The 72,089-nt window shown below is 34.4% G+C and overlaps 2 pseudogenes; one reads left to right on the top strand and one right to left on the bottom strand.

The window, feature by feature from the left end:
* Positions 1 to 11,835: 11,835 nt before the first annotated feature.
* Positions 11,836 to 50,926, top strand: LOC148952396 (uncharacterized; annotated as a pseudogene).
* A 13,107-nt stretch (positions 50,927 to 64,033) lies between these two features.
* Positions 64,034 to 72,089, bottom strand: part of LOC148952397 (uncharacterized) — a 26,401-nt pseudogene continuing 18,345 nt past the window's right edge.

Genomic DNA, 72,089 nt, shown 5'->3' on the forward strand with positions numbered 1-72,089 from the left:
CTTTTTAAATATTTCTAAAGCTCTAAGACATTGAGTGCTAAAAACATGAGAATCGACTTCAGAGGACACGTTATATCACGGGAAGAGGGTTTTAAAATCCCCCGTCCCCCCAAACTCAAAAATTTCCAAAATTTTAATTTAGAAGCTTTTTTAAATATTTCTAAAGCACTAAGAGATAGAGCACTAAAAATTTCAGAATTGACTTCAGAGGACAAATTATTTTACGGGACGATGTTTTTTGAATCTCCCTTCCCCCCGAACTCAAAATTTTCCAAAATTCTACTTTAGAAGCTTTCTCAATATTTGTAAAGCAATAATAGATAGAGTGCTAAAAACATCAGAATCTACTTCATAGGACACCTTATATCACGGGAAGATGTTTTTTAAATCCCCCTTCCCCCAAACTCAAAATTTTAAAAAACTTTACTTTCGAAGCTTTTTTAAATAGTTCTAAAGCAATAAGACATAGAGTGCTAAAAAAATCAGAATCGACTTCAGAGGACACGTTATATCACGGGAAGTGTTTTTTAAAATCCCCCTTCCACCCAAACTCAAAATTTTCAAAAATTCTGCTTTAGAAGCTTTTTAAATATTTCTAAAGCGCTAAGACATAGAGTGCTAAAAACATCAGAATCGACTTCAGAGGACACGTTATATCACGGGAAGAGGTTTTTAAAATCCCCCTTTCCCCCAATCTCAAAATTATCTAAAATTCTGCTTTAGGAGCTTTTTAAATATTTCTAAAGCACTAAGACATAGAGTGCTAAAAACATCAGAATCAACTTCAGAGGACAAATTATTTTAAAGGAAGATGTTGTTTTAATCCACTTGCCACCCTCACTCAAAACTTTCAAAAATTATAATTTAGATTCTTTCTAAATATTTCTATAGATTTAAGAGATAGAGTGCTAAAAACATCAGAATCAACTTCAGAGGACACCTTATATCACGGGAAGAGGTTTTGAAAATCCCCCTTCCCCCCAAACTCAAAATTTTCCAAAAAGCTACTTTAGAAGCTTTTAAAATATTTCTAAAGCACTAATAGATAGAGTGCTAAAAACATCAGAATCGAATTCAGAGGACACGTTATATCACGGGAAGAGGTTTTGAAAATCCCCCTTCCACCCAAACTCAAAATTTTCCAAAATTATATTTTAGAAGCTTTTAATATACTTATAAAGCAGTAATATATAGTGTGCTAAAAAGATCAGAATCGTCGTCAGATGACAATTTACTTTAAGGGAAGTTGTTTTGCAAATACTCTTTCCTCCCTATCTAAAAATTTTCCAAAATTCTGCTTTAGGAGCTTTCTAAATATTTCTAAAGCACTAAGACATAGAGTGCTACAAACATCAGAATCAACTTTAGAGGACAATTTATGTTATGGGAAGATGTTTTTTATGTCATTGGAAGATGTTTTTGAAATACCCATTACCCATTGAAATTTTGACAAAACAACATTTTACCTTAATTTTCAGTTATCAGTTTCTTTTTCTCTGGCTATAGTTCTGAAAATGCAATTTCAGTTATTTGAGTAGAATCTTAAGCCATATCAATGTTTTATTTCCAAAATTTAGGAAATTTATTTGCATATATTTAAAACCTTATAAGTTGGGATTGAGAAAAATTTTGAAGCTGAAAACAATTTTGTTGTACTTCATTTAAACAGAAGATCTATTTTGCAAGGTTCCGTTGCTATAACTCACAAATTTTTAAAGGTTACTCAAAGTTTTAGAAATCTTCCTTACCATTCATCCCATTCCCCCTTCATACTCTAAAATCTGGTTGATAATTCGAACTTTGAAACGCCTGATTTCCCACGGGGCGATGTGTGGGGGGGGAGGGGGGATTTTCCGTGAGGGTCTTTCTCGGGGGGCGGGGGGGTAGTTTCTGCGGGGAGGTCTTTTCCGGGGGGGATTTTCCGGCGGGTATTCGCCAAGAACCACAAATTTGATGGTATGAGTTTTATTAAAATCTTTTACTTTTAGGGGTTGTTTCCCCTTTTACGAAACTCAGACAAATTTGTTACACAGGCAATTTATCAACCAGATTTTAGAGTATTATTCCAGTGCAACATGTTGCAACAAAATGGTCAGTTTAGATTAGTGGAAGCAGGGGCACCGCGACTAGGTTGGTGCCCACCGCCCCCCCCCCCCCCCCCCCCCCGCTATCAAATCTCCTTTCAACTAACCTTCGCACCCTCAAAAGAAAATTTTTATATAAGTTCCAACATTTTTTACATATTTTAAATCACAGATGTAAAAAAGAAAAGCAAAATTTTTCAACATAATAGGATTAAGGTATTTGAATATGTTTTATGTGGTTACCCAACTCAAAATGTTAAGGGGTTTCCAAAAAAAATAATAAAAACGAATATATATTATTTGGTACTTGTGCATTATAAATAACCCACCACTATAGACTGTACAAGGAAACCAGACAAACGGGTATTTGTTGGACAAATGGATCGCAAAGCGTGATTTCTTATTGCGTTTACAATATTTAAACTGTGGTTTTTTTTGGGTTTAGGGAGGGAAAAAGGTACCTGGGTTAGGTTACGTATTTAATATATGCTATGATTTACCCCCCACCCCCGAATGTGCACATATATAGCCAAAATTAGTTTATAAAATATTATATTTTAATAATATTTTATTTTATTTAATTAAAAGTAACCAAACTTAACTTCTTTCGTGTATAGTTGTGGATTATTTATAATGAACAAGTACCGAATAATCTATAGTCAAATATTTACTTCTGCCCCCTCTCTCCCTCTCCCTATTTACGCTTTAATAACGTCTCGTAGCTTCAAGAATGAAGATTGCTACACTAAACTATTTGGACAAAAACATTTGAATTACTTTAAGAACAAATGGGGTTAGATACTGTAAATTGCCAAATTTCCTGTTACAACGTTTTAAACATTAATTAGTAAATAATACCCATAAAAAACAAATTAATTGGGGTTATAAAGCTCTAATATATGTTTCAGGAAATGGTGCATTCTAGAGGAGATTGAATATTTTTTTTTGAAATAGTGCTCTGCCAGATATCTTTCCATATGTTCTTCTCTTCTGCTATATCTGGGTTATATTGTCTTGAATGTTACGCCAGTGTCTTTCAATGTTTTGTCTGTGAGCACCTGTTGCAGGGTCAACAAAATTTATGCTGTGGTTGACGTGTAAATGCTGATAGCCCTGGCTAGCCAGGCAATCGTAGGCCCTCCAACAGTCGCTGATAATTGTTGTCCCTGGCAGGATTCGGTTTTGGATAATTCCCAACAACGTGGCACTTCTTCTATCCGGCACAGAAACCATGAATGAATTACCAGTTCCTTGCTCTATTCCACCAAATACCCATTTACCCTTGACAATCCGACCACTATTATATTTACGCTTCCCAAAATGGGCTTCATCTATCTCAACAATGACTCCTTCTCCTCCCAAAGGAGCGAAGTTTGAATGACATATGTACATACAAACCTCTCTGCAGAACTGGCTCCAATCCACAAAGGTTTGTTTACAGCAAGTAACATTGTTGATCATGAAATCCTTCCTTGGAGACGGTATTTGAAGCCAAATCCTCAAAAAACAGAAATTTTCTAGCTCAGAAAGGTGTGAACGAGCCATCCATGTTTTGTCATAGATCAATTTTGAAAAATTACACTTAACCTGAGAATATTCACGGCCACCTCGGATAGGTATAAGCCTAGACTTCTGGCAATGGAACAAATTTCTATATTTTATACAAATCTGGCAACAAATATCACAATTCCTGCTTCTCAACAACATGCCATGGTTATAATACAACTCTAAGACTGCCTCAACAGTAGAAAATTGAACTATACCACCACAGAAATTTATTTCACAAAAATTGCAATAAATATCTCAATAATTGTCATTTACAGATTGAAGCTGTAACTTTTAATATCTAGTGCGGCTTTAATTAATTGTTTCATTGTTAAACAGCGGGAATAGTCGAACAAACATAACTGTGAATTGGGTTATGAATATATTTGAAAGATATGTCAACTTAGTATGCGTTTTTCCTGCATTTGAAATAGTTGCTTCTTAACAGTTTTAAATATCCTCGTTGATTATGATGTTTTTATCACTCTATATATTATTGCTTTATAAATATTTGAAAATCTTATAAAGTAGATTTTTTGAAAATTTTGAGTTTGGGGGGAAGGGGGATTTTCAAAACCTCTTCCCGTGATATAAGGTGTCCTCTGAAGTTGATTCTGATGTTTTTAGCACTCTATCTATTAAAGCTTTAGAAATATTTAGAAAGCTTCTAAAGTAGAATTTTGGAAAATTTTGAGTTAGGGGGAAGGGGAGATTCCAAAAACATCTTCCCGTAACATAATTTGTCCTCTGAAGTCAATTCTGATATTTGTAGTGCTCTATCTATTAGTGCTTTAGAAATATTTAAAAAAGCTTCTAAAGTAAAATTTTGGAAATTTTTGATTTGGGGGGAAGGGGGATTCTAAAAACCTCGGCCCGTTATATACCGTGTCCTCTGAAGTTGATTCTGATGTTTTTAGCACTCTATGTCTTAGAGCTTAAGAAATATTTAAAAAGCTCCTAAAGCAGACTTGTATAATATTTTTAGTTTTGGGGAACGGGGGATTTTCAAAACCACTTCCCGTGATATAACGTGTCCTCTGAAGTCGATTCTGATGTTTTTAGCACTCTATGTCTTAGCGCTTTAGAAATATTTAAAAAGCTTCTAAAGTAGAATTTTGTAAAATTTTGAGATTGGGAGGAAGGGGGATTTTAAAAACCACTTCCCGTGATATAACGTGTCCTCTGAAGTCGATTCTGATGTTTTTAGCACTCTATGTCTTAGCTCTTTATAACTATTGAAAAAAGCTTCGAAAGTATATTTTTGGAAAATTTTGAGTTTGGTGGAAGGGGGATTTCAAAAACATCTTCCCATAACATAATTTTTCCTCTGAAGTCGATTCCGATATTTGTAGCGCTCTATGTCTTAGCGCTTTAGAAATATTTAAAAAACCTTCTAAAGTAGACTTTTGGAAAATTTTGAGTTTGGGGGGAACGAGGATTTTCAAAACCTCTTTCCGTAGAGTGCTTTGAAATTCCTCCTTGAAGGAGGATTTTCAAAACCCCTTCCCATAGCACTCTATGTTTTAGCGCTGTAGAAATATTTAAAAAGCTCCTAAAGTAGAATTTTAGAAAATTTTGAGTTTGGGGAGAAGGGGGGTTTTAAAAACCTCGTCCCGTGATATAACGTGTCCTCTGAAGTCGATTCTGATGGTTCTAGCACTCTCTGTCTGAGCACTTTAGAAATATTAAAAAAGCTTGTAAAGTAGAATTTTGGAAAATTTTGAGTTTTGTGGGACGGGGTATTTAAAAACCAAATTCCCGTAATATAACGTGTCCTCTGACGTCGAGTCTGAAAATTGTAGCGCTCTATCTCTTAGTGCTTTAGAAATATTTAAAAAAGCTTCTAAAGTAAAATTTTGGAAATTTTTGAGTTTGGGGGGAAGGGGGATTTTAAAAACCTCTTCCCGTGATATAACGTGTCCTCTGAAGTCTATTCTGATGTTTTTAGAACTCTATCTATTAGAGCTTTAGAAATATTTAAAAAGATTCTAAATTATAATTTTGGAAAATTTTGAGTTTGGGGGGAAGGGGGATTTTCAAAACCTCTTCCCGTGATATAACGTGTCCTCTGAAGTCGATTCTGATGTTTTTAGCACTCTATCTATTAGTGCTTTAGAAATATTTAAAAAGCTTTTAAAATAAAATTTTGGAAAATTTTGAGTTAGGGGGAAGGGGGATTTTAAAACCCTCTTCCCGTGATATAACGTGTCCTCTGAAGTCAATTCTGAAAATTGTAGCGCTCTATCTATTAGTGCTTTATAAATATTTAAAAGCTTCTAAAGTAAAATTTTGGATATTTTGAGTTTGGGGGGAAGGGGGATTTTAAAAACCTCTTTCCGTGATATAACGTGTCCTCTGAAGTCGATTCTGATGTTTTTAGCACTCTATCTATTAATGCTTCCTAAACATCTTCCTATGACATAATTTGTCCTCTAAAAAGGATTAGGTTATTTTTACTGATCTCTCTTGTGAAATCCTTTCCCTAATTAATACAGTTTAAATGGTCTTATCAACAGAGTTGTTTGGCATGTGCCTGCTACCCTTAAGGGTAAGGGTGCCTGATAAGGCAAGTGTGACATCACAACTAACTGGGTTTCATATACCATAAAGAAAGTCAGCATGGTTTGAAAATTAAATGGCTTAGGATTTAAATAGGATTTTGGAATATATTTTAATGAACAAGGTTAAAAGCAGAAGTTGTGTAAGGTAAGCAGTGATTTATATTTATGATAGTAATATAGGATGAAATATGAGTTAAAAACAACTAGTAATGTGCAGTAATTTACCATTATATAGAGGGGGGATGAGTGGAGGTAGGGACTTCAAAGTACCTTCCCGGGACAAACCTTAGCATGTACATCCATCCCTGAAAGTTTCATTTTCCTAACCCAACTCCTTTCCAAGATAGCCAAAAGTAACTAAAGTAGAATTTTACCTTTTTCTAGCCTAACCCCTTTCCAAGATAGCAAAAAGTAGCTAAACTAGAATTTTATATTCACTTTTATAAGGCAAAGATTTTTAAAGATCATCAAAGGTCAGTAGGCTAACATCAAGAGGGAGAAGGAGCAGAGGTAGGTTCCTTAAAATAGCCTAACTACCAAGGGCATACTTAAGTCTGTAGGCCTAGATCAATCCCTGAAAATTTCCTTTTCCTAACCTAGCCCCTTTCCAAGAAAGCAAAAAGTAGCTAAACGAAAATTTTAGCAGCTTTTTTTTATCTGGGGTGCACCTTTCCCCTTCTTTTCATTATTTACCATAGCTTAAGGCATTTACCTTTCAAAAGTTAATAATATCCTTCAAACATGATCTCATACAAACTCTATCATACAAAAGCAGTTACAGAAAGTCAACTAAAGCACACTAATAGGAGTTCAAGGAGTGACCACATAGGAGAAAATACATGTTGATTGTAGTTCAACTAAGGTTAACTAAAGTTCAAAGTCCAACTGCATATTAACATCCTGTAGATAAAAATTATAAGCTTTCTAGCTTACCTGTAGTTTGGAAGAGGAACTGGCCCTTTTCATTTGTGCCAATGTATTTTTCTAAAATTATATCCTTTTGACAAATAGGCCTACTTCAATCTGTTTAAAAATTACGCCAGGAACGAAGTTTCCAACTTCACTTTCCACGATTCGTCTGGAATCGCTTTCCGAAAAAGCAGAAAGTGTTTCCAGTCGGTTTTCGCGACTACCGGCGAGTTATTCCTACCCGTCTTCATCCGTGAAAACACATGGAAAGTGATTCCAGATCGATTTCCAAGTCGCAAAAACCACCCTCATGTATGGTAGCTGTTTCATTGGGACAGCCTTTCAGATGAAAGCGTCACAGCCCAAAAACTGGAATATTATCGCCCGTCAATAGTAAACACCCGGCATCATAATAAAAAAAAACCTATGTCTTCAGAGGTAATAATACAGGGGATTGACACTTGTCAAATCAGCAGGCAAAGGACAAGCTTCGAGGAGATATCAAATTTTGTCTGGGAAAAGATATCTTGACTTGAAAAGGCCGAAAGTGTTCGATAATTTGAAAAGGAAAAAAGTGTAACTAATAAAATGGTTTTAGGCGTTTACACCCCCCCTCCGGGGAAAATGCATCTGAAAGATACCACCACCCTCCGTGGAAAATTAGGCTTTTCAAATTTAAGAATTTTATTTGAGTTTTGTTTTTTAATTTCCGTAGGGGCAAGGAATTTTGACACTTATGTATTATGCGCCACTCACTCAGGTTTACGCTGTGTAAAACTAGAGAACAAACCCGTTTCTTCGTTAGTTGCTTTCAGCTTAGCACGAGACAAGACAGACAAGTGACAGATTATATGGGAAATATATAATTTGGGGGTACTTGTGTTGAATCTGGGTACACACGAAAGAAAGACCGCATCGAAATCTCAAAGCCGCTATTGATAAATAGGTTTCCACTGCATAGTGAGATATTGCTCACTCAGTTTCAAAAATTTAAACTTTAGTTTTTTGGGGTTTAGGGGGACTAAAAGGTAGTTATGTGAGGTTAGATTAGGTTACGTATTGCTACTTTTCAATTAGCTGGTACCCATGCGATAATGCGAAGACTAGATAAAAACCTTCTGTCTGCAATGATAAGTGACTGAACGAAAAAAGGATGTTAAAATTACAATTTGCGATTTTCCAAAGACAGAAAAAGAGAGTGGGTTCTGCCAAAGACAGAACCCATGACATTAGAGCGTTCTGGGCGCATAATTGAAATTTGTAAATCTTATAATTTTGTTCCTAAACCATTATATTTTTATCCTATTTTTTTATTTTAGTACCCCTGTTTTAGTACCGGGTATCTGTCTCGCGTGGTGCAGACTAACAGGTTTTTATCCTATCTAATCTTCGCATTATCGCGTGGGTACCAGCTAATTGAAAAGTACCTACGTATTTAATATATGCTATGCTTTACCCCCACCCCCCTCTAATTTGCAAATATATAGCCCAAATTTGCTTTTGAACTATTCTGTTTTCATCCTATTTTGTTTTATTTCATTAGCATTAACGAAACTTCACTTAGATAAGATATTTATTTCAAAAAATGACTATCACAAGCCCCGAAGGGCCGAATTAACATTTCGGGGTCATATAATAAAAAAAACATAGAAATAGCTCAACAACTAAAAAAATGGCTAAACAATGCCAAAAACAACAATATCAAAAAGGTAAAGCCATTCATTAGTCTAAAAAATAACAAGTGTCAAATGTAAGAAAGTTAAAAAGGCACAAACTAAAACAAAACCAAAAAAAATTGAGATAAAAATAGTGTTAAAAAGAGACTATATAAACAAGGGGGAGGGGACGGAAGAACCAAACGGACAAAAGCATGGGTATCACCAGTACAAAAAAAAACAAAAAAAAAAAACTACTGGTTTATTTGATCAGCAATGAAAGGGACAAAGGTTTTTTCATACCTGGAGGTTAAACAACGGGGGACAAGATAGGGACGGGTTCAGAAACAGTACGTGGCAGGCAGTGTCTGGATGGGGGGTGTGTCTTTTGGGGAAAATGTTTTCCGTGCGAGGGTTTATTATTGCATTTTTTTGCAAAACGGAGGCACAGCGTTCCTCTCCTGTGCTCAAGAGTTTCCAGCTTGGCCTTTTTTAGAAGGAGTGAATATGGTACCAAAGTTTCTTTAAAAATTATTCTTGGGGCTCTGTTTTGAATAGATTCAATTTTATCTTATTCATCACAGGAGATGCCAGGATGCCAAACTGGACAAGCATATTCAAGATGCGGGCGGACAAAGGAAGTATAAATCCTTAAAGAATGGGATGGTGCACACTTCTCGCGTGTGCACTTAGATTCTACAAATGTACCATTTGGGCTATATATTTGCACATAAGGGTGGGGGGGGGGGTAAAGTATTTGGACAGTTTGAGATCAGAAAACAATTCTTATTCCATAATATGTAGAATAATTGTACCTAACACATTTTCCATGCAGATCCACTATACTTTACCCCCTCCCCTGAGGCGGCGGTGTCGATGATGAAGGGGCATTTCTCATCCTATACGGAATAAATTATGCTTATTTTGGGGTTTAATGTTACTCTTTACATTCATAATAAAAGCATAGACCAGAAATATCCCCAGAGATCACAAAGGAGTATATATATAAATTTCAAATTTTTTAAAGTTCCTTTTGTACCCCCTCTCCCTAAAAAAATACATCCCCCCCCCCCGAAACAAATCCTGGTTATGGCCTTGGGGATTATACATCAATTTCTATCTCCAACCTCTCCTCATCTTCCCGTTTGAACTGATTCTGTATTTATCTGATGGCTTAATGAGAGCTGGGATTTTTTGGCATCAAAGTACACCCTTTGATGTATCTCTCTCCCTCCCTAACTACAACAAATCATAGAGCCACATTATAAAAGTTCAAGTGCCTTTTTAAGTTTTGTAATTTGTCCTTTGCCTATAGATAGTATTTGTAATTGGGACACATACAAACATTATTCCCGGGAGAGTTCTCTGCCGGGGGGGATTTTTCGGGAATAATTTTTTGTCAGCGGGGATATATTTTCCATGGGGGGTCATGGGTTATTTTTTGGAGGGTAAACGTCAAGAACCATCCTTGTCAGGGAGCAGCGATACATTTTCAATGAATAGTAAACAACAAAGCTGTGAGAGATCTGATATTTCTATCAAAAATCTATCGATAACGGTTCTATCCTAAGACCGAGGATTTGAATGAAGGGGTCTGGGTACTCGCTTGATCGTGGCCAACATTGCGTATCAGAAATTGAATCTATTACAAGAGTATAATACTAGTGGTAATAATTACGTTTTTAATCCAACAAAAAGTCGATAGGCTCAAAGATTGAGTACCCAAAAAAAGACATAAAACTAAATTATTAAAACAAAATAAATTCTATTATTTAAAAATAAGGACATCTTTTGTAGCCAGTGATTTTGAAAGTATACCATTAGCATCCACGGTGCTTTCTGTTAGGTGATGAACTGCTCTGAGACAAAAGATATTCGTATAGTTTCACTCAGCCGAGTGTTTGTTTCCATAGTTTTTTGTTGTACGCTGACTGTTCAAACAGCCTGTTCCTCTAAGCTATTTTTTGCCATGAAAGGAGATTTGACAAGGCCATGGAGGTATTTCGTACAGTTTTTTGCACCACGACTCGCACATTCTTCTTTTTCAATAAGCGAGCCATACGGGACGGTTTGCTTAAGTCTATAAAAAACACTAGAATCTCCGTCACCAGTGCACCGAAGATATCGTAACCCGTGCATCTCTTTACTAATGCGAAAACCTTCAACAAGAATGTCTGTCTCCATAATTTTAGATGGACCCTTATAATTTATGAAGCATACATGACTGAACAATATTTATTTTTTATCCCCACATATAATAGTTTTTGGTGAGAGCGTCAATAATGACGATTCCTTGCTGCGTTTGTTCCACCCCCCGTCACACACTACTATAGTCCAATAGGAACTATTCAGAAACCTGTCTTCATGAACTGCCGTTTTCAGTGACTCCTCTCCGTTTTGCTGTAAGATTTCCGTCAACGTTTCCATCCATACGGTGCCAATTGCCGATTCAGTTTTCATGAAAGTCTCTTTTGACATAGGGTAGATGCCTAAGACGCCCAGTATTTCAGGTGGCGTGGCGTAGCGTAGCCTCCACTTGTCCCCATGACACCTCACACAGCCTTAAAGTTCATATCTCCTCGTAAACTGGTATGGCGCTCTGCTGTTCCTTTAGGCTTGCTGTCTGTAAAGGTTGTCGAATAGTCTTTTACGCTTGTTGTGGGACAATCAGGTTCGTTATTTACGATTTTTTTCTAATTACAGGCTTTAAAAGTCAAAAGCTTTGCCTGGTTTCCACGCGTTTACAGGCTGCGATACAGTATCTTCTTCTTCTGGCATTTGAAAGAAGAAAGCCTTTGATGTCTGGAGAAGTTATCCCGATACAACTGACTCGTTCTTGGATTTGTCGTCTACGTCGACTGCTAAGAGACCGCGAACGTAAGAGCCATTGTAGAGATTTGTAATTGACGAAGCGAGAAAAGTGCTTGTTGCCCAAGGACGGCAGATTGACCGCATCCCACCAACATCCGACGCCCTTCTTCAGCACTCCAGACGTGCACACTTTCAGGCTGGCCGAATTTGGGAAAGACCCCATTCAGAATCCGCCTTCCCCCTCTGAATGTGGATGGAAGCTGATAAATGATGAGTGGCATCCTGTCTGGACGACGCTACCCGAGGCTTCCGAGGCGTGCAAAGAACTGGTCAAATGTGGCTGCAAGAAAGCCTGCAAGCCACCAAGCAAGTTCATGAAGGCTTCACTACCGTGCATTGATCTTTGTGCCCGTATTGCAGCGTGCTACAGATCTGACGCCAGCAACGAATAGGCTGCTGAACCAGGGCACCAACTGCGTACCACTTTTTTTTTTTTCTTATTTCTACCTCTTTTTATTTCTTCCTTCAGTGATTAAAGTCATATCTTTAAACAAAATTTATAGCAGTGGATTGGACTTTTAAAGGAGGGGGAAAGAGGGGGGGAGCAGTCCTAGTTTTGCGCGTCACAGCTGTCATCCGCGTTTTTTTTTGTCCAGTGTTTGCCACCTACTCCCGGTAGAGTAATCATAACCGCCGCAGCCAAAATTGAAAAGAAACTCATTTTGGCATTTCCCCCTCTACCCCCCCCCCCAGTTTCTCCTATTCAGGATTTAGGATGTAATACTGTACCACTCGATCTTGAGAATGCCTCCTGAAATGGCGAGAACAAACTTAGAGACAGCAGATCAGAAATTTCCCTTCTTTAGCATTTCCCCCGTGAGAAATAGTTACCCCTGTTTTCTCCCTCCTAGGACATCCTTTTCATTTTCGGCATGACATTAAATCAGTGACTATATAAGATTGGATAAACAAACCGAATATCAATTTGAAATAAGCAAAAACAAATATTTCCCGTTTCTCCCCTGTTAGGTGAATTTCACCCCCCCCTCCTTCCCCCCAAACCACCCCTCCCTTTGATGGTGGGACACTCCATTTTCCATCACTGCTTCAATTTCTTTCTAATACCGAGTATACACACCGAATATCAAGCTAAAATAGGAAAAAGGTTTTTTTTTGCTTTTCCCTCTTTTGGACTACTTTTACTCCCTCTTAGATGGTCTGATCGCTTGTGTCCCAGTCTCATTCGAAAGAGCACATCAAACTGCCCCAGTGGATCAACTTTCACACTTTTCTTCAAATTTGCACGAATCTTCGACTAAGCGACTAGACTATATGTAGTTCTTTCAGCAGACAAACTCCAATTAAAGACAAATATTCAATTAAACGCAAGTATGACCCGTCCTAGCCTCGGGTATGTTTTGCAGCAAGGGGGTGTAAAGTGGGGTTATATAGGACAGCAGAAACAGAGTAAAAATTTAGTTTTATTTATAAATATATATAAAATAACGAATCGGATTAGAAAGTTGAAAAGTTTGGAATAAACTAAATAAAAAAAGAGCTACAATTTGAAGTTAATTTCGACTTTTTCACTTTTATCCAAGGCATGCAAGAGTCCAAAATATAAAAACTCAAAAACAATCGTGGAGGAATAAATTAAAAGAATCTAGAATTTTCAATCCGGCCAATTAATTTTAAAAGTTTTTTTTTGAATTTATAGTACTTTCGATTGCTTCAAATTTTCCATTTCTTAGGCTCCAGACCTTTTTTAAAAAAAGCTACCAGGTTTCGCATTAGATTTTTTTTTTCTATTTCCTGGGAATTTAATAAGGTAAAAATACTGGGCAAATTTTAGATCCTTTTTCAAAGACCACTTGTGCAAAATTTCATTGTGCTGGTATGGCGAGTCAGAGAGCAAGATCTCTTTTTATAGCATAGGAAAATTAACATTGCAATGAATTTAGCGACTTTCACCTTCACAAGTAAAGATCAAAGCTGCAAATACACTTCCATATGGAAATTGCTAATAAAATTAAATGAAAAAAAAATTTCGATTAATCTCTATACAAATCAGTTATGATATACCACCTTATGCAAATCAGTGCATGCGAATTTTCTATACCTGTGTCTCTCAAATTTTATCAACCATGGTTTTTGAGACAGAAGACAGAGAATACTTTTGGGTCTTCATTGGCTGTCAGTAAGATTTTCACTAGAGCGTCCCTTTTGCTTTCGATAATTAGCATCGCGGATGATCTATTAGCTTGAATTTAATTTTAATGTACTATATTATAAGAAATCACTAGATTAAAAAAAAAAATTAGAGATAAAATCCTTAAAAATCACTAAACTTAGAAAAAACCCACTGGTTTTAGAGGCAAAATCCCTAAAAATCACTAGCCGAAAAAAAAAAAACTAGAAATAGCAATAAATCACCAGGGGTACCAACCTTGCAGTCAAGGTAGAAACTGTTGTCTGCTTAAAGGTGCAACAACTAATCTTTTTTAGCATCTTCCTATTTTTCCACTTACTTGATAGCTGCTTATATTTGTGTTTGATTATCTTAAAGATATTAATGTAAAAAACAAAGTTTTTCTGAGGGAAGTAAACAGCGAAGTTGAAACTTAAAACGAACAAAAATTATTCCTTCACAGCCTATCTAACATATATTAATAAAACTAGTATAAATAAACCAACTAATTATGTTTCCCTATGCTTTTAGGATTATACAAAACTTGCGCTTCACTGAAAACATAAAATAATATAGGAGTTTTGGTACAGTAAAAGCAAACCAATTAAGGTCACTTTTTATAGAATCAAAATATTACCAATCCCTTTTGGGATCAATTCATTTTAAGATAAAGCGAAAATCCATTTTAGGATTTAACTTTATTTTTTTTACGGTTAATTTGGTATCACTTCTGCACAATGGCTCAGTTCGATGACTGGCTCTCGTTTTGGTTCTGAAAAGTTCAATATGTCATGATTAGTTTGTACACAAGTTCGGAGTAAGGCCATCTTGATAGTATTAGGACTATAGACTAGCTTTAGAATCAAACAGTTTGTGGGAACGAACTGTAAGTAAGGAGCGACCCGGCTCAATAGTAACCAAAACTCAAATAGTAACCTTAGAAAATTTGCCTTATTTTCGAAAAAAGGGGGAAACAACCCCTAAATGTCATAGAACTTTAATGAAAATCAAACCATCAGATTCGGCGTATCAGAAAACCTTATTATATAAGTGTCAAGCTCCTATTGCAAAAATATGGAATTTTGTATTTATTGCCAGATGAAAGATCACGGATGCGTGTTAGTAGATAGTGACCTTATGCTTCTATAAAAGCACTAGGAACCACTGAAGCGTATCAAATTGAATGAACTTATATATATATATATATATATATATATATATATATATATATATATATATATATATATATATATATATATATATATATATATATATATATATATATATATATATATATATATATATATATATATAATGGGTTACCTGAGGCAACACGCATTTTTCTGGCCCAAACATGGATGTAGAAGGAATTATACAAGAATATATTTCCAGCATCGTCGGTTCATACCCCTACAATGACTATATATATTTCACGACTAAAGGCATTGTCAGACACGTATTTGGTATTGTGGATTTGGTATCGTGGAATTGAAGGGGCAGCAATCCCCCCCCCCCCCCTCATTAATATTCTGAATAAATAATAGATGAAGTAAATAATCAAATTGAGCTATTTTTTTCATGCATCTTATTAAAAATATTTTTGGTTCAGGCTTTGTCTAGGACTCTTCTTCTTTTTTCTATGTGTTTTAAGATGATTTAGGCCTATATGCATATAAGTTACATAGTGAAAAAGTGAAATTAATTTTTTATTCCAGGACCTTGATGTCAAACCATCGAACAAAAGTGGGCGAAGTTGGATGTCGCCCTCGACAACACTGACACGGACCTAATCAGATCCTTGAACTTGAGGAGGGATAGTCTAATCCGCTTTGCGCAAGCTTAAGATGGACAGATAACTTCTAATGACCTACCTGCAATTTCTAAGGTAACCCCCATTTATCAGATAGCTTTCAACTTTATAATGCGCTCACAATTTCGCATAGAAAAAAGTAATAGGGATGTTGAAGAAAAAGGGTGGGGAATGGGGGAAAAACAGGAAAAAAAAAATCTTAAACAGATAGTGCCTTAACTTTGCTACTTAACTTTTGGTACTTATTTAGCCCAATATCGCGTTGTGTGTGCCATAGTAATTAGTGATTACTTATTAGACTTTTTTCTGCTCAATTATTTTTTGTGATCTCTATATCATAAAAACAATGATGAAATAAAAGCTTTATTAGTTTCTCTTTGAAAATTTTATGTGGGTGAAGGGGGGATATCATTCGTGAGTTTTATAGCAGCTGTCCAGGTATAAAGGGTATTTCGGCTAAAAGGCTTCGTAGCTAGCTCGCAAAAATATCTCATGCGTTCGTAAGTGGAAATTGACATGCATTTTTTCTTTTACCCCATGTTGGGTTATGCTATTGTAGCGGGGGAGAACAGCGTCCCTCGTTAATATTCTGAATAAATAACGAAAAACGGACTAAATAATAAAAAATTGTGTTATTTTTTCTTTTATCGTATGTTGGGTTATGCTATTGTAGAGGGGGTGAACAACGCCCCCATTAATATTCTGTGTAAATAATAGATGAAGTAAATAATCAAATTGTGCTATTTTTTTCATGCATCGTGTTAAAAATATATCTGATTTAGCCTCTATCTAGGACTCTTCTTATTTTTTCTCTGTGTTTAAGTAGATTGGAATTTAGGCCTATGCACATATAAGTCTTTTGTCGTTATGAAAGATATATCACTGTAACTTTGTTTCTTTTAATTGTTCAGGTGGTAGGACAAAAACTTCTTCTTATGCCTCGGTTTGTCTTTTATCATTATGGAAGACATATCGCTGTAGCTTTGTTTCTTTTAATTGTTGATATGGAGGGACAAAAAATTTCTTCTTTTGCCTCGCCTTGTCCTTTGTCATTATGAAAGACATATCAAAGTAACTTCGTTTCTTTTAATTGTTGATGTGGTGGGACAAAAACTGCTTGTTCTTCCAGCGATTTATTTAGTCTAGTTTTACCTTGGCTTGTCTTTCTTCATTACGAAGTACATTTTGCCAATGCATTGATCTCTCTTTGGGTACTTTATATGATTGAAGTGGACAAGTATTTAGCCAATATAAAGCTAGGAGCGAAATTAAGTTTTGAGGAGGTGAAAAATTGCCATAGTTTTTGACGTTATAAAATAGTGGATACTGCACATGGAAAATAACAATGCTTTCCGCTAGGCCCTGGGGGAGGGGGGGGGGGGAGGGTTACAACATCCAATCACTCTGAATCTTAAAAAAGACACTACAAATTCCGATTACCAATCCAAAGAGTCCCCCTAAGAAATTTATACGATCATTCTTTCTACAATTGGGAAGAATATCAGTAGTGGGTACATATTACACCCGGCGAGTACGACCTCAATCTTTTTTTGTGTAAGTTCTAGAAATTAATACATGCATTATGACAATCAATATAACTGGGTCCATATTCTAGGACAATGTGCATTCATCAGAAAAAAAAGCAAGGAATGAAGAGTTCAATTTTGAAGCTACTTTAGAGGAAGGTGGCATGCCGTCTCCTGGTAAGTTGGATATTTCAATATTAGATGATTTATCGGCTATGGTAGACAGTATTCAAAATCCTCAAGAATTCCATTCTTCCCCCTTGATAACAATGGACCCGTCGTATAAAACATTGGCCAGCTCTTCTGTTGGAAACGTAAGAAAAATTAAATTTATCTTTCCCCTCATGTATGTGTGTTCTATATTTTCTATATTTTATATCAAATTAATTTAAGAAGCTTTTTCGTAAAACAAGTTTTTCAAAGAAAATTAAAGAGCTCCATTATGCCAAAAATGAACAGAAATAAAGCCAAATAATCTTCCAAGCGTATAACTGCCGTATATCACTACAAATAAATAAAAGAAACTCGAAACAAACAGAAATTACAATAAACAGCCGAGTCAACTCAAAAAGAGCAAAAATTCGCATTATTAGGGCTGATAACCCTTATGCCTTCTCAAGACCAGAACATAGTTTGCACTTTACTGAAAAAAAAGTAATAAATGGCCGTGGATTTTCAATTTAATATATATATATATATATATATATATATATATATATATATATATATATATATATATATATATATATATATATATATATATATATATATATATATATATATATATATAATATATAGATAGAATGAATAAACTATATATATATATATATATATATATATATATATATATATATATATATATATATATATATATATATATATATATATATATATATATATATATATATATATATATATATATATATATATAATATATATATATATAAAGTTCGTTCAACTTGATACGCTTCAGTGGTTCCTAGTGCTGCTGTAGCAAAGTATAAGGTCACTATCTACTCGTGTTTTTTTTTATTTCCCAAGGGGTGATCGTATCGATCCAGTAGTCCTAGAGCATCATAAGAGGGCTCATCTGAACGGAAATTAAAAGTTTTAGTTTACTAAAACTGAACCTACCCTCTTACGCTAATTTTTTCCCGAAGTCACCCAATCAAAATTTTGAGATAGCCATTTCGTTCAGCATAGTCGAAACTCTAATAAATATGTCTTTGAGGATAATTAAGTCCCCCACAATTCCCGGTGGAAGGGCTGCAAGTTATGAATTTTGCCCATTGTTTACATATAGTATTGGTTAATGGGGAGTATATAGACGTTTTCAGGAGGATTTTTTTGTGGTGGGGGGTCGGAGGAGGGGGTTACGGGGGAGGATCTTTCCAGGGAGGATGTTTACTCGGGGGAAGGGACATTTCTATGAAGGGGGTGCCAGATTTCCCAGCATTATTTAAAAAAACAATCAGAAATTAAATAAAAAACAAGTTTTTTATTTACAAGTTTAAAACACAAAGAAAGTAAGGAGCAACATTAAAACTTAAAACAAACAGAAATTATTACGCATATGAGGGGGTTAGTCCCCTAGTCAATACCTCGCCCTTTACATAAAGTTTTTTCAGTACTTTCAAAAGTACTGCAAATTTCATTCTAATTATTTATGTAATGTGAGCCAAAATCCAAGCTGTATTAATTAAAAAACGTTCAAGAATTATATAAAAAAAACAAGTTTTTTTAACTGAAAGTAAGGAGCGACATTAAAACTTAAAACGAACAGAAATTATTCCGTATATGAAAGGAGATGTCCCCTCTTCAACGCCTCGCTCTTTACGCTAAAGTTAGACTTTTTTCACATTTTTTTAAACAATAAAAAACTTTAGCGCAAAGAGCGAGGCGTTGAGGAGGGGACAGCCCCTTTCATTTACGGAATAATTTCTCTTCGTTTTAAGTTTTAATGTTGCTCCTTACTTTCAGTTAAAAAAACTTGTTTTTTTATTTAATTTTTATCATAGCTTGAAATTCACTCTTGCATAGAAAGAAATATTCGGATTTCCAGAGTTCATATTATGCCTTATTTGATCTCCATTTCAAGTGAAACTAATGCATATTTTCTACAAATTATGACTGTATATTACCCACTATTGGTATTAGAGTTGGTGAGAGCAAAATGCTGCTTGATAAATCAATCCAATATTTCTGTATGCTGTTCAATTACTTCACGGTTATTAAAAAATATTTAGTTTTACGTTTGTGTTTTTAAGATAATTTAACTGTATACTGAAAGTTACCAATGTCACAACTGGTGTAAGACTATGGAAAGCTTTATAGATTCGTTTAGTGTTGTCAGGCTACATACTCACTTTTACTTTTAAATCAATAATCCTGTTTTTTATGCTTGACTTTTGTGTTTTCAGTAAAGCGCTAGTTTTGTATAATCCTAAAAGCATAGGCTGTATGCTTTTGTTAGAAAAGCTGTTAAGTAATAATTTTTGTACGTTTTAAGTTTCAACATCGTTCTTTACTTCCCTCGGAAAAACTTTGTTTTTTTTAAATTGACCTTTGTTAGTTTTTTGATTAAAATTTGATATAGAAACAACGTTGCTATGATCTTTTTTATTTATACGGAATAATGTATGTTCGTTTTAAGTTTTAATGGCACAATTAAGTTTCAGTTGAAAACTTATTTTAATGTAGTTTCCAATTATTACCGATCTTGGGGAGATAAGACACCCATAGAAAATACTGCAAACAGCCTTGATAGCTAGGAAAAACTTTCAGTCTATAACATGTTCATCATCCATACTTCACAAAACAATACATGTTTGTTTTTCGATGAACAAAAAACTGTTTTAGTCGGCCGACTTCCCCTGAATAAGCCATAATGAAGACAGAGCTTTGTAAATCACCTACTGACTAGCAGAAACTAGAAGGCTACTGTAACAAAACAGAGCTGTTTAAGGGCTCATTTCACAGCTTATATTTACACCTAATCATTTTTTTATAAATTTGACTTGATAGCACCTTCCCATAAAGTGCACTTCGGTTGTTCCCTCCCCCCCCCCCATTTTTTAATGAAAAAAGTATATTTTCCAATGAAATGACCAAAAAAGGTGTTTTTCAAAACCTAGGCAGGAGCAAAAAACTAAGGGGTCAAGGACGCCCCTTCCCCTCAATTACTGCCGTTAGAACTAGCACACAGCCTTCATCGCAGAATGAGGTTTAAAGGTTCAATTCAAAACTGTTCATCATTCAAGCTTAGTTTTTGGTAGATTTTCAGTTGAAAAATTTTTAGTTTTATTCAATTTTTTTTTTCGCAGTAATCTTTTAATTTTCAGATGACTATGTAACTTATGAAACTTCCTAAGAGGGTATAGAGGGGAAATATAATGGAGGGATTTTATGAACCTCCATTTAAGGGCTTAGGATCATGACTATTGCAATTGTATTATTTCATGCTCCCAAACTCTTCCACTTAAGAAGTGGTGCCGTCATTGAACAACTCTCTACGATGTTCCAGTGCCAAACTATCTGTGGAAAATAAAAATAAAGAAGAAAGAAAAAATATCCCGTTTAGGCAGAATGTTGTAGTAGCTACCACTTTTCTTGATTTTCAAGCCAATATGTTTTCCCATGTTGTTCACGCCAAATGACGTAAAGTTTCCTATACAGGGGTTCTGGACAAGGCGGTTCTAGTGGTATACTTTTTGTTTTGAAGTGACTTTTTTTAGGAGTTATGGATTTTTATATTTCTTAACATTGGACGTGATCGTCTTTTATTAGGTTGCTAGCTACCGCTGCAACCCGGATCTCTTACTAGGTTGCTAGCTACCGATGCAACCTGGATCTGTTCACGTCATAGTTCTAATAAAACTATGACGACATTCATTATTTATCTAGTAGGGTTTCAGACAAGGTGGCTCTAATGATGTACTTTTGATTTGATCTGACTCTATTTTTTTATATTTCTTAGCATTGAACTGATCGTCTCTTACTAGGTTGCTACCTACTGCTGCAACCCGAAGTCACATATATACTTATGAGGCAGTGTGGCCGAGTGATCGAAGGGGCTGGTGCTAGCCGCCAGTCTCTTTGGAGGCGTGGGTTCAAATCTTACCGCTGGTATACGATTATGATTTATGTACAAAATCTAATATCTTTGAAAAGACTGCAGTATGAAAAGACATCAAAATGCAGTTTTTAGTGCGAAAATTTATTTTCTTTTAGAAATAATTTATTTTAGTTTCAAAACATTTTAACCCAATTAATTTCCTTTAAAATGAGCCATTGAACAACCTTTTACGATGTTCCAGTGCCAAGCTATCTGTGGAAAAGAAAAAAAAGAAAACAATATGCCGTTTAGGCAGAATGTTGTAGTAGCCGCCACTTTTCTTGATTTTCAAGCCAATATATTTCCCTTGCTGTTCAAGCCAAATGACAGAAAGTTTTCTATGCAGGAGTTTTGGACGAGGCGGTTCTAGTAGTGTACTTTTTGTTTTGATCCAACTTTTTTTAGGAGTTATGGGTTTTTATATTAATTAACATTGGACGTGATCGTCTCTTACTAGGTTGCTAGCTACCGCTGCAACCCAGATAATTGATAATAATATAAGATAAACCTAATTTACAAACACTATTTATGATGAGCTATATCGGTCATTTATGAAATTTCTTTAAAATGAGCCATTGATCAACTCTCTACGATGTTGCAGTGCCAAGCTATCTATAGAATATAAAGTTTTAATATAACTTTACAATGAACTGTTTCATTGCTTCAAAAATCAAATATCTTTGAAAAGACTACAGGATGAAAAGACATAAAAAATGTAGTTTTTTAGTGAAAAAATTTATTCTGTTTGAAAAAGAATTTGTTTTAGTTATAAAAAGTTTTAAACCCAATTAATTTCCTTTAAAATGAGCCATTGAACAACTCTCTACGATGTTCAAGTGCCAAGTTATCTGTGGAAAAGAAAGTAGATAAAAAAAAGATGTTGTTAAGGCAGAATGCTGTAGTAGCTACCACTTTTCTTGATTTTCAAGCCAATATATTTACCTTGTTGTTCAATCCAAGGCGGAGAAAGTTCCCTATACAGGGTTTTGACAAGGTGGTTCTAATGGTGTACTTTTTGTTTTGATCTGAATCTTTGTTTAGGAGCTATGGGTTTTTATATTTCTTAACATTAGATGTGATCGTCTCTTGCTAAGTTGCTAGCTACCGCTTTAACCCAGATGATTACAAACAGGAAAAAGCCTAAGGATTTTTCTTCTTTGAAATAGAAAGAGAGGATCTTCCAACAATCAAGTAGATAGCTAAATCGAATGCATAAAATGATTTGTTATTCCAATGATCGTCTTTTAATTTAACTACAGCCATGATACCGATGAAAATTACATAATCCCTATTTATATTTCAGTTAAAATGGGCTAATTGTTGATCCTTACTATAATAAGCATACTAGTGGAAAGGATAGCTTTCATTCATCAAGATTGGAAATGAAAATGCAGTTTTTAGTGGAATTTAAATTAAAAAAGTATTTAAATAAAAAAAAATTAGTTTTTTAAATTAAAAATACACTAGAATTTTTATTTTCCATTCAAATGAGACCTCACCCGATATTTTATGACCACTGGGTCGATACGGTAACCCCTGAAAAAGAAAAATAAATAAACACACATCCCTGACCTTTCTTCTGATAAAAAATACGGCATTCCACATTTTGCAGAATGGAGCTTAAATCCTGAAGCAGGAAAAAGCCATAGGCTTCTTCTTGTTTTTTTTATATTAAAGAACGAACTACTGCCCAAAGTAAATGATAAATTTTCTAGTAAAGGTTGGAGTTGTTATAATAATCCGAGTTGCAGTGATAGCTAGAAACCTAGTCAGAGAAGATCACACCCCATTGCTACCTACCACTGCAACTCAGATTGTTTAAACAACTCAAATCTTTACTAGAAAATTTATCACTTATTATGGACAACAGTTTGTTCTTTAATATAAAAGCAGGAAAAAGCCTATGGCTTTTTCTTCTTTGGAATAGTAAGAGACAAATTTTAGAGAATCAGGCAACTAACTAAGTCCCATATATGCTTTGTTCTTTACTAGGTTCCATCCATCTCTACAGCCATGATACCGATGAAACTTTCATAGCCTCTATTTATGATCAATGATCCCTTATATAACAAACTTATTTAAGGAAAAGTTATCATCAGTATAATGATTCGTCATTATGCTTCAGTTACTATGGGCGACAGTTCGTTCTCTAATGTAATTCACTTATTACGTTATATATGGTTATAACCTATATACGATTATAATGTCATTCATCAGCCTTGTACATGAAAAAGCAGTATTTTTTGTCAAAATTGATTCTATTTTAAAAAACATTATTTTCAATTAAAAAAAAAACTATATGTAGCAATTTCCTTTAAAATGAGCTATTATACAGCTCTCTATGATTTTTAAGTGCCCGGCTAGATGAGGAGCAATAAAAAAGGAAAGAAAAAAGATACTGTATGTGGAGAATACGTGTTTTCAAACGTGTTTTTCTGTCTTTGCTTTTCTCTGTTTGCAGTTGGCCATGTTTTGATGCAACCTATGCAATCTACTGGAAAATACTTGATAACTTTAATTCAAAAACGTGTTAGTGTTATTTTCAAAACGTGTTTTTCAACTTTTCATTACTATGGGATTTTGATTCGCCTTTTACTATATTACAACAACTGCTACCACCATGACATAATTTAGAGTTTGTTTTTTCTATACCCTGTGTATGTGACATTATAAGTAAATAAACGGTGCTATTTAATCCGATCAATTATACTGTACGGTTTATCTTCAATTTTATCGACTAAATAGCTAAACTTAGCAATGCTTTGAAAAAGGCAAAATAATTGAAATATTTATTTGCATAACCCATCTCTGAAAACAAATTGCTTCCAAAAATCAAATATCCTTGAAAAGACATTAAAAATGGAGTTTTTTTGTAAAAAGTAATTCTATAATTAAGTTTTTTGTTTTTTAATAAAAATGGCAATAGAACTTTCAATTTCCGTTTGAATGAGCCTTTAAGTGGCATTCTAGGACCACTGGGTCGATACGATCACCCCTGGGGAAAAAAAACAAAGAAACACACATCCGTGATCTTTCTTCTGGCAAAAAATACCAAATTTCACATTTTTGCAGATAGGAGCTTGAAACCTCTACAGTGAGGTTTTCTGATACGCTAAATCTGATTGTGTGATTTTTTTTTAAGATTCTGAGTTTTTATGGGGTTGTTTCCCCTTTTTGAAAATAAGGCAAATTTCTTCAGGCTCATAGCTTTTGATAGGTAAAATTAAACTTGATGAAACTTATATATTTGAAATCAGCGTAAAAATCCAATTCTTGGGAAGTATCTATTGGTATCAAAATTCGGTTTTTTTGAAGTTCAGATACTATAGAGTTGAGTCGCTCTTACCATACAGTTCGTTACCACGAACTGTTTGAAATTTTGAAAAAAATCCCTCGAATCAACTATATCAGTCCCTTATATAATTTTATATAAATGCTTTATGTAAAACCTGACTACAAACAGGAAAAACACTGCGGCTTTTTCTTTTTTTGGAATAGTAAGCTGGGGCGTCTTGAGGCTCATTTTATTGGGGGGGGGGGGATCTTCGTAAATTTTAACGCATTGCCACCTTATTTATGCCGATTTTTCTGCAGAAATAAAAAAATTTGCAAAATTTTGGCCGATTTGCAAAATTTTACCGAATCGCTACCTGATTTATGCCAAATTTTTGCAGAAATCAAGAATTTTGCTAAATTTTGGCCGATTTTGCAAAATTTCTGCCAAAATTTTCACCTTCGGTGAAAATTTTACGGAATTCCAAAGAAGTCGGGGGGGGGGGCTGCTCCCCCTTCGGGACGCCCCTGATAGGAAGAGACAAATCAAAGAATCAGGCAGTTAACTAAGTCCATAATTTGTGCTTTAACATAAACTTCATTAATCAAATATTTTAATACATCCTATGTGGGGTATTGGTTAGGATAGCTCACATTAAGCCAGTTGGCTCAAGTTCAATTCCCGGTATGGGGTCCTTAATATAATATCTTTTAGTTTGTATTTCAGCTGGCCTAATGATAAAATCATTATACCTGTGATACTTACAAAATTCCAATTTATAGTATCCATCCCTTATGTAAAATATTTGATTAAAACACGACGCTTCTTTAGAGCTGCTGCTTTTTAACCCTGCTTATATCGGTTTTTGGTAATCAATTTGAGAATTTCATTTTTTTCTCATAGTGCTCTTTCTTTTTGCCAGCCACCTGTTTGGCTCAACTTTCATATCCTACCCTCTCCTTAAGTTTCTTTTTTCTTACTTGTGAAACCATAGCAATAAATACTTTTCTTAGGGAAATAAATATTATCAACCAATTCGGTTTAGTTCTCGTATCAAGTCAAGAAACTGACAAAAAATCAAACTAGTTTAATTTTAATTTCAAGATTATAATTGTCTCCTGCAGCCAAATTTTTGTGGTTCAACTTATAAAGTGTGTATTTTTTGTGCTAAATTTTCATAAAAAAGAAATTCATTTTTTTAGTTTAATTTAGTTTTCAGTTCAGAATTGCTAAGTTTACTATGTAAACTGAATAACTATTTATAGTGTCTGAGCAACAATTTTAGTTTTTTAATTCAAACTAGAAAAATAAGAGAAATTTTAAAATTAGTTTTGTTTTTTGTAAGGTTGTATTATAATTGTCTCCTGGAGCCAAACTTCTTTTTAGCTCAACTTCTAAAGCGCGAATCTTCTGTGCTATATTTCAGTGGAAAAGAAATTCTATTTTTTTCTTATTTTAGTTCTTAGTTCAGGGTCGGTCGAAAACAGGATCAGCCGCTTTGTGGCATGTTTGAAACAGGTTTGATGTGGCATGGCCGCATAGAAACAAAAATGAATTCTTGTCGAAAAGGGGCATGTTTAAGAGCTGACGTCACAAGACTTGTTTTGTTTCTTAAGCTAATACGAAGGTGATGACATGCCAATTCTAAACCAAAAACGACTCTATCGAAATGTGGCACGTATAGGCATCGTGTCAAAAAACTGGTTTTTGTTCTATAAGCTAATATGAAACCAATGGCAAAAGTTCATTTGCATTGAATAATTAAGGGTTTGCTGGAATTCAGTGGTAGAGTAAGTACTTTGAAATAAAGATGGCAGTGAGAGATAAACCCCTTTTTTAAAAATGGATGTCTTTTCAACTTAGAATTTATAAATACCTACTTCTAAGGTGTAGAATGTACAAAAATAAAAGTAGACATTTTATTTGCAAATATATTTGTTTCCTTTATGTATAAATTTTATTTTTTGGAAGGAGATTGTATAAAACATTTAGTTAAAAATTTTTGATGGTTTTCATTTAAATAAGTAATTTTGTTTATCACTGGTTTCATACCAAGCGGGACTCTTGTTAAAACGGATTTAAATGGCCATGTTCATTGGAAAGGGGTGATTCTAACCCTCTAAATAGCTCCCTCTGGAGCTATTGTTTTATCCTTATATCCTTTCACTCTATACCATCAACTCTGTTTCTACTTAGCCTTTTGTGTCATTCCTATAGAAAAAAATTACATATAGAAAAAAAATATAGAAAAAAAATATAGAAGAATTCATATAGAAAAAAAATTACAAGAAACGTTGAATCGATAAATACTTTATTTTAAATAAGAGATTATTTTATAAGATACATGGTTGTGTCTTCTTCCACTGTCAAATCCATAGACACTTTGAGTGTTTGTTTTGTCGTTGTTGGGTTAACATCGAAAGATTAAATTTTCGCTGTTTTTATTCTTCTTTCTTTTTTGTTTAGCACTGAGGACAGCTTGAGGGAGGTCCTTGTAGAAATATTTGCTTGTTTCTTCGTCATCAAGGTTTGCCACTGGCTGACAAAATGTTTGTGTTTTCACCTTTTTTTATTTTATTTTTCATATTATTATTATCTTTCCTCTCTGATTTTCATAAGTAAAGTACAACCAGTCCCGTATTAGAATGTGTTTAAAAATAATGTATGTCGAGTTAGTGATCTGTAAGAAAAGAGCGACTCGGTCCAACAACAATCAAAATAAAAAACTAAATTTTTTATTCAAAATCTACGGGCCTGATGAAATTCACCCGATTTTTGACAAAGGAGGAAACAGCATCGAAATGTAAAGCACGTTAATATTCAGCCTACTAGAGAGCCTAAGTCTAGAAGTTTTTCACTCCTATTTTCTATCTAAAATCTTTTGTACTTTTTACCAGATGACATATGAGTTTATAGGTTTTGTTCTTCATGCCCAATTGTAGCAAACCAAACCTAGAAAATTAGAAGAGGGCTTGTTTGATCGTGAATCACAAATATTAATGACCTTTGAGAATAACCAAAGATTGGAGGGTAGCTAGCATTTGTTCCACGCCTCTTTTTACCCATATAATGACATATCAAAATTTGGCATTATTAATTTGATTTAAACAGTAGAAAGGTCCAATAATTTATCTTTGGGGAGGAAATGATCCCTTATAGTCCCAGAAGAAGGAACTACAAGTTACGCAGTTTGCCCACCGTTCACATATAGTATTTCTTATTGCAGAATAGGAAAAAAATTATAATGGGAAGCGGTATTTTTTGGTGGGAAGCGGGTCCTTGAGTGGTGTGAAGCCCTTCCGAGGGAATAATTTTTCATGGTAAGATTCAGGGAAATTTCTGTGGCAAGTTTTACACAGAAAGCGGGATAAGATTTCTTGTCAAAATTTGAAAAACAATCAGAAAGTTCATTTATAAAACCAAGTTTTAAGCTTAAGAGAAACAAGAGCCATTTTAAATATGAGTGGAGCGGCTCCTTTCTCAATCCTTGCTCTTTAAGCTATTTAGTTTTCGTTTTCGTTCTATGACTCGTTCCTTTAGGAATGAGTCATAGAACACAAGGGCTGTTGAATTTGAAGTATTTTTAAATAACTTGCTTTTTAGAGTAAAGAGCGAGGATTGAGAATGCGACAGTAACGGAAACACTTCTGATCATTTTAAGTTTAAACCTTGCTCTTTACTTTCAGTTGAAAAAAGTTGTCTTTTCATTTATTTATTCAATAAAATCAACCGGTTACTGACGGCAAATTATAACGTGAAGTGGTGTGGAGTCCAAAATTTGAAGGTATAGTACCTGAGCCGCCAATGGGGCCACATGATTAAATTTCCTATTTGAGATGTTTCAGATGAATAGTAATCGTAGACAGGGGGGGGGGTGACTAAGATTATTACAAGGCTCGCTGAATCTTACTTTCTGTCCTTGTTTTTAAAAGCTGCAGTGCGGCAGGAATTGTAAAAAAAGTTATACTTGAAGGCTAAAACGGATAATTAAAAAAAGTTCAATTTTTGTTATAACCTTAAGTAAGTCTTTGTTCTCAAATTATTAGTAAATATTGGTATATTGAGGGAGGAGAAATATCTGTTATTTTAGGACAACCCTAAATAAAGTATTAATAATGATATTAAATTATATAATAGGGGAAAACTAAGTTTTTTAAGTGGAAGTAATAAGCTTCTTTAAAACCAAAATATTTGTCATCGTAAGTTTAAGTAAAGTAAAAAAAAACCTAAATATAATATAAGGTAAAAGTCTGAATAGAATATAACGAAGTGGATTTTTGAATGAAATAAACAACGGTTATCAAAACATAAATGAACCGGAACTGTCCAGCAAATGAAAAGGGTTATAGTTACAAACCTCTAAGTTTTTTATGCTAGTTTGTTTTTTCCATTAAGACTTTTTGTTATTCGTATCTTTGTTAAACAATAAAATTCGTGGTTTATTTGGATGAGAATCAATTATCAGAACATTTGTAATCGTAGTTATTCTCAAATTCTCAACGTTACAACTATAATCTTCTCAACACATTTTTGGCATTTAATATCTTAGGTGGTTTTCAATTGTTGAAGTTCTTGTACTGGCTTAGATAAAGAAGTTTTGCTCTGTTATTCTGAGAGTTAATAAAATGGAAAAGTCCTTTATAAAAATAAAAACCAGTCATTTATAAATTTCATTTGTGAAGCTAAAACCTCGCTTATCCTTTGCCACAGCTGTTTTAAAGCTATCTTTAGCAATTTGGTATTATATATCATAAAATCAGTAGGTTAGAATAATTATACTGTTTTAGATGATTTATAGCTAATTTATAGCTAATTGTTGCTGTTATCAACTAGTTTTTAAAGTTAATTTCATCCAAAGAGCATGTCCTCTGTTGTTCATTTTCTTCATAAATAATTTATTTATTTAACACAAAAATATAGAAAAATTGTGCGGAGAATTTTTGTAAGTCGGAAAATATCGATTGGAGTAGTAATATTACGATAAAATTTGTGTCTGCTTTGCCTAATTAGTCAAAACTATGTATTTTTAATTTAAAGGAATAATATTAAGAGAAATTAAGTACGTGAAAAAAAAATATTCTGTTTTTTTTTGGAACACCTATTTTCGAGCATTTAATTTGGCATCCAACGTCATTACCTTATAAAAATGCTATTTCTATTGAATGCAACAAATTTTTTGTCAGATGTAAATTTTATTAAATACTGGGGATATACAAAAATATATTTTCTTTTTAATTCCCACAATGTGACAAGAATTAAAACGCAAAAATATGGACTAAATTGATTTGTTTCAGCCTATGATTCCTAATCTGAATGTGTTCCAAAAAAGTATTTATATTTGAAAAATAACCTTTATAAATGGCATCTTTTACAAAGCATGAAACCAACCTATTCCATTGAACGAATTTACTTTTATTAAGATGAAAAATATATTTATTTTGAACCTATAATTACCTGTTATAATTTGATTGTCCGTTTTGAAATTTCATCTTTAACATAATAAATCAAAAATAAAATAGAGATTTACACATATTAAAATATCCAAAAAAACGCCACAGCTTCTGTATAGTTCTTTGCTATGCACAGGAGTCTATTAAAGAAATATACGATGTATGAAAGATCACGTAGTAAAATTTTTATACCATCATTCAAAACATCTAGCCATAATTATGCAATATGTCGTTCTTGATTCATTCTTTCCAGTAATCTCTAGGATCTTTCTGAATCCCTATGTCCTGAAAATATTTTTATTAATTAATTAATTGCTTCAATAGTATAAGAAACTAAATTTAGCACAAGGTAAAAGTCTAAATGCAATATAACGAAGTGGATTTTTGAATGAAATAAACAACGGTCATCAAAACATAAATGAACAGGGATTGTCCTGTAAAGGAAAAGGGTCATGGTTACAAACCTCTAACCTAATTATGGTAGTCTGTTTTTTCCAATAGAACTTTTTGTTATTCGTATGTTTTAAACAATAAAATTTGTGGTTCGTTTTGAATGAGAATCAATTAAAAGAACATTTTTAATCATAATTATTCTCAAATTTTCTATTGCTCTTTAGTCCAAGCAACGAATCTATAACTATCTCAAAAAAATTAACTACTGATGTTTTCATATACTATTACTTAAGCAAAGACGGGAGCATTGATGGAAACCAAAACCCTCTCTCCCCAAAATATACATTTTATTTTGCAGAAGAATTCTGAAGTAACCCATAGACAATAAGGACTAAATAGTAAAGTGACGATCTAAAAGTGGTCTGTTTATTGTTTTTTTTTCTACTAAGATTTATTTTGGCATAAGGTCGTATAGACAGAAATTATCATAATCCAGATTATGATTTTTTTTCTTGTTTTAACGTAAAATGCAACTAATTTTAAATTTAAGAAAGTATAATCTAGGAGACGCAGCAAGGACTATCACATTTTGGGATGGTATAATGTCATAAAAAAGTTAAATAATCTGACTAATGAGCAAAATAAAAAATTTTTTTCTTATCGCTATTTATTTCCATCTTTCTATCGAAGCTCCTAAATTAAAAATGTCTTAATACTGCGTAATATGTTTCCATAATATTCTACGGATGTCATTGAGGGGGATAACACAAAACTACACTGAGGTCTTGTGCCATTGACAGGGAAAGTTAAAGTAACTCAATAACAGTTTTTTAGCCGCTTCTCTCTGTTGTAAAATTGTGTTTAATCTTATTGCCTCTGTTTCACATTTTCATACCAAAAAAATTTATTCCTTAATGTTTATCATTACAAGAGCGTGGATGACTATGGTTCTAAGCAAAGGGCTATTTCTGATCCGATCTGAAAGTACGAATGTCATCAAATTTATAGATTTTGGTCATCATCGGTTCCATATGAGTTCTCATAAATTTTTTACTTGTGTGGTTTCTTGGGTCTTAGGCAGCTTTCTTGGATGTATTATAATTGTTTCTACGGTTTGCTTTGGGTTGTTATAACATTATCAAGGTTAGAATCCCTGCTTAAAGCTTCACCAAACAAAGTATTTTTAAGTAAATTAAGTCCTTTTCAAATGAAAGCATTATTAGGACAATTTTGCAAGGGGAATCGTCCACAAATATTTTAAGGGGGGATTTTCAGAAGGGATATAATTATCCAGATGGAATTTTACGGCGGGGTGGGGTAGTGTAAATGACACAAATTGTCAATAACAAGTTTCCCGTGAATGAAGTGAATTTTTCAGGAAGAGAAAACCAGATTTAACGGCATTATTTGAAAAATGATCAGAAACTTAATAAAAAAAAGTAAGGAGCAGCCCTAAACTGAAAACAACGGGAAATTATTTCATATATAAGTGAGTTTGACTATTTGTCCCAACTTTTTAAGAGCGACTCCTGAAACCCAAAGGGTAACGTAAGATAAAGGATGCGGCACTAGATCCTTAAGGTCCATCCCGGCGGTGCTGATCTCCGTCTCAAGGCCTTTCAGCCAGAAAGTGCAAGGGGGGATGAAAGCCAGCCACCCTAGGCTTTCGCACACCTTTCCTGTTTACCTTCCCCAGATTTCTCCAGGTACCCATTTGGAGCTTGGTCAACTCTGACTGAGCTTACTGAATCACACCACACTAAACCCCGTCCCAAACCAAATAACTCGATACACTAGGATTCGAACCCTCACCCTTTCGGACAAGGGATCCTAAATCTAGCGCACGAATCAACTCGACTAGGAACCCAAAGGGTATGTAATTAGGATAAAAAGCTCTTTTAAAAGGACCAAAAACAACTATCATAAATAGCGAGGTATCGAGGAGCAAGGTAAAGCGCAAAGTTTCACCCTCCTTATTCATGGAATAATTCCTGTTCTATTTTAGTTTTAATCCTGGTCCCAATTTTCAATTGAAAATACTTTTTTAATTTAATTTACACAAAAAAGAATGGACAGTTCATAGAATAAAAATAAGCACAAACTAGAAATTGAATCTTTGAATATGGCTATGTATTGTACATGTTTGACAACAAACTTTTAGAACTAGGGCAATTATGTGAACAATTTAGAGAGCATTAACTTGAACAAGTAAGTATTCTTACAGCTAGCTTTGAATCTGAATAAGTTCTTGGCCTTTCAGATATATTTGGCAACGAAAAAATTGTATTTATAAGAGACCCAAAGTTAACATTAACTTTGTTTTGGGGACGGGGCGACTTAAAATTTATAATTGCTGCAAATGTTAACCATAATTGAATATACCTTGCAATACATTTAGGCTGTAGTGTTTTACGTCAATAAGCCACTTACTGTTGACCTACTACAAAAAACATATACAATATTGCTTTTTGACTCTTTGGAAGACGATAACAGTTGACAAAATAGATGGCTCTTATTGAATTGCTATATAATCAATAGAAAAATTCGTGAATCTAAAAAAAGGCATTTTTCCTATGCCCGTAGATGCTTTCATCAACATTAATTAAATCTAATAAAATTGAGTTGAGTGTTTCGCTTTATTTGCTATGTTTTATGGCACAGATAAGGGAGTAGTCTTGCTTGCATTACAACTACCGCTTGGTACTTTATAAATCCTTCATTTACAAAAAAACTGAAGCTTACACAGTAATAAAACAGTGGAACTTAAACAGTAAAGAAATTGGAGCGAAGAAACAGCAATATTATAAAGTTGATATGAATTTATTATAGTCAAATTTTATAGAATATAAAACATACGCATTTTCATATGTTAATAAATAACTCTTAATTTGGCAATATTAACTAAATCTGCTTAGTCCAAAAAGTTCATTAAGTGGACACACGCTTTTGAAAGCATTGTGGGATCTATTGTTTCATTTCTGTAGTTAATTATGGGGAAAAGAACTGGATAAATAATGCTTAAAGTAAGCTGTTTAGAATATATTATTTCTTAAAATATAATCCTGACACGGTAAAAAAACGAACAAACATAGGACAAAGCCTGAAAATAAACCAAAATAAGATGTACATGGTTTTTTCCCTTAGAATTGACAGTAGAAAGTTAAAATGACATCAACTCATTGATCTGGAAATATGAAGGATTTTCTATAGTTGGGACTTAGGAAAAAGTTGTCCCCTGGTATTGGAGGATTAACATACGGGGGTCACCACTTTTAAAGGCAAAAATGGCGCAAAGAGTTGCTATGCCACTTACTGGAGGGGGAGATCCCTCGTCGGCCCAAAATAGTGGGATTTCCGCGGTTACTCCAACGGTTCCGTATATACTAGCGTGATTGGATGGTCCAGGGCCACTTTTAAAAGCCAAAGTTTACCGATAAGATTTCTAACTATCTCTTTAGACTCGACCTAGGCTGAAAAGTTAAAAGAGTACATAGTATAAAAAAAGTCTTACTGTATTCACTGCACGCTATATAAGAACTGATAAAAAAAAGACTCATTCTCCCAGCCCGCTCCGCTAGACGAGTGACTGCGACATGGGGTACGGGGTGGTAAATTAATTCTTCCAGCCAATCCTAGGTCTTTGCCAAGAATGGCAAAGATTTGAAACTTATCTCACAGTCAGTCACTTAATTGAGGTTAGTAATGAACCAGGAGAAACCAAAAATATTCTCAAGAAGAAAGCTATCAACAAACTCCTATGTGATGATATCTTGCAAACAGCTATAACTTAAGTATCTTTCATCAAAAATGACATAGATTCCACATCGAAGCTAGTTAAGCCTGTTGACTCAACTGCTAATCAAATCGACGCCATTGCCCTAGTCAAAAGCAAGAAATCTAAGAAAAAACGGCAAACTTTCCATCCCAGTCCAAAATTACCACCAATGATAATTCGTCGGCTGAAGAAGAATTTCAGTATTCAATTCAAGCAACTGATGAAACTTCAACCACAATGGATATTTAGATGTATACTATGCAAAATTTTACGTTTCTCACGAAATTATCACTGTGCAATAATGTTGTTTTTAACTATTACGATGACCAAAATAATTTGCGCAACAACCCCTTAATATATTTGAGACAAAACTTAATATAAACCTTATATTTGAGACAAAAATTAATATAATCTGCTTTAACATCAGAAGCATACGAGATTAGTGGACTAATTCTAAAGATTTAATTTTAATTAACGGTTACTGCCCTTTCGACGTAATTGGAATAACAGAGACGTGGTTTTCAGAAATTGATGATACTAATGAATTTTCCCTCCCTGGCTTTCAAGCTATTCATATTGAAAGAAAGTCCTCTGGTGGCATTTCTCTTTACATCCAGTCAAGTCTAAAATTCACCAGGCTATTAGACTGTGAATCCTTATTCTCGCAACCTATAAATAATAGATGCATTGATTCAATAATTGTTGATATAAGTGTTGACGACAATTCTTTTATTTTTTCATTGTTTTATAAACCACCCTCATTTCCGACACCTTTCTTTTGTAATCTTTTTGATGACTTTTATAGTTTTATTAATTTACCACAAAAGAATGCAATAGTTTTTGGGGACTTCAATTGTAATTTACTAAATGTTAGCAGTAATAATGATTGTGATACCTTCTTTGAAACGTTTACCTCAAGTGGTCTTCTTCCAACAATCCTTTTTCCTACTAGAGTTGATCCTATGAGGTCTACAGCTACTGTAATTGATAACATTTTTGTATCCACTTCCCTGGGAAACCACCTGTCCTCCAAAGTAATATTATTCGACCTGTCAGACCACTTTCCAATCTATCTCTCCCTACCCTTCTAACCAACTTCTAAACACCCTAGAACTAATACCCCTACGTCTAATAGAATATATAATATTGTGAATATGAACCGGTTCACGGATCGTTTGAAATAATTCGACTGGTCAAAGGTTTTGGATTGTCAGGATGTTAATTCAGCCACAAATGGTTTTACACAGGGACTGAGTGATATTATCAGTTTAACCTTCCAGTCTGTAAATCAAACCGAAAAACTACCTATATACACCCCTGGATGTTCAATAGCCTGATAATCTCTTCATATTGTAAAAATTACCTATATAAGTTAGCTTGCAAAACCAGTAGCGTTATTGACCTAACTAATTATAAAACTTACAAAAACTTATATACCAAACTCATCCGTGAAGCAAAATATTATTCAAAAATCACTCACTGCAAAGGGAACTTGCAAGGAAAATTACACCATCATATTCAGCATATTTGATATCCCTACTTTATAAGTTTCAAGGCCCTATACACCATAATACGGAGTTTTACATTTTTACCACAACAAAGATCTCAAATGTATGTTACTTTGTTTCTTTAATATCATCCTCAAGGGTGACCAAATGGAAACAGTGATCCTATAAGCTCAGAAGACGCTTCATATACCATCAATGCCAAAAAAAATTGGGCGCGATATAATCAACTTCGTGACAAAGCTGTTTTAAAGTATAAAAAAGGTGGACTTGCCCTTATCGAAAGTAGAATACTTTTGAAACTTCATTTGAAAGGCCATTTCTTGGCCAAACCTAAATATTTTGACGCTCCTGAATAGCCAAATTTTGTTTCAAATTTTGCTTCAAATTTGTCCTCTTTCGATGAAAAGCAGCTAGTTGCTCTTCCTTTTCTTGAACAGCAACAAGTTCATGAAAATAAATACGATCAGTGTCCTTATAATTTTTTGATACGATAAAATAATGCTATTGGGCATTAAGTGCTACCTAATAATTGAGCTACCACTAGTGCTATTTGGGTTTTTTTGGGGTAATATAAGACAATGGGCTAAAATTTACCAAAAACTAAATAATCCAGCATTTCATTTACGGTTTTTTGCAAATTGTTACGGAGAAATGAGTCTTAGATACTAATTTTGGTGCTTTGGTCGGTTTCAACTTGACCAGGAGGTATCTTATTGCTCTATTTTTGGGTATTATTATTGTGTTTGAAAAAGTATGTGATGCGTGCAAACAATTTTTTGCACAGATCAGGAAAGACCCTTCCTTGGCCCACTAGTGCTACCTGGGTTTTGTTGGGGTGATATGAGAAAATGGGCTAAAATTTACCGACAACTAAATAATCGAGCATTTCATTTGTGTTTTTTGCAAACTGTCAGTGAGAACTGCGTCCTAGAGAATATTTATGGCGCTTGGGTCGGTTGCAACTTGACCAAGAGGTATCTTATTTCTCTGTTTTTGGGTATTATTATTGTGTTTGAAAAAGTATGTGATGCGTGGAAACAATTTTGGTACAGAGCAGGAAAGACTCTTCCTTGGCCCACTAGTGCTACCTGGGTTTTGTTGGGGTGATATGAGAAAATGGGCTGAAATTTACCGACAACTAAATAATTTTTCAAACCGAAAAACTACCTATATACACCCCTGGATGTCCAATAGCCTGATAATCTCTTCATATTGTAAAAATGACCTATATAAGTTAGCTTGCAAAACCAGTAGCGTTATTGACCTAACTAATTATAAAACTTACAAAAACTTATATACCAAACTCATCCGTGAAGAAAAAAAAATATTATTATTCAAAAATCACTCACTGCAAAGGGACCTTGCAAAGAAAATTACACCATCATATTCAGCATATTTGATAACCCTACTTTATAAGTTTCAATGCCCTATACACCATAATACGGAATTTTATATTTTTACAACAAGAAAGATCTCGAATGCATGTTACTTTGTTTCTTTAATTTCTTCCCCAAGGGTGACCAAATCTAAACAGTGGTCCTAGGAGCTCAGAAGACGGTTCATATACCATCGATGCCAAACAAAACTGGGCACGATATAATCAACTTCGTGACAAAGCTGTTTTAAAGTATAAAAAAGGTGGACTTGCCCTTATTGAAAGTAGAATACTTTTGAAACTTCATTTGAAAGGCCATTTCTTGGCCAAACCTCAACATTTTGACACTCCTGACTAGCCAAATTTGGCTTCAAATTTTTCTTCAAATTTGTCCTCGGTCAATGCAAAGCAGATAGTTGCTCTTCCCTTTCTCGAACAGCAACAAGTTCATGAAAATGAATAAGATCAGTGTCCTTATAATTTTTTGATACGGTAAAATAATGCTATTTGGCATTAAGTGCTACCTAATAATCAAATTACCACTAGTGCTACCTGGGTTTTGTTGGGGTGATATGAAAAAATGGGCTAAAATTTACCGACAACTAAATAATCTAGCATTTCATTTGCGGTATTTTTCACACTGTCAGTGAAAACTGCGTCCTAGAGCCTCATTTATGCGCGTTTATCTGGTGCAGCGGGACATAGAAGTACCTTGTTTCTCTGTTCTCTGTTAGTCTCATTGTATTTGTAAAATATCGTGATGTGTGCAAACAATTTTTTGCTCAGATCAGTACAGACCATTCCTTGGCCCACTAGTGCTACCTGGGTTTCGTTGGGGTAATATGAAAAAATGGGCTAAAATTTACCGACAACTAAATAATTTTTCAAACCGAAAAACTACCTATATACACCCCTGGATGTTCAATAGCCTGATAATCTCTTCATATTGTAAAAATGACCTATATAAGTTAGCTTGCAAAACCAGTAGCGTTATTGACCTAACTAATTATAAAACTTACAAAAACTTAGATACCAAACTCTTCCGTGAAGCAAAAAAAATTTTATTATTCAAAAATCACTCATTGCAAAGGGACCCTGCAAAGATAATTATGCCATCATATTCAACATATTTGATAAAGCTACTTTATAAGTTTCAAGTCCCTATACACCATAGTACGGAATTTAACATTTTTACGACAACAAAGATCTCGAATGCATGTTACTTTGTTTCTTTAATTTCTTCCCCAAGGGTGACCAAATCGAAACAGTGATCCTATAAGCTCAGAAGACGGTTCATATACCATCGATGCCAAACAAAATTTGGCGCGATATAATCAACTTCGTGACAAAGCTGTTTTAAAGTATAAAAAAGGTGGACTTGCCCTTATCGAAACTAGAATACTTTTGAAACTTCATTTGAAAGGCCATTTCTTGGCCAAACCTCAACATTTTGACACTCCTGACTAGCCAAATTTTGCTTCAAATTTTTCTTTAAATTTGTCATCTTTCGATGAAAAGTAGCTAGTTGCTCTTCCTTTTCTTGAACAGCAACAATTTCATGATAATGAATAAGGTCAGTTTACTTATAATTTTTTGATACGATAAAATAATTCTATATAGCATTAAGTACTACTTAATAATTAGGCTATCACTAGTGCTATCTAGGTTATGTTGGGGTGATATAAAAAAATGGGCTAAAATTTACCGACTACTAAATAATCCAGCATTTCATTTGCGGTTTTTTGCGAACTGTTAGTGAGAACTGCGTCCTAGAGAATATTTATGGCACTTGTGTCGGTTGCAACTTGACCAAAAGGTATCTTATTGCTCTGTTTTTGGGTATTATCATTGTGTTTGAAAAATTATGTGCTGCGTGCAAACAATTTTTGCAAAGAGCAGGAAAGACCCTTACTTGGCCCACTAGTACTAACTGGGTTTTTTTTGGTTAATATGAAAATGGGCTAAAATTTACCAACAACTAACTAATCCAGCATTTCATTTACTGTTTTTTTCACACTGTTAGGGAGTACTGCGTCCTAGAGAATAATTTTGGTGCTTTTGTCGGTTTCAACTTGACAAGGAGGTATCTTATTGGTCTTTTTTGTGGGTATTAGTATTGTGTTTTTAAAATTATGTGCTGCGTTCAAAACATTTTTTGCACAGAGCAGGAAACACCCTTCCTTGGCCCACTAGTGCTACCTGGGTTTTGTTGGGGTGATTTGAGAAAATGGGCTAAAATTTACCGACAACTAAATAATTGAGCATTTCATTTGTATTTTTTTGCACTGTCAGTTAGAACTGCGTCCTAGAGAATATTTATGGCGCTTGGGTCAGTTTCAACTTGACCAGGAGGTACCCTATTGCTCTGTTTTAGGTTATTATTATTGTGTATGAAAAATTAAGTGATGTATGAAAACAATTCATGAAGAGACCATGAAAGACCCTTCTTTAACCCACCAGGACAGCCTGGTTTTTGTTGGGGTGATATGAGAAAATGGGCTAAAAATTACCGACAACTAAATAATTGAGCATTTCATTTGCGGTTTTTTCAAATTGTCACTGAGAACTGCGTCCTAGAGAATAATTATGACACTTTGGTCGGTTGCAACTTGACCACGAGGTATCTTACTGGTCTGTTTTTGGGTATTTTTATTGTGTGTGATAATTTATTTTATTCGTGCAAAAGATTTATGCTCCGAGAATGACAGACACTTCCTTGGCTCACCAGTGCTACCTGGGTTTTGTTGGGTTGATATGAGAAAAAGGGCTAAAAATTTACCAACAGCTAAATAATCCAGCATTTCATTTTCGGTATTTTTCAAATTCTCAGTGAGAACTGCGTCTTCGAGAAGAATAATGATGGTGCTTGGGTCAGTTTCAACTTGACCAGGAGGTACCTTAGTGCTCTGTTTTTGGTATTATTATTGTGTTTGAAAAAGTATGTGATGCGTGCAAACAATTTTTGCACAGAGCAGGAAAGACCCTTCCTTGGCCCGCTAGTGCTACCTGGGTTTTGTTGGGGTGATATGAGAAAATGGGCTAAAATTTACCGACAACTAAATAATCGAGCATTTCATTTGTACCGACAACTAAAAAATCCTCAATGGAGTATAGGACTTTTTGCTACTGTATATTACCTTCAAAGTACTTTGGACAAACTAGGCAGACGATTCAATATAAAGAGATTCAGTGTGCTTAGCCGGAGTAGTGTCAGATATAAATAAAAGTACAAAGTTGTTAACTAGTGAAAACCAATTTGGCAATAGTATAGAAAAAAGAAGTTTTTGTTCGAGAATGATTATATTTTAAATTAACCCTTACTTTGATTATTATTTTCTTGGTATAAAATTAATATCTAACATCACCCTGTTGTCACTTCCCCGCCACGTTGCGGCGACACTGATAGTACTTTTGATTTTGTTTTTATTTTGTGAAGTATATACGTATTATTTAAAAAAATATTCATTACATAGTTATACATTTAAATAAAATCAAAAGTACAAGGGAAGGCCAACTACTACAACTACAAAGGAAACTGTAGCAATAAAACTGTAATGAAAGTGTAAGCAATGTAAATAACAGTACTGGCTCTTTTAATCTCAACCGTTTCCGTACTGTTGAATAAAATATAAGCAACATTTTTTTTGCAGGTTTCCGTTGTTCTCATTTTTTTTGTCTATTTCATCTAGATGCCGATCTTAATAAAAAATGATACAAAAGGAGAATTAGACATTTATAAGGATTTATAAAATTTTATCAAAATTGATGAAATAGAATTGGAAAAAAGTGGAAGATAAAGAAATTTTTCAAGATTATAAAGCTAATCTTCAAAAATCTAATAAAATCAAATGTTATATTATTTGATAAGAAATAATAATTAGTAATGACTAATCATTGAAAGTTCAAATAAGTTATATTATTTGATTATGTTTCATAGTTTTTAATTATTATTTAAGTCCCCTTTAAGTTTGAAAAAAAATATATGATAATAATTGTAAAATCATCTTGATTTCTGGAATAAAAATACTATAATATGCGAATAAAATATATTTCTAGAGGAGAAAATTAGTATTTTTCCTAGTGAAATTTGTATGTTCTCTGTATATTTTGCAATATTCAGCTTATCTCACTTACTGCCTAAAAGATTTGACTAGTTTCGTAATAAATCAAATAGCTTCATAATTCAGTAAAGTCTGCAATGAATAAAGCCAAACTGAAAAATAAATAGCCAATAAATACTAACTTTCGATTACAAAAGCACCTAGAAACTACAAATTAAAAAGTTCTTAAAAACCATGCAAAAAGAAAAATCGAGAAGAGAGGGAGGAGAGTGGGGAGGAGGAGAGAAAAGGAGATATTACTTCAACTCATGGTGAAGTTGGAATTAATTATATGAAAACAAATTTAGTAGCTGTAGCAATTGATTTCAATCTTTTATTATGACCCAAGCACCTATAATATAAAACACACCAGCCACACCGTAAAACACCAGAGGTAGCTTCAACATTTTCTCTGGTAGAGCGCCTTTGGTATTGGTAGGTACGTTTACATAGCGCTTGTTCTAGAAGAATCGGAAGCTTGAGTAGTGGTCGACGTGTGTTCTATATCAATATAACATTCACATGTTCGAGGGGTTTTACAATTCTCTCGTGGCTTGTTTGATGAACTCTGATGAGAGGAGTTTCAGACTGGCGTTCAGTACTAGTCCGGAGTATTGGCTGTTCAAATCCGGTTTATCACTGCATTATAAAATGGGCACGTTTTTTTTGGAGTGCTTGGTTTATATGGATGACAGGAGTGACGTGTTGGTGTTATGACAAGAGGCAAAGCACTTGGCTTAGAGGCAGAGGTGATCCCATCTTGGGCAATTCGTACCTCTTTTCTAGTCTCTTTTTCTAATGCTTCATTGGGACCTAGATTACTACTCATTGGGCACTACACTTCTGATATTACTTCAAGTTGTGAAGGATAGGGCTGGGATATATGAATCCAGTTTCTTCTTAGCAAGGGCCCGGCTGCTCTTCTTAAAAAGTATGAACTTTGATTATCGCTAAATTGCATTAGTGAAATATATTAAAAATTCATCCTTTAACAAGGAATCTAAAGGACAAAACTTTTAATTGTGCATTCAAGTTTTATTGATAAATAATTTAAAACATTATTAAAACACATTATTCATAGGGCACCGAAATCAATATTATATATGTGAAAAAGGGTTATTTTAAACCCGTCACCAGCACTTAAGAGTTTTCTGACGTTTCAATACCTCGATGTTGGAACCTTTGGTCCTGGGTTTTTTCTTCAGATAAATGTCTTTCTTTGTTTCTTTTCTTTTGAGTTCTTTAATTATCTCTGTCCCATATGTAGAAATGGTAATTTTTCTCTTCAGAGTGGCTGTGACATTTTTTATGTCTTTAACTACGTATGTTGTTAAAAATAAAAGGCTTTAATTGCACGATTACGGGTGACGTATCAGAGCTCCATTAACTTTCAGATAAAACGGTTGGCCCGGAGTGTCAAGGGGTGAAAGAAAGGGCATAAAGCTGATTCATTCGAAGTTGGCTTAATTCATTCGAAGTAAGTTGATTCATAATCTTGGACATTTTAGCCTAGGTGGAGTCCGGCAGCCTAAAGAAGGGCTGAGATTATATTATGTGTTGTAGGAAAAGAGTTGCGAGACATACCGTCATTTACTAAATAGATAGGGGGTCCGTTTACCCTCCGAGGAGATAGTTAGAGATTTTAGTGGTGACTCAGTGTGGGTGCATTCTGGGTATAGAGTTTAACCGTTTGACCATTCAATCACGTTACCATACCCTGGAGCAGGGTATAACGTACAAAGGGTACTAACATACTCTATATTTACTGGGCAGTATTGGTGAGCGCCGGCATTCCATTACAGTATTTGTCACCAGAGAGGCTTCCCCTCCAGCAACTGGTGTAGAACCATTTTTGCGCTAATATCTGGTGGCAGTCATGGCTTACCAATAGACACCCAATATGTATTTTTATTTGAACAGTGGGAACTTACCATTTCCTTGGTAGAACGTGATAGTCCAAGGCAAATCAAACCACCGTGTCACTCAATGGTTGGCAAACGACACCTTTCTGGCGCAAACTAGCATTCCTAAGGAATTTTCAGACATTTTTCACCAAAAGATCCGTATAAACTAGACTTAAATGTAAAGATTATACACTACATCGCTTAAACTTAAAGAAAATTCCCAGCCGCATTTCGTCTGATTATTTTTGACAAAATACGCAAGCAGGGCACAATGCACCTTGCTAGTGACAACCTCTAGTACCCGTCATCATCACTTGAGCTTTTTCTGGTCTTTTGATATCACAATATATATATATTTTTATTTGAACTGTTGGACTATGCTGTTTCATTGCTAGAGCGTGATAGTCCAAGCCAGTTCTCTCCACCATGGCACTCAATGGCTGGCACATGTTACCCTCTGGAGCAAACTATTATTCTTAAGGTATCTTCAGACATTTTCTTGCTAAAAATGATGCTTCCAAGTGTATTTTGGAAGTTTTTCGTTTAAAGAGTATGATTTAGGATGTTTAGTTGTGCTCTTTCGCGGTATAGCTTGCCCGTATCACCTTTGTTTGTTGTTTCAAAGAGAATTTTGGAAGAAGTTGCTTAAATTGCTGTTTCTTGGTTTGGCTCGTCAGCGTTAGCGTTTTTGGTGTTTCCAAGTGAGTTTTTGAAGTTTTTCGTTTGAAAAGTAAGATTGAGGATGTTTATTTTCACTGCTCAGTGTTTTATCTTGTCTTTGTTAGCGGTTTTGGTTATAACAATTGTTTTAATTTTTTTGTTTGAATCGATTGATGTAGGATGTTTAGTTTGAGTGTTTAAAGGTTTACCTTGTCTGTTTTAGCGCTGCTGGTGTTTCCATGAGTCTTTGGAAGTTTTCCGCTTGAAACTTTAAGATTTAGGATGTTTAGTTGTGCTCTCTCATGGTTTAGCTTGTCAGTGTTAGCTTTCTTCGGGTTTCAAAGAGTATTTTGGAACAATTTATTTAGTTTTTCTGTTTCTTGGTTTAGCATTTATTTATTATCTTTAATGGTTTTTCAAAGCGTTTTTCGGAAGTTCTTGTTGAAATACAAGATTTAGTATATATAGTTTCACTTTTTGCGGTTTAGCTTGTCTGTGTTAGCTGTGTTGCTAATGTTAAGTGTGTTTTAGAAGTTTTTCGTTTATAACATATGATTTAGGATGTTTAGTTTTGCTATTTAGTGATTTAGCTTGTCTATTCTAAAGGAAAAGTAAAAAAAAAACAGGGAAAGAGGACGCCAGAAAATCGTGGGGGGGGGGGTTGACTTCAACAAAAATTTTACACGGGGGGAAGTTTGCCTGAATTCATAAGTAAAATTTACTCATTTATCTCATGAGAAGTAATCCATGAAGAACTATCATCAGTAATAATTCTCTGGTGTAAAATTTTCCACACAAGAAACTTCCTGTTGGAGGGGAAGAACCTTTGAAAAATTTTCAACATAGAGGTGATTTTTGGTATGAATTAAAAAAAGATCATAAATAAAGTTAAAAACAAGTATTTTTTCGAGTTAGATTATGTTCAGAAGAATTTTTCGTCCAGAATAGTGAACAAGATTTTTTTTGGGGGGGGGGGGCGGGGCATTTGCAGTAAGCATGAACTTTTACGAGGTAAAATTCATGGGGGTACTATCTTGCGTGTGGGAACTCTCCTTGGGGGAGTTTTCCTTTGGGAAATTGCCATTAATGGGGAGGTGTGTGTCTCGTTATTATTCGAAAAAAGATCAGAAATTAAATTTTAAGAAAAACTATTTTTCAACTGAAAGCACGGAGCAGCACTAAAACTTAAGAAAAAAACAGAAATTAATATGTTTGTGCGGTGCCTCCTCCTCAATACCCTGTTCTTTACGCTAAAGTTAAACCTTTTTTCCTAAGTCTTAAAAAGGGCCTCCTGAATCAAATTTCCCAGTTAATACTGTTTGACATGTGACAGTTTGTTAAGCATTACTGATTTTCAGGGCAAATTTATTCAAATTTTTAATTAAGAACTACTTTTTAACCAGCCCTCTAGATTAATAAAAATACCGTTTTCAAGAATTCTTATTGAAACAACCTGTTTTGGTATTTTATTGAAACAACACAAACAGTGGAAAATATCCCCCGCCAAACTTTTCATAAATTAGTGCTACCGGTCACTGATTTTTACTGCGAAGGACACATTAAAACCTGTATAAAGGATAATCTGCAGTACCTGCAAATATTTATCTAGATCTGTGAACGCTTGACACATCCAAAATTAGACTTCAAAATAGCACTTAAAAATAAGAGATTCGCATCTCATATGCCATCTTCTATTCAAAGTACAAACTACATAACTCGTAATTAGCAGACCCATATATACGATGGATATGTCTTTGTATCCTTGGCAAAAGCCGAAACAAGAGACATTCAAATTTTGTGACAGAAACCAGTTTTTTACGTAATGCCTAAACGTGCCGCATTTCCATAGAGTCATTTTTGGTTTAGAATTGGCATGTCATCACCTTCGTATTAGCTTAAGAAACAAAACAAGTCTTGTGACGTCAGCTCTTAAACATGCCCCTTTTCGACCAGAATTCATTTTAGTTTCTATGCGGCCCTGCCACATCGAACCTATTTCAAACATGCCACAACGCGGCTGATCCTATTTTCGACCGACCCCTTAGTTCAGAATCACTTAAGTTATTATATAAACTGCATAAATATTTACGGTGTCTGACCAATAATTTTAATGTTTCAATTAAAACTAGAATAATATTTGAAAATTTTATAATTAGTTTTAATTTTGGTTTGATAAAATATACTCAACACTACATTTTAAGGATAGAACTTTATATTGATTTAATAATATCTAGATTATTACAAATGTTTAGATTCAAAAAATATTCAATATTTTCCACTATATTTATGTTCAGCATTATACTACCGAAATATTCAGCATTACCAATCAATAATGTGCCAAATACATCAAAAATGAATGAAATAACCAAAACTACGATTCTTAAAAACAATGAAATTACAAACAATGAAAAATTAGATGTGTCAGAGGTACCTACTCAGACAAAGCCAATAGATACGTTGGGTCTCGATCTGCGGAGACCAATCATTTGCTCCCGATCGGATGTCTGCTTTTATAAGCATAGAGGAGTGTACATTGCTGCTTTGGTAATAGGTGTGGTACTGGCAGTGTTATTGTTATGGGGGTTAATAGTTTGCGTCTTAAATTGTGTTGGGGTCGGCGTTGGTTGCTGCGGTCTTTGCTGCGGTATTTGCTGCATTCTATGCAAGGACAAGGACAAGGACAAGTTGCCTCAAGGACATGACCAGCCTTGGCTTGAACCATACTGGCCTGAAAATCAATAAAAGTGGCTGAAACCACGATATTCTGCATTGACAGCAGGTTTGTTTTTCCGTTTTTCCCCTCAGCTAGCTGGGCTCTGGAAAATCATTTATATTCTGTATAATGGATCTTTTTCAAGGAAAATGATGTATTTTAAAACCTTTCATAATTAAAAAAATAATTTTGAAAACAAAATAATTTTTTCTACGATCAAACAGATCGTGGTAACGATCTGTATAGTAGGAGCGACTCGTCTCAATAGTAGCCGAAACTCTAAAAAACGGAATTTTAGTATCAATAGATACACCAAAAGAACTGGTTTATTATGCTGATTTTAAATGTTTACGTTTCATCAAGTTTAGTTACACTCATCAAAACTTATAAGCCTTAGAAAATTTGCACTATTTGTGAATAAAGGGGAAAACACTCTCTAAAAGTCAGAGAATCTTAATTTCACCATCAGTTTCAGCGCATCAGAGAACCTTACTGAAGAGATTTAAAGCTCCTATCTGCATAAATGTGGAGTTCGTTTTTTTTCCAGAAGAAAGATCACGGATGTGGGTTCATTTGTTTGTTTTTTCTTTTCCCCAGGGGTGAAAAGACAGTCTAGGACCCAGTGGGTCCTATAATGTCGCTCGAGGGCTCATTCAAATGGAAATTAACAGTTATAGTACTTTTTGGACTTATAAAAACAACTTAATTATAGAATCACTTTTTACAAAAAAACTGCATTTCTTATGTTTTTTCATCCTGTGATCTTTTCAAAGATATTTGATTTTTGGAAGCAATTTTGTTTTCAGAGATGGCTTATGCAAATAAATATTTCATTATTCTGCCTTTTTAAAAGCATTGCTAAGTTTAGCTATTTAGTCGATAAAATTGGAAATAAACCGTAGAGTGTAATTGACCAGGTTAAATAGCACTGTTTGTTTATATATGATGTCATATACACAGACTATAGTAAAGAACGAACTCTAAATTATGTCATGGTAGCAGCAGTTGTTGTAATCTTTTTAAAGGCGAATCACAGCCCTTGGTAATGAAAAGTTGAAAAACACGTTTGGAAAAAAACTGTTATAATAAAGAACAAATACTCTGTCGATTATCTGCTAATAACCCTATACGACGTAGTAAGTGACAAGTGACATGACGTAATATCTATCACCGATTTTCTACTAATAACCATATATCACGTAATGAGTGACGTTACGGAAAAATTGTAAAAATCGATTTTTATTTTATTTTTCAGTTCAGAATCACTAAAGTTATAAACTACAAAAATAATTATGGTGTCTGAGCAATACTCTTAATCCTTTAACTTAAACTAAAAAAATACCTGAAAATTCTATAACTGGTTTTATTTTTTGTTAGGTTTTTGTTACTTGATACGAAAACTAAACACAAATTGTTTGATAATATCTATTTCAATAAGAAAATCATTTATTATAATTGATTCCAAAGTAAGAAAACGAAACTTAAGGAAAAGGTAAGATATGAAAGTCGGGCCAAACAGGTTGCTGGTACAAAGAAAGAGCACTCTGAGAAAAAAAGGACGTTCTCAAATTGATTGCCAAAAACCGGTACAAGAAAAAGCAGCAGAAAAAGCAGCAGTTCTAAGCAAACGTCGTGTTTTAATCAAATTTTACATAAAGGATGGATGCTATATACTGGAATATCATAAGTATCACCGGTATCATGATTTTATTTATAGCTGAATTACACACTAAAAGAAATTATATTAAGGAACGAACTGCGGTTCATAGTATCTGAAGTAATAAAAGGAACAATTATATACATGATTATTTTAATTATATTCCTTAAGAAATCATCACAAGTAAAAGTCTCACATATCGGGAATCGAACACCAGCCAACTGGGTGAGAGTCAGCTATCCCTACCACCAAACCATGTAGGATATGTTAAAATATTGGATTAATGAAGTTTATGTTAAAGAACAAATTTTGGGCTTAGCTAGCTGCATGATTCTTTGAGGATCGATTCTTACTATTCCAAAAAAGAAAATGCCACAGGTTTTTTCCTGTTTGTAATCAGGTTTTACAAAAAGGATTTACATTAATTATATAAGGAATCTACATAGTTGATTCGAGGGATTTTTTTTCAAAAATTCAAACAGTTCGTGGTAACGAACTGTATAGTAAGAGCGACTCTTCGCAATAGTAACCGAAACTTTACAAGCAAAATTTTGATACCAATAGATACATCAAAAGAATTCTGTTGATTTTTACGTTGATTTTTAATATACAAGTTTCATCAAGTTTAATGTTAGCTATCAAAAATTACGTGCCTAAGAAAATTTGCCTTATTTTCGAAAAAGGAGGAAACAACCCCTAAAAGTTTTTGAATCTTACCAAAAATAACACTATCAGATTCAGCGTATTAGAGAACCTAACTGTAGAGGTTTCTGGATCCTATCTGCAAAAGTGTGAAGTTTGGAATTTTTTGCGAAAAGAATGATCACGGATGCGTGTTTATTTTTTTTTTCCCCCATGGGTGATTGTATCGACCCAGAGGTCCTAGAATGTCGCGTGAGGGCTCGTTCAAACGGATATTAAAAGTTCTAGTACCTCTTTCAATTAAAAAAAAACAACTTAATTATAGAATCACTTTTACAAAAAACTGCATTTTGATGTGTTTTCAAACTACAATGTTTTAAAAGATATTTGATTTTTGGAAGCAATTTCTTTTCAGAGATGGCTTATGCAAATAAATATTCAATTATTTTAACTTTTTCAAAGCATTGCTAATTTTTGCTATTTAGTCGATAAAGTTGAAGATAAACTGTACAGTCTAATTGACCAGATTAAATAGCACTGTTTATTTTCTTGTGATGTCATATACACAGGGTATAGTAAAGAAGAAACTCTAAATTATGTCAGGTTGCAGCAGTCGCTGTTATCTAATAAAAGGTGACTCACAGCCCATAGTAATGACAAGTTGAAAAACACGTTTTGAAAAAACTGTTATAATAAAGAACGAATATTCTACCGATTGTCTACTAATAACCATTTTTGATGTAATAAGTGACAGGATGTAATATTTAACACCCATTGCGTACTAATTCAGAAAATCAATTTTTATTTTATTTTAGTTTTCAGTTCAGAATTCCTAGTTATAAATTGCAAAAATATTGGTTGTATCTGAGCAATAATTTTAATCTTTTAATTTAAACTAGAAAAACAAGAAAATTATTTATTATGACGGTTTTGATGGTTAAGAAAAATAAACTTAAGGAGAAGGTAAAATATGACAGACGAGCTAAAGAGGTTTCAGGCACAAAGAAAGATTACTATGAAAAAAAAAGGACGTTCTCAAATAAAACTATATAAGTAGGATGAGAAAGCAGCAGCTCTAAAGAAACGTCGTGTTTAAATCAAATATTTTACATAAAGGATGAATACTATACATTGGAAGTTTGTAAATATCACCGGTATCGTGATTTCCTTTATAGATGAATTACAAACTAAAGAAAACGGTCCTAAAAGTACAGCCAAATAAAAAAAAAGTACACCATTAGAACCGCCATGTCTGAAACCTTTCATATATGCTTTATATGACGAAACAAAGGAAGTAATCCAGCTGTTAAAAATACTCTCTAGAATAGTTGTCAAACCTACCAATTCTGTCGTCGTAGAAAATGCAGAGACACTAGTTTGGTGGAGAGCTACTTTTTTTCCGTTAAGGGACATAGACGTGTTTCTGTTTTTCTTTCAAGACCTTAAATCACTGCTTAAGCCTTGGACTTGGCTCACAACTGAAATGGTTTCTTCCCTCATGAATCTTGTTACTTCTAGCTGTGTGTCAGTAGCAACAATCAATAGTTACTTAACTTTCAACTTGACGAATTTTGATGCTTTAAAGTGTTACCCAGAACAGCCTAGACAGATATTTAGTGATGTTTCGCGAGGTTGCACCGATCTGTTTGTTCCATTGTGTGTCAATATGGGTGATATAACAGATAGGAAGTCCAAAATCATTTCGTATTGGGAATATGTGATTTCTCTAGTAGACCTTCTATCTTCTTGATAACCTGAAGCCATTAAACCATGCTCAAGGGAGGTTAGTTCTTTCAAATGTCAAATATCTGACTAATGGAGTACATGAACGCAACATAATGCTTGAACTTGGCTCGTGTGAAATCACTCCAAGTAGATTCTTCAAGCTGCGGGTTTTTGTTGTCAATTACACCCAACACTTTACAAATGGGAGAAACTATTCGGAAAGCGCACTATCAACTGATCTTTCATAATCTTCTAAGTATAAATTTTCAAAGGGAAGATGCACAGTATCTAAAAAAGTCGTAGAAATTATACAGCGATGATACTGAAATGGCAAATAGGAAAGCGATTGAAATTATAAATAAATACAGAAACTAATTGACTTTTCAGCTACTGAATTGCAAAGGGATTAGTAAAAGTACTAAAGGACAGAAAGGCCAGTTGTTATAACTGTCGAGAAAAGAAGCCGGAAAACATGCAGCTCATATGTAAAAACTTTAAAGCAGTTGCATGTAGTGGATGCAAAGCAAGATCCTGTAGGGACTCCTGACCTCTGCCGTGTCTAAATTTCAATTTCATGAAACGGAGGAAATAATAGGATACTTTCATGACACAATACCAACGGGGTAAAGTCATTTCCAATTTTTACGAAAAAAACTGTCATAAAACTTTGTGTCCAAGTAAAGTAAAAAAAGTACTCTAATCATCCAAAGGGGGTGTGGTCTAATTACAGATTACAGGAAGTAAAACATAAAATTCTTCGCCACATGATACGGATAAGAATAAAAAAAATTGAACGTATTTATGGAGAGATGGCGGAATCATTTATTGGCAGATCGTTCCAGGATTCTTAGACAAGCTGAATTTAATTAAAAAATTCAACTCGAGACTGCAATTTCTTTTTTAAAGAAAAATAGATCCCCTTTCTAACAAAATTTAAAATATTTTGTCTCAAGTATTTTTGGTTGATAATCTTAAATATAACGGGTTTACAATTAGATACTCAGCGGTGATAGAATTTGAACTTTACTGAAATTTTTTTTTTAATATTTTCACTTTTACAACTTTATTAAATTAAAAATTAATTAAGATTTTACATGAATAAATATTAGCATATGCGTTATAAACTGACAATGCTCGTTCATTTGAATTTGTTTCAGTAAAGTGTAAATTTTATTCTGGCTTTTATAAAGCATAGGGGTTTTGAACACTACTCATGTTAATTTCTGCTCATTTTGAGTTTGACTCGGTTGTTTATTGTAATTTCTGTTCGTTTTGGGTTTCATTTATTTGTTGATGCTGATTTGTGGTAGTGGTATGGTTTTTAGATTATTTGATTCGATTTTTGTTCATTTTTTGTTTAATGGAGTTCTTTACTTTTTTTAAACTCACTTTAAGGAAAAACTTTTTTAATTAATTTCTGTTCGTTTTATATTGACATAGTCTTTTTCAGGGAAAAAGAAAACAATAGTTTGAATTTTTCGTGTTTTTTTAAGAATTTACAATTTGGCCTGCTATTTGTATGCTGGGAAAAAATTTTCAACAATTTAAAACAACATAAACCCTTTTGAAAATCATTACGCAAATAGTAGTGTTTAATTTAGTCATATGCATCCTCTAGTGGACCTGATAGATAAAACTTAATACCATTCCCAAAAAATTATATCTCTGCTCTTTCACAGCGTGGATACACTTACACTTTTTTGATTTAGTAAAATTTTAAGAGCAGAAGTAGTAATAGAACTAGACCCAAAAGTTTGAGCTTAATACCCTCAGTCGGTCTGGTATATTGCTGAGATGTCTTATTGGCAACCAGCATAAAAACAGGGTGTTACGATTTAATTTTAAAACAATATTTAGTTTTAAGCATAATGGACAAATTACATAATAGTGGGGGGGGGGATGACTCACCCAATAACCCTAGAAATATAGTTACTATACTGTTCAGCTATGCTGAACAAAATGGCTGTCTTAAAATTTTGATTGAAAGTGTCTGGAAAATTATAAGCTAAAGAGGAGGGCTGATTGCCCTTCAATCACTTTTGACTCTTAAGAGGTCACTAGAACTTCTAATTTTCAATTAAAGTAGTTCCTTTAAAATATCAATGATATTACTGGCTACGATAGAGCATCGCTACCTCTGTCCTTATATGTCCTACATTGCTTATATGCCCTTTTAATACCTGCATGTATATAGGTTTTCGTTTAATTGAAACTCCCCCTAAACGTTCCCTAAAAGTTTCAAATCAATACCATTAGTGTCGTTAGTTACAGCAACCGTAAGAGCAGCATTAAATGCATACACACAGTGTCTTCTGGCTTTTTTAATATTTTTTTTAATATTTTCACTTTTACAACTTTAATAAATTAAAAATTAATTAAGATTTACATGAATAAATATTAGCATATGCGTTATAAACTGACAATGCTCGTTCATTTGAATTTGTTTCAGTAAAGTGTAAATTTTATTCTGGCTTTTATAAAGCATAGGGGTTTTGAACACTACTCATGTTAATTTCTGCTCATTTTGAGTTTGACTCGGTTGTTTATTGTAATTTCTGTTCGTTTTGGGTTTCATTTATTTGTTGATGCTGATTTGTGGTAGTGGTATGGTTTTTAGATTATTTGATTCGATTTTTGTTCATTTTTTGTTTAATGGAGTTCTTTACTTTTTTTAAACTCACTTTAAGGAAAAACTTTTTTAATTAATTTCTGTTCGTTTTATATTGACATAGTCTTTTTCAGGGAAAAAGAAAACAATAGTTTGAATTTTTCCTGTTTTTTTAAGAATTTACAATTTGGCCTGCTATTTGTATGCTGGAAAAAAATTTTCAACAATTTAAAAGAACATAAACCCTTTTGAAAATCATGACGCAAATAGTAGTGTTTAATTTAGTCATACGTCCTCTAGTTGACCAGATAGACAAAACTGAATACCATTTCAAAAAAATTATATCTATGGTCTTTCACAGCGTGGATACACTTACACTTTTTTGATTTAGTAAAATTTTAAGAGCAGAAGTAGTAATAGAACTAGACCCAAAAGTTTGAGCTTAATACCCTCAGTCGGTCTGGCATATTGCTGAGATGTCTTATTGGCAACCAGCATAAAAATAGGGTGTTACGATTTAATTTTAAAACAATATTTAGTTTTTAAGCATAATGGACAAATTACATAATTGTGGGGGGGGGGGTGACTCACCCAATAACCCTAGAAATATAGTTACTATACTGTTCAGCTATGCTGAACAAAATGGCTGTCTTAAAATTTTGATTGTAAGTGTCTGGAAAATTATCAGCTAAATAGGAGAGCTGAATGCCCTACAATCACTTTTCACTCTTAAGAGGGCACTAGAACTTTTAATTTTCAATTAAAGTAGTTCCTTTAAAATATCAATGATATAACTGGCTATGATAGAGCATCGTTACCTCTGTCCTTATATGTCCTACATTGCTTATATGCCCTTTTAATACCTGCATGTATATAGGTTTTCGTTTAATTGAAGCTCCCCCTAAACGTTCCCTAAAAGTTTCAAATCAATACCATTAGTGTCGTTAGTTACAGCAACCGTAAGAGCAGCATTAAATGCATACACACAGTGTCTTCTGGCTAGTTCAAAATCCATAGCCTATAAAGGTATGAAGGTAAAATCTTTAGAGAATATTCTTGTTGTACGGATGACAACCTGCCACCCGTATGCAGGTTGTCAAAGGGCATACCAGCAATATCTTGGAACAGTTTCGTGTGTGAACTTAAAACTTACAACGCATGTTTTGGGGGGTATTGAACTAACAAAAAGACAAAATTTGCATCATAATACTACTGCTACTATTATTATTAATGCTACTAGTACTTCTGCTACCAAAGCCAAGACTACAACTACTAGCTGTACTCCTATTGCTACTACTATAACTATTGGTGCTACTACTACTACTAGTAATAAACCTAAGGGTATTAAGGCAAACATTTCGGGAAATATTGTAGATGTATTGAAATAAATCGAAACACACTATGCGCATACAGGTTGTCAAGAGGACGTATCAGCAATGCCTCAGGACCAGTTCATGGTATTAAGTTAAGAATTTCATCATTTGTTGAAGAGGATGTTAAAAAAATGGGATGTTGCTATTTGTATACAGCTAATAATGCTACTCATTTTACTACAACTATTGCTACAAATAATTACTGAACCTTTCAACAATGCTGAAAAAAATTTATGTCGCAAAACGTTTTAGGATGTTTGTCGTGGGAAATGATGGGTGTGGGGAGGGGTTCTCTCAATTGACTCTTAAAAAGTGCACTATAACCTCTAATTTAAAATCAAATGAGACCATCTAAATTTAATACGATCATCCCTTCCATATAAACCTTATATGCCACCAGGACATAGCTTAAAGCCCTTGACACAAGACTTTGGGGGGTTGGGCCTACCCTGGAGGCATTATTATATGTTCTTTGGACTATTTTAAACAAAATTGCCATCGCACAATTTCAATCAGATTCAGTTAGTGAAAACAAGGGTACCTGGGTGGAGGGGGGCTACTTGACCTCCATCCCTATTGACTCTTGAAAAGGAACTAGAATTTCCAAATTCAACAAAATGAGCTACCTTCAAACTTTATACAACCATCCCTTTCGTAATAACCTTTAATACCACAGGGGCATAACCTAGAACCCTCGCCCTCAGGCTCTGGTGATTTGTATCAACTTCAAAAGCTTTGTTATACAATATTTGGACTATTGATACATCTCGGGAAAGCACAACATGTTTGTATGTGTGTGTGTGTGTGGGTGTGTTAGGGGGGGGGGATAGCCGCGCTCTGAACACTTTGACTGTTAAAACGGGCACTAGAACTTCTGATCATCATTCCAAAAAACCTTATATACCCTCATGGCATAACTTACAACCCTATCCCCAGGGGGCTGGGGGATGTGTCACCCCTAGAGACATTATTTTACGTTCTTTGGACTATTTTGAACAAAATTGCTATCTTATAATTTCAAACAGATGCGTTTGGTGGACAGAGGGGTTGTCAGGGAGGGGGGTCTAATTGATCTCCATCACTTTTGACATTCCAAAAGGAACTAGAACTTCCAATTTTCAACGAAATGAGCCTCCTCTAAAGTTAAACAATCATCCCTTCCACAAAAACCTTAATTGCCCCGCGGCATAACTTACAACCCTTGCCCCAAGGTTCAGTCCCAAAAGCCTTGTTATACGATCTTTGGAATATTTTGAATAAAATTACTGTCTCAAAAAATTTTATTTGATGTATTTCGGCAAAACACGACGCGCTGAGGGAGGGGGATGTGTAACTACCTTCTGACCACTTTGGCTCCTAAAAGGGGCACGAGAAATTCAGATTACCAATCCAATGAGTCCCCTCCGAAGTATATACAACTACCCTTTCTATAAACTTATGTCCCCGGGGCATAACTTACAATCCTTGCCCTGAGAGCTGTGGGGGCGGGGGTGTCTTCATCAAGGACATAATTTCCGGACTCACAAACTACAATGAACAAAGTTGCTATCTCCAAATTTTGTTTGGATATCTTTGGGGGAATGAAGAGCGTGGCGGGGGGCTGGTTGCTCTTGAATGACTTTTGACTCTTAAAAAAGGTACTATAACTTTCAAATCAAATGAGCCCCATCTGAAGTTTATGCGACCACCCAGTCCATAAAAACCTTATATAACCCAGGCCATGGCTTACAAACCCTATCACCAGGGCCCTGGGGGGTTGTGTCCACCCTAGAGTCATTGTTTTAGTTCTTTGGACTCTTTTGAGGAAAGTTGCTATCTAACGACGGGGGGGGGGGGGTCTATCTGCCCTCCATCACTTTTGACTATTAAAAGGGAACTAGAACTTCCAATTTTTAACCAAATGAGCCTCCTCTAATGTTTATACAACCAACCCTTCCATAAAAACCTTAAATACTCCCTGGGCATAACTTGCAATCCTGGCCCCTAGGCTCTGGGGTTCTTTTCTACCCCAAAAGCCTTGTTATATGATATTAGGACTATTTTAAATAAAATGGCAATCTCAAAGTTTCAAGATATCAGATCAGATCAGAATTTGAGGTTTTCTGGCATAACCAGCATCACTTTAAGCGTCCTGAAGTACTGGTTCTGCCTGCCTACCAGTGGGTAAAGGCAGGCACACATAGCAGCCCCCACCCCTTGGGTGCAAGAGGGGACTCATCAGGTGAGACCTATACCAATTTTAACTTAATTGCCTACAGTAACCAATCCTTGGGTTTATGCCACTGCTACTGTTGATGCTTGATGTTTTGTGCTGATTGCTTTCTATTCTTCAAATTTCACAATCCCCTGCTTTGGTATTTGAAATTTGTTACTTGATTGTGGACTATATCCTGCCTTATACCCAAACTGTCTGATACCACTGCCTATTCTGTTCCTGTTTTGTTGTTTACTTCAGATAAGAAATGAAAAGTCAACTCAAGCCACCTCGTGAACTAAGGTCTGACAGCTCAATCCAATTCTCTGGATCAGAATCTGTTTCAGATCAACTACTCATGCTCACTAACCACCTAAATAGCATAAAAATCAAACATAAAATGCTAGCAGATTCACTACAACTTGACAACCTTAAATCTTCAGTGAAAGGGTTACTTGATGACCTTATATTGGCTAAGATCTCTTCCCAGGTAGATGAGGCAGTGGTTAAAATGAAAGAGGAACAGACATTCACGCAACATAACGTCACTATCTCTTCAGATTAGCTGGATGCAATCAAGCAGGAGGTGTATGCTGGCCTCAACCTAGATCTTAGTAATCTAGTGGACAAAACCCTTGAAAGCTATAACAGACGCATATTTTCTGTTGAATCTTCATTGGCTACTTTAGAGTCATCCATGATAGACCTTAAATCCAGTCCAACCTGGCAAGATTAAATGACCATTTTGAACAGCAGGCTTTGAGTAACCAAATTATTGTCCTTGGGGTGAAAGAGAATGCCTCCATTGAAAACACTGAAAGTCAATTCTTGTCACTATGTGCTGGGAAATTTCCTGGCAATCCAATTATTCAGTCTGATGTTGTATCAGCCAAAAGAATTGGCAAACCATCTGCAAAACCCAGACCCATAGTTGTTGAATTTTGCAACTTACGAGCTCGTCAACTGCTTCTCAGACAAAAGAAGGATTTGAAAGGATCAGGGATTCTATTTTCTGAGACGCTTACAAAACCACGCTTACAACTTCTTTCATATGCCAAGTCAAAGCTTGGATTACGTAATGTTTGGTCCAGTAAAGGTGATATCCTGTATAAAACCCAATCTGGAAGAGTGGTTAAGTTTAATAATCAGAATGAAATTGATTTATGTGCTGCAAATGCAGAAAAATTAAAGTGAAGGATTTAGATTTATTTTCTTATAATATATTGCATTGTTTCTGTAGGGATTTACTTGCTGTTCTTAAAATATTCCTCTATTATTCTTTACTGTCCTCACATAATTTTGACTGGTACCATATTACACTTTGTGCCAATAGTTTGGATGATATGTCCCTTCCCACTAATATTTCTTTATGTTGGTTTGTGATTATGTCACCTTCATGTTGTCTGATTTACATTATATTCTTGTCGTGTCATTATACTTGTAACCCCCATAATATCAACTGGTCACACATTATAGTTTGTGCTAATACTTTAATAATATGTGCCTTCCCACTGACTTTTCTTTATGTTTGTTTATGATCCTTTCATCCTCGTGTAACTTGGCTTCTATAATATTTTTGTCATGTCAGCATACTTGCAGCTCAGAAATCCTCAGAATAGGCAGTGATATAAGACAATTTGGGTATAAGGCAGGATATAGTCTACAATCAAGTAATAAATTTCAAATGCCAAAGCAGGGGATTGTGAAATTTGAAGAATAGAAAGCAATCAGCACAAAACATCAAGCATCAACAGTAGCAGTGGCATAAACCCAAGGATTGGTTACTGTAGTCAATTAAGTTAAAATTGGTATAGGTCTCACCTGATGAGTCCCCTCTTGCACCCAAGGGGTGGGGGCTGCTATGTGTGCCTGCCTTTACCCACTGGTAGGCAGGCAGAACCAGTACTTCAGGACGCTTAAAGTGATGCTGGTTATGCCAGAAAACCTCAAATTCTGATCTGATCTGATATCTTGAAACTTTGAGATTGCCATTTTATTTAAAATAGTCCTAATATCATATAACAAGGCTTTTGGGGTAGAAAAGAACCCCAGAGCCTAGGGGCCAGGATTGCAAGTTATGCCCAGGGAGTATTTAAGGTTTTTATGGAAGGGTTGGTTGTATAAACATTAGAGGAGGCTCATTTGGTTAAAAATTGGAAGTTCTAGTTCCCTTTTAAGAGCCAAAAGTGATGGAGGGCAGGTAGACCCCCCCCCCCGTCGTTAGATAGCAACTTTCCTCAAAAGAGTCCAAAGAACTAAAACAATGACTCTAGGGTGGACACAACCCCCCAGGGCCCTGGTGATAGGGTTTGTAAGCCATGGCCTGGGTTATATAAGGTTTTTATGGAATGGGTGGTCGCATAAACTTCAGATGGGGCTCATTTGATTTGAAAGTTATAGTACCTTTTTTTAAGAGTCAAAAGTCATTCAAGAGCAACCAGCCCCCCGCCACGCTCTTCATTCCCCCAAAGATATCCAATCAAAATTTGGAGATAGCAATTGTGTCCATTGTAGTTTGAGAGTCCGGAAATTATGTCCTTGATGAAGACACCCCCGCCCCCACAGCTCTCAGGGCGAGGGTTGTAAGTTATGCCCCGGGGACATAAGTTTATAGAAAGGGTAGTTGTATATACTTCGGAGGGGACTCATTGGATTGGTAATCTGAATTTCTCGTGCCCCTTTTAGGAGCCAAAGTGGTCAGAAGGTAGTTACACATCCCCCTCCCTCAGCGCGTCGTGTTTTGCCGAAATACATCAAATAAAATTTTTTGAGACAGTAATTTTATTCAAAATATTCCAAAGATCGTATAACAAGGCTTTTGGGACTGAACCTTGGGGCAAGGGTTGTAAGTTATGCCGCGGGGCAATTAAGGTTTTTGTGGAAGGGATGATTGTTTAACTTTAGAGGAGGCTCATTTCGTTGAAAATTGGAAGTTCTAGTTCCTTTTGGAATGTCAAAAGTGATGGAGATCAATTAGACCCCCCTCCCTGACAACCCCTCTGTCCACCAAACGCATCTGTTTGAAATTATAAGATAGCAATTTTGTTCAAAATAGTCCAAAGAACGTAAAATAATGTCTCTAGGGGTGACACATCCCCCAGCCCCCTGGGGATAGGGTTGTAAGTTATGCCATGAGGGTATATAAGGTTTTTTGGAATGATGATCAGAAGTTCTAGTGCCCGTTTTCACAGTCAAAGTGTTCAGAGCGCGGCTATCCCCCCCCCCTAACACACACACACACACACACACATACAAACATGTTGTGCTTTCCCGAGATGTATCAATAGTCCAAATATTGTATAACAAAGCTTTTGAAGTTGATACAAATCACCAGAGCCTGAGGGCGAGGGTTCTAGGTTATGCCCCTGGGGTATTAAAGGTTATTACGAAAGGGATGGTTGTATAAAGTTTGAAGGTAGCTCATTTGGTTGAAATTGGAAATTCTAGTTCCTTTTTAAGAGTCAATAGGGATGGAGGTCAAGTAGCCCCCCTCCACCCAGGTACCCTTGTTTTCACTAACTGAATCTGATTGAAATTGTGCGATGGCAATTTTGTTTAAAATAGTCCAAAGAACATATAATAATGCCTCCAGGGTAGGCCCAACCCCCCAAAGTCTTGTGTCAAGGGCTTTAAGCTATGTCCTGGTGGCATATAAGGTTTATATGGAAGGGATGATCGTATTAAATTTAGATGGTCTCATTTGATTTTAAATTAGAGGTTATAGTGCACTTTTTAAGAGTCAATTGAGAGAACCCCTCCCCACACCCATCATTTCCCACGACAAACATCCTAAAACGTTTTGCGACATAAATTTTTTTCAGCATTGTTGAAAGGTTCAGTAATTATTTGTAGCAATAGTTGTAGTAAAATGAGTAGCATTATTAGCTGTATACAAATAGCAACATCCCATTTTTTTAACATCCTCTTCAACAAATGATGAAATTCTTAACTTAATACCATGAACTGGTCCTGAGGCATTGCTGATACGTCCTCTTGACAACCTGTATGCGCATAGTGTGTTTCGATTTATTTCAATACATCTACAATATTTCCCGAAATGTTTGCCTTAATACCCTTAGGTTTATTACTAGTAGTAGTAGTAGCACCAATAGTTATAGTAGTAGCAATAGGAGTACAGCTAGTAGTTGTAGTCTTGGCTTTGGTAGCAGAAGTACTAGTAGCATTAATAATAATAGTAGCAGTAGTATTATGATGCAAATTTTGTCTTTTTGTTAGTTCAATACCCCCCAAAACATGCGTTGTAAGTTTTAAGTTCACACACGAAACTGTTCCAAGATATTGCTGGTATGCCCTTTGACAACCTGCATACGGGTGGCAGGTTGTCATCCGTACAACAAGAATATTCTCTAAAGATTTTACCTTCATACCTTTATAGGCTATGGATTTTGAACTAGCCAGAAGACACTGTGTGTATGCATTTAATGCTGCTCTTACGGTTGCTGTAACTAACGACACTAATGGTATTGATTTGAAACTTTTAGGGAACGTTTAGGGGGAGCTTCAATTAAACGAAAACCTATATACATGCAGGTATTAAAAGGGCATATAAGCAATGTAGGACATATAAGGACAGAGGTAACGATGCTCTATCATAGCCAGTTATATCATTGATATTTTAAAGGAACTACTTTAATTGAAAATTAAAAGTTCTAGTGCCCTCTTAAGAGTGAAAAGTGATTGTAGGGCATTCAGCTCTCCTATTTAGCTGATAATTTTCCAGACACTTCCAATCAAAATTTTAAGACAGCCATTTTGTTCAGCATAGCTGAACAGTATAGTAACTATATTTCTAGGGTTATTGGGTGAGTCACCCCCCCCCCCCACAATTATGTAATTTGTCCATTATGCTTAAAAACTAAATATTGTTTTAAAATTAAATCGTAACACCCTGTTTTTATGCTGGTTGCCAATAAGACATCTCAGCAATATGCCAGACCGACTGAGGGTATTAAGCTCAAACTTTTGGGTCTAGTTCTATTACTACTTCTGCTCTTAAAATTTTACTAAATCAAAAAAGTGTAAGTGTATCCACGCTGTGAAAGAGCATAGATATAATTTTTTTGAAATGGTATTCAGTTTTATCTATCTGGTCCACTAGAGGATGCATATGACTAAATTAAACACTACTATTTGCGTAATGATTTTCAAAAGGGTTTATGTTGTTTTAAATTGTTGAAAATTTTTTCCCAGCATACAAATAGCAGGCCAAATTGTAAATTCTTAAAAAAACACGAAAAATTCAAACTATTGTTTTCTTTTTCCCTGAAAAAGACTATGTCAATATAAAACGAACAGAAATTAATTAAAAAAGTTTTTCCTTAAAGTGAGTTTAAAAAAAGTAAAGAACTCCATTAAACAAAAAATGAACAAAAATCGAATCAAATAATCTAAAAACCATACCACTACCACAAATCAGCATCAACAAATAAATGAAACCCAAAACGAACAGAAATTACAATAAACAACCGAGTCAAACTCAAAATGAGCAGAAATTAACATGAGTAGTGTTCAAAACCCCTATGCTTTATAAAAGCCAGAATAAAATTTACACTTTACTGAAACAAATTCAAATGAACGAGCATTGTCAGTTTATAACGCATATGCTAATATTTATTCATGTAAAATCTTAATTAATTTTTAATTTATTAAAGTTGTAAAAGTGAAAATATTAAAAAAAATATTAAAAAAGCCAGAAGACACTGTGTGTATGCATTTAATGCTGCTCTTACGGTTGCTGTAACTAACGACACTAATGGTATTGATTTGAAACTTTTAGGGAACGTTTAGGGGGAGTTTCAATTAAACGAAAACCTATATACATGCAGGTATTAAAAGGGCATATAAGCAATGTAGGACATATAAGGACAGAGGTAGCGATGCTCTATCGTAGCCAGTAATATCATTGATATTTTAAAGGAACTACTTTAATTCAAAATTAGAAGTTCTAGTACACTCTTAAGAGTCAAAAGTGATTGTAGGGCAATCAGCCCTCCTCTTTAGCTCATAATTTTCCAGACACTTTCAATCAAAATTTTAAGACAGCCATTTTGTTCAGCATAGCTGAACAGTATAGTAACTATATTTCTAGGGTTATTGGGTGAGTCATCCCCCCCCCCACAATTATGTAATTTGTCCATTATGCTTAAAACTAAATATTGTTTTAAAATTAAATCGTAACACCCTGTTTTTATGCTGGTTGCCAATAAGACATCTCAGCAATATACCAGACCGACTGAGGGTATTAAGCTCAAACTTTTGGGTCTAGTTCTATTACTACTTCTGCTCTTAAAATTTTACTAAATCAAAAAAGTGTAAGTGTATCCACGCTGTGAAAGAGCAGAGATATAATTTTTTGGGAATGGTATTAAGTTTTATCTATCAGGTCCACTAGAGGATGCATATGACTAAATTAAACACTACTATTTGCGTAATGATTTTCAAAAGGGTTTATGTTGTTTTAAATTGTTGAAAATTTTTTCCCAGCATACAAATAGCAGGCCAAATTGTAAATTCTTAAAAAAACACGAAAAATTCAAACTATTGTTTTCTTTTTCCCTTAAAAAGACTATGTCAATATAAAACGAACACAAATTAATTAAAAAAGTTTTTCCTTAAAGTTAGTTTAAAAAAAGTAAAGAACTCCATTAAACAAAAAATGAACAAAAATCGAATCAAATAATCTAAAAACCATACCACTACCACAAATCAGCATCAACAAATAAATGAAACCCAAAACGAACAGAAATTACAATAAACAACCGAGTCAAACTCAAAATGAGCAGAAATTAACATGAGTAGTGTTCAAAACCCCTATGCTTTATAAAAGCCAGAATAAAATTTACACTTTACTGAAACAAATTCAAATGAACGAGCATTGTCAGTTTATAACGCATATGCTAATATTTATTCATGTAAAATCTTAATTAATTTTTAATTTAATAAAGTTGTAAAAGTGAAAATATTAAAAAAAAAATTTCAGTAAAGTTCAAATTCTATCACCGCTGAGTATCTAATTGTAAACCCGTTATATTTAAGATTATCAACCAAAAATACTTGAGACAAAATATTTTAAATTTTTTTAGAAAGGGGATCCATTTTTCTTTAAAAAAGAAATTGCAGTCTCGAGTTGAATTTTTTAATTAAATTCAGCTTGTCTAAGAATCCTGGAACGATCTGCCAATAAATGATTCCGCCATCTCTCCATAAATACGTTCAATTTTTTTTATTCTTATCCGTATCATGTGGCGAAGAATTTTATGTTTTACTTCCTGTAATCTGTAATTAGACCACACCCCCTTTGGATGATTAGAGTACTTTTTTTACTTTACTTGGACACAAAGTTTTATGACAGTTTTTTTCGTAAAAATTGGAAATGACTTTACCCCGTTGGTATTGTGTCATGAAAGTATCCTATTATTTCCTCCGTTTCATGAAATTGAAATTTAGACACGGCAGAGGTCAGGAGTCCCTACAGGATCTTGCTTTGCATCCACTACATGCAACTGCTTTAAAGTTTTTACATATGAGCTGCATGTTTTCCGGCTTCTTTTCTCGACAGTTATAACAACTGGCCTTTCTGTCCTTTAGTACTTTTACTAATCCCTTTGCAATTCAGTAGCTGAAAAGTCAATTAGTTTCTGTATTTATTTATAATTTCAATCGCTTTCCTATTTGCCATTTCAGTATCATCGCTGTATAATTTCTACGACTTTTTTAGATACTGTGCATCTTCCCTTTGAAAATTTATACTTAGAAGATTATGAAAGATCAGTTGATAGTGCGCTTTCCGAATAGTTTCTCCCATTTGTAAAGTGTTGGGTGTAATTGACAACAAAAACCCGCAGCTTGAAGAATCTACTTGGAGTGATTTCACACGAGCCAAGTTCAAGCATTATGTTGCGTTCATGTACTCCATTAGTCAGATATTTGACATTTGAAAGAACTAACCTCCCTTGAGCATGGTTTAATGGCTTCAGGTTATCAAGAAGATAGAAGGTCTACTAGAGAAATCACATATTCCCAATACGAAATGATTTTGGACTTCCTATCTGTTATATCACCCATATTGACACACAATGGAACAAACAGATCGGTGCAACCTCGCGAAACATCACTAAATATCTGTCTAGGCTGTTCTGGGTAACACTTTAAAGCATCAAAATTCGTCAAGTTGAAAGTTAAGTAACTATTGATTGTTGCTACTGACACACAGCTAGAAGTAACAAGATTCATGAGGGAAGAAACCATTTCAGTTGTGAGCCAAGTCCAAGGCTTAAGCAGTGATTTAAGGTCTTGAAAGAAAAACAGAAACACGTCTATGTCCCTTAACGGAAAAGAAGTAGCTCTCCACCAAACTAGTGTCTCTGCATTTTCTACGACGACAGAATTGGTAGGTTTGACAACTATTCTAGAGAGTATTTTTAACAGCTGGATTACTTCCTTTGTTTCGTCATATAAAGCATATATGAAAGGTTTCAGACATGGCGGTTCTAATGGTGTACTTTTTTTTATTTGGTTGTACTTTTAGGACCGTTTTCTTTAGTTTGTAATTCATCTATAAAGGAAATCACGATACCGGTGATATTTACAAACTTCCAATGTATAGTATTCATCCTTTATGTAAAATATTTGATTTAAACACGACGTTTCTTTAGAGCTGCTGCTTTCTCATCCTACTTATATAGTTTTATTTGAGAACGTCCTTTTTTTTTCATAGTAATCTTTCTTTGTGCCTGAAACCTCTTTAGCTCGTCTGTCATATTTTACCTTCTCCTTAAGTTTATTTTTCTTAACCATCAAAACCGTCATAATAAATAATTTTCTTGTTTTTCTAGTTTAAATTAAAAGATTAAAATTATTGCTCAGATACAACCAATATTTTTGCAATTTATAACTAGGAATTCTGAACTGAAAACTAAAATAAAATAAAAATTGATTTTCTGAATTAGTACGCAATGGGTGTTAAATATTACATCCTGTCACTTATTACATCAAAAATGGTTATTAGTAGACAATCGGTAGAATATTCGTTCTTTATTATAACAGTTTTTTCAAAACGTGTTTTTCAACTTGTCATTACTATGGGCTGTGAGTCACCTTTTATTAGATAACAGCGACTGCTGCAACCTGACATAATTTAGAGTTTCTTCTTTACTATACCCTGTGTATATGACATCACAAGAAAATAAACAGTGCTATTTAATCTGGTCAATTAGACTGTACAGTTTATCTTCATTTTTATCGACTAAATAGCAAAAATTAGCAATGCTTTGAAAAAGTTAAAATAATTGAATATTTATTTGCATAAGCCATCTCTGAAAAGAAATTGCTTCCAAAAATCAAATATCTTTTAAAACATTGTAGTTTGAAAACACATCAAAATGCAGTTTTTTGTAAAAGTGATTCTATAATTAAGTTGTTTTTTTTTAATTGAAAGAGGTACTAGAACTTTTAATATCCGTTTGAACGAGCCCTCACGCGACATTCTAGGACCTCTGGGTCGATACAATCACCCATGGGGGAAAAAAAAAATAAACACGCATCCGTGATCATTCTTTTCGCAAAAAATTCCAAACTTCACACTTTTGCAGATAGGATCCAGAAACCTCTACAGTTAGGTTCTCTAATACGCTGAATCTGATAGTGTTATTTTTGGTAAGATTCAAAAACTTTTAGGGGTTGTTTCCTCCTTTTTCGAAAATAAGGCAAATTTTCTTAGGCACGTAATTTTTGATAGCTAACATTAAACTTGATGAAACTTGTATATTAAAAATCAACGTAAAAATCAGAATTCTTTTGATGTATCTATTGGTATCAAAATTTTGCTTGTAAAGTTTCGGTTACTATTGCGAAGAGTCGCTCTTACTATACAGTTCGTTACCACGAACTGTTTGAATTTTTGAAAAAAAATCCCTAGAATCAACTATGTCGATTCCTTATATAATTAATGTAAATCCTTTTTGTAAAACCTGATTACAAACAGGAAAAAACCTGTGGCATTTTCTTTTTTGGAATAGTAAGAATCGATCCTCAAAGAATCATGCAGCTAGCTAAGCCCAAAATTTGTTCTTTAACATAAACTTCATTAATCCAATATTTTAACATATCCTACATGGTTTGGTGGTAGGGATAGCTGACTCTCACCCAGTTGGCTGGTGTTCGATTCCCGATATGTGAGACTTTTACTTGTGATGATTTCTTAAGGAATATAATTAAAATAATCATGTATATAATTGTTCCTTTTATTACTTCAGATACTATGAACCGCAGTTCGTTCCTTAATATAATTTCTTTTAGTGTGTAATTCAGCTATAAATAAAATCATGATACCGGTGATACTTATGATATTCCAGTATATAGCATCCATCCTTTATGTAAAATTTGATTAAAACACGACGTTTGCTTAGAACTGCTGCTTTTTCTGCTGCTTTTTCTTGTACCGGTTTTTGGCAATCAATTTGAGAACGTCCTTTTTTTCTCAGAGTGCTCTTTCTTTGTACCAGCAACCTGTTTGGCCCGACTTTCATATCTTACCTTTTCCTTAAGTTTCGTTTTCTTACTTTGGAATCAATTATAATAAATGATTTTCTTATTGAAATAGATATTATCAAACAATTTGTGTTTAGTTTTCGTATCAAGTAACAAAAACCTAACAAAAAATAAAACCAGTTATAGATTTTTCAGGTATTTTTTTAGTTTAAGTTAAAGGATTAAGAGTATTGCTCAGACACCATAATTATTTTTGTAGTTTATAACTTTAGTGATTCTGAACTGAAAAATAAAATAAAAATCGATTTTTACAATTTTTCCGTAACGTCACTCATTACGTGATATATGGTTATTAGTAGAAAATCGGTGATAGATATTACGTCATGTCACTTGTCACTTACTACGTCGTATAGGGTTATTAGCAGATAATCGACAGAGTATTTGTTCTTTATTATAACAGTTTTTTTCCAAACGTGTTTTTCAACTTTTCATTACCAAGGGCTGTGATTCGCCTTTAAAAAGATTACAACAACTGCTGCTACCATGACATAATTTAGAGTTCGTTCTTTACTATAGTCTGTGTATATGACATCATATATAAACAAACAGTGCTATTTAACCTGGTCAATTACACTCTACGGTTTATTTCCAATTTTATCGACTAAATAGCTAAACTTAGCAATGCTTTTAAAAAGGCAGAATAATGAAATATTTATTTGCATAAGCCATCTCTGAAAACAAAATTGCTTCCAAAAATCAAATATCTTTGAAAAGATCACAGGATGAAAAAACATAAGAAATGCAGTTTTTTTGTAAAAAGTGATTCTATAATTAAGTTGTTTTTATAAGTCCAAAAAGTACTATAACTGTTAATTTCCATTTGAATGAGCCCTCGAGCGACATTATAGGACCCACTGGGTCCTAGACTGTCTTTTCACCCCTGGGGAAAATAAAAAACAAACAAATGAACCCACATCCGTGATCTTTCTTCTGGAAAAAAAACGAACTCCACATTTATGCAGATAGGAGCTTTAAATCTCTTCAGTAAGGTTCTCTGATGCGCTGAAACTGATGGTGAAATTAAGATTCTCTGACTTTTAGAGAGTGTTTTCCCCTTTATTCACAAATAGTGCAAATTTTCTAAGGCTTATAAGTTTTGATGAGTATAACTAAACTTGATGAAACGTAAACATTTAAAATCAGCATAATAAACCAGTTCTTTTGGTGTATCTATTGATACTAAAATTCCGTTTTTTAGAGTTTCGGCTACTATTGAGACGAGTCGCTCCTACTATACAGATCGTTACCACGATCTGTTTGATCGTAGAAAAAATTATTTTGTTTTCAAAATTATTTTTTTAATTATGAAAGGTTTTAAAATACATCATTTTCCTTGAAAAAGATCCATTATACAGAATATAAATGATTTTCCAGAGCCCAGCTAGCTGAGGGGAAAAACGGAAAAACAAACCTGCTGTCAATGCAGAATATCGTGGTTTCAGCCACTTTTATTGATTTTCAGGCCAGTATGGTTCAAGCCAAGGCTGGTCATGTCCTTGAGGCAACTTGTCCTTGTCCTTGTCCTTGCATAGAATGCAGCAAATACCGCAGCAAATACCGCAGCAACCAACGCCGACCCCAACACAATTTAAGACGCAAACTATTAACCCCCATAACAATAACACTGCCAGTACCACACCTATTACCAAAGCAGCAATGTACACTCCTCTATGCTTATAAAAGCAGACATCCGATCGGTAGCAAATGATTGGTCTCCGCAGATCGAGACCCAACGTATCTATTGGCTTTGTCTGAGTAGGTACCTCTGACACATCTAATTTTTCATTGTTTGTAATTTCATTGTTTTTAAGAATCGTAGTTTTGGTTATTTCATTCATTTTTGATGTATTTGGCACATTATTGATTGGTAATGCTGAATATTTCGGTAGTATAATGCTGAACATAAATATAGTGGAAAATATTGAATATTTTTTGAATCTAAACATTTGTAATAATCTAGATATTATTAAATCAATATAAAGTTCTATCCTTAAAATGTAGTGTTGAGTATATTTTATCAAACCAAAATTAAAACTAATTATAAAATTTTCAAATATTATTCTAGTTTTAATTGAAACATTAAAATTATTGGTCAGACACCGTAAATATTTATGCAGTTTATATAATAACTTAAGTGATTCTGAACTAAGGGGTCGGTCGAAAACAGGATCAGCCGCGTTGTGGCATGTTTGAAATAGGTTCGATGTGGCAGGGCCGCATAGAAACTAAAATGAATTCTGGTCGAAAAGGGGCATGTTTAAGAGCTGACGTCACAAGACTTGTTTTGTTTCTTAAGCTAATACGAAGGTGATGACATGCCAATTCTAAACCAAAAATGACTCTATGGAAATGCGGTACGTTTAGGCATTACGTCAAAAACTGGTTTCTGTCACAAAACTTGAATGTCTCTTGTTTTGGCTTTTGCCAAGGATACAAAGACATATCCATCGTATAGATGGGTCTGCTAATTACGAGTGATGGAGTTTGTACTTTGAATAGAAGATGGCATATGAGACGCGAATCTCTTATTTTTAAGTGCTATTTTGAAGTCTAATTTTGGATGTGTCAAACGTTCACAGATCTAGATAAATATTTGCAGGTACTGCAGATTATCCTATATACAGGTTTTAATGTGTCCTTCGCAGTAAAAATCAGTGACCGGTAGCACTAATTTATGAAAAGTTTGGCGGGGGATATTTTCCACTGTTTGTGTTGTTTCAATAAAATACCAAAACAGGTTGTTTCAATAAGAATTCTTGAAAATTGTATTTTTATTAATCTAGAGGGTTGGTTAAAAAGTAGTTCTTAATTAAAAATTTGAATAAACTTGCCCTGAAAATCAGGAACGCTTAGCAAACTGTCACATGTCAAACACTATTAACTGTGAAATTTGATTCAGAAGGCCCTTTTTAAGACTTAGGAAAAAAGGTTTAACTTTAGCGTAAAGAACAGGGTATTGAGGAGGAGGCACCGCACAAACATATTAATTTCTGTTTTTTTCTTAAGTTTTAGTGCTGCTCCGTGCTTTCAGTTGAAAAATAGTTTTTCTTAAAATTTAATTTCTGATCTTTTTTCGAATAATAACGGGACACACACCTCCCCATTAATGGCAATTTCCCCAAGGAAAACTCCCCCCAGGAGAGTTCCCACACGCAAGATAGTACCCCCATGAATTTTACCTCGTAAAAGTTCATGCTTACTGCAAATGCCCATCCCCCCACCCCCAAAAAAAATCTTGTTAACTATTCTTGACGAACAATTCTTCTGAACATAATTTAACTCGAAAAAATACTTGTATTTAAGCTTATTAATCATCATTTTTTTAATTCATACCAAAAATCACCTCTATGTTGAACATTTTTCAAATGTCCTTCCCCTCCAACAGGAAGTTTCTTGTGTGGAAAATTTTACACCAGAGAATTTTTACTGATGATAGTTCTTCATGGATTACTTCTCATGAGATAAATGAGTAAATTTTGCTTATGAATTCAGGCAAACTTCCCCCCGTGTAAAATTTTTGTTGAAGTCAACCATCCCCCCTCCACGATTTTCTGGCGTCCTCTTTCCCTGTTTTTTTTTCACTCTTCCTTTAGAATAAACTTGTATATTTGGTCAATTATTGGCCCCTTTGTCAAATTGCCCCCCCCCCAAAGATTTTGCTCATTGGAGCTTTTGTCACATTGCCCCACCCCTCCCACAAATATTTTGCTATCGATCCGCCCCTGGACTAGAGCTCTCAATTGCTGATCTAATCAGCATCCTCCAGAGTATCAGTGATCACAAGGTGGAGTTGCAGATGACGAAGGGCAGTCCCCCTTCCATATGTAATAGATCCCTGCTTATTTTGGGATTTAATGATACTCTAATTTCATTTCATGATAACAGCGTAGACCAGAAATATTCCCAGAATGCAGACCAAAAAGTAATCCAGATACATTTTTTAAAGTTTCTTTTGTCCCCTCCTCAAACAATACATATCCCCCAAAAAATAAAAATTCAGTTTATGGCTCTGGTGATTATACATCGTTTTTTACTCCCGCAATGCCCTTGTCTCTCACTTAGAACTAATTCTGTATTTATCTGATGGTTCCATTAGAACTGTGATGTTTTGGCATTAAAATACACCATTTGAGATATCCCCCTCCCTCCCTAACTGCAGAATACTCACAGGATTCTCTTGTAGAAGTTGAAGGGCCTTTTTAAGTTTATAATTTGTCCACTGCTTACAGAAAGGATTTGTTACTGGAAAAATTTGAAGATATTTTGTGAAACCTGCAAATCCCGAATTTGAACTATCAGCTGTCAAGTTTGTGCTTTATTTTTCTTAAGAAACAACGGTGCTTGTTTAGAACCTAGGTAAACACGTGAGAAGTGGAGTGTCGTTAATTCTAATGAAATAAAACAAAGAATTTGGAGGGCAACTTGGCCCCCTCCCACGCTCATTTTTTTTCCGAAGTCACCCAATTAAAATTCTGAGATAGCCATTTTGTTCAACATAGTCGAAAATCTAATAAATATGTCTTTTAGGATGACTTAATCCCCCAAAGTCCCCAGGGGAAGGGCTGCAATTTATGAACTTTGCCCATTGTTTACATATTGTATTGGTTATTATGAAGTTTACAGACATTTTCATGACGGATTTTTTTGTGGTGGGGGGGAGCCGGAGGCGGGGGTACTCGGGAAAATCTGTCCGTGGAGCATGTTGCCTTCGGGTAAGGGACATTTCTATGAAGGGGGCGCCGGATTTCCCAGAATTATTTAAAAACGATCAGAAATTAAATTAAAAAAAAAAAAGTTTTTTCAACTGAAAGTAAGAAGCAGCATAAGAACTTTAAACGAACGGAAATTATTACGTATATGGGTGGGATCATCCCCATGTCAATACCTCGCTCTTTACACTCCAGTTTTTTCTTAGTGCTTTCAAAAGAGCTATTTATTGTAATTAAAAAGCCGTTGTGATTCAGCG

Source organism: Artemia sp. Qi Xiang Cuo, chromosome 5 (assembly GCF_049724085.1).
Source record: "Artemia sp. Qi Xiang Cuo chromosome 5, ASM4972408v1, whole genome shotgun sequence".
In the NCBI taxonomy this organism is placed as follows: Eukaryota; Metazoa; Arthropoda; class Branchiopoda; order Anostraca; family Artemiidae; genus Artemia; species Artemia sp. Qi Xiang Cuo.